The sequence below is a fragment of the Nymphaea colorata genome, chromosome 8 (assembly GCF_008831285.2).
Source record: "Nymphaea colorata isolate Beijing-Zhang1983 chromosome 8, ASM883128v2, whole genome shotgun sequence".
Taxonomy (NCBI): Eukaryota; Viridiplantae; Streptophyta; class Magnoliopsida; order Nymphaeales; family Nymphaeaceae; genus Nymphaea; species Nymphaea colorata.
The window spans coordinates 17,312,253-17,372,348 of record NC_045145.1 but is presented as its reverse complement, the minus strand read 5'-3'; the positions used below and the strand labels follow the sequence as shown (position 1 = coordinate 17,372,348).

At 39.4% G+C, this 60,096-nt stretch overlaps 6 protein-coding genes and 1 non-coding gene across 17 annotated transcripts; 4 read left to right on the top strand and 3 right to left on the bottom strand.

The window, feature by feature from the left end:
• Positions 1 to 6,362: 6,362 nt before the first annotated feature.
• LOC116258312 (elongation factor Ts, mitochondrial) lies at positions 6,363 to 16,429 on the bottom strand. Of its 2 annotated transcripts, none has more exons than XM_031635399.2 (9): positions 16,232 to 16,429; positions 15,015 to 15,333; positions 14,466 to 14,638; positions 14,284 to 14,370; positions 13,759 to 13,933; positions 12,421 to 12,605; positions 9,270 to 9,395; positions 9,058 to 9,146; positions 6,363 to 6,745 (listed from the first exon to the last, which is right to left on the bottom strand). In XM_031635399.2, the coding sequence occupies exons 2-9, from the start codon at positions 15,331 to 15,333 to the stop codon at positions 6,718 to 6,720; spliced, it is 1,182 nt and encodes a 393-aa protein (XP_031491259.1). In that variant the 5' UTR covers positions 16,232 to 16,429; the 3' UTR covers positions 6,363 to 6,717. The 2 variants fall into 2 exon arrangements, with proteins under 2 accessions (XP_031491259.1, XP_049935288.1); XM_050079331.1 differs by lacking the exon at positions 16,232 to 16,429 and adding an exon at positions 16,041 to 16,172.
• Positions 16,430 to 16,822: 393 nt separating this feature from the next.
• LOC116258938 (transmembrane 9 superfamily member 12) lies at positions 16,823 to 27,010 on the top strand. 6 transcript variants are annotated; one of them, XM_050078950.1, is made up of 3 exons: positions 16,823 to 16,982; positions 17,954 to 18,412; positions 24,851 to 27,010. In XM_050078950.1, the coding sequence occupies exons 2-3, from the start codon at positions 18,166 to 18,168 to the stop codon at positions 26,587 to 26,589; spliced, it is 1,986 nt and encodes a 661-aa protein (XP_049934907.1). In that variant the 5' UTR covers positions 16,823 to 16,982; positions 17,954 to 18,165; the 3' UTR covers positions 26,590 to 27,010. The 6 variants fall into 6 exon arrangements, with proteins under 6 accessions (XP_049934907.1, XP_049934908.1, XP_031492215.1 ...); XM_050078951.1 differs by having other exon boundaries at positions 17,954 to 18,822; positions 25,261 to 27,010; XM_031636355.2 differs by lacking the exon at positions 24,851 to 27,010 and adding an exon at positions 20,404 to 20,904 and having other exon boundaries at positions 17,954 to 20,159.
• A 2,863-nt stretch (positions 27,011 to 29,873) lies between these two features.
• LOC116259757 (small nucleolar RNA snoR8a) lies at positions 29,874 to 29,959 on the top strand. Its single transcript, XR_004173969.1, has one exon. It is a non-coding gene; the product is annotated as a small nucleolar RNA snoR8a (small nucleolar RNA).
• Positions 29,960 to 31,243: 1,284 nt separating this feature from the next.
• Positions 31,244 to 34,769, bottom strand: LOC116259426 (uncharacterized protein At3g52155, chloroplastic). The gene is made up of 6 exons (XM_031637238.2): positions 34,485 to 34,769; positions 33,206 to 33,305; positions 32,776 to 32,955; positions 32,268 to 32,385; positions 31,581 to 31,656; positions 31,244 to 31,479 (listed from the first exon to the last, which is right to left on the bottom strand). Exons 1-5 carry the CDS (start codon positions 34,732 to 34,734, stop codon positions 31,588 to 31,590), a joined length of 717 nt encoding a protein of 238 aa, XP_031493098.1. The 5' UTR covers positions 34,735 to 34,769; the 3' UTR covers positions 31,244 to 31,479; positions 31,581 to 31,587.
• Positions 34,770 to 38,987: 4,218 nt separating this feature from the next.
• On the top strand, positions 38,988 to 46,990 carry LOC116258619 (uncharacterized). 3 transcript variants are annotated; one of them, XM_031635854.2, is made up of 15 exons: positions 38,988 to 39,417; positions 39,709 to 40,224; positions 41,085 to 41,166; positions 41,261 to 41,364; positions 41,583 to 41,709; positions 41,796 to 41,890; positions 42,582 to 42,705; positions 44,754 to 44,834; positions 45,050 to 45,148; positions 45,333 to 45,518; positions 45,702 to 45,783; positions 45,883 to 45,953; positions 46,077 to 46,133; positions 46,291 to 46,437; positions 46,514 to 46,990. In XM_031635854.2, exons 2-15 carry the CDS (start codon positions 40,184 to 40,186, stop codon positions 46,715 to 46,717), a joined length of 1,500 nt encoding a protein of 499 aa, XP_031491714.1. In that variant the 5' UTR covers positions 38,988 to 39,417; positions 39,709 to 40,183; the 3' UTR covers positions 46,718 to 46,990. The 3 variants fall into 3 exon arrangements, with proteins under 3 accessions (XP_031491714.1, XP_031491715.1, XP_049935008.1); XM_031635855.2 differs by having other exon boundaries at positions 41,085 to 41,170; XM_050079051.1 differs by having other exon boundaries at positions 38,988 to 40,224.
• Positions 46,991 to 48,504: 1,514 nt separating this feature from the next.
• On the top strand, positions 48,505 to 52,926 carry LOC116258620 (probable calcium-binding protein CML21). Its single transcript, XM_031635856.2, has 5 exons — positions 48,505 to 48,864; positions 50,241 to 50,462; positions 50,897 to 51,096; positions 51,441 to 51,615; positions 52,297 to 52,926. Exons 2-5 carry the CDS (start codon positions 50,255 to 50,257, stop codon positions 52,458 to 52,460), a joined length of 747 nt encoding a protein of 248 aa, XP_031491716.1. The 5' UTR covers positions 48,505 to 48,864; positions 50,241 to 50,254; the 3' UTR covers positions 52,461 to 52,926.
• A 568-nt stretch (positions 52,927 to 53,494) lies between these two features.
• Positions 53,495 to 58,324, bottom strand: LOC116259018 (myb family transcription factor PHL7-like). Of its 3 annotated transcripts, none has more exons than XM_031636602.2 (7): positions 57,822 to 58,324; positions 56,644 to 56,883; positions 55,960 to 56,036; positions 55,817 to 55,859; positions 55,653 to 55,710; positions 54,981 to 55,050; positions 53,495 to 54,410 (listed from the first exon to the last, which is right to left on the bottom strand). In XM_031636602.2, the coding sequence occupies exons 2-7, from the start codon at positions 56,852 to 56,854 to the stop codon at positions 53,772 to 53,774; spliced, it is 1,098 nt and encodes a 365-aa protein (XP_031492462.1). In that variant the 5' UTR covers positions 56,855 to 56,883; positions 57,822 to 58,324; the 3' UTR covers positions 53,495 to 53,771. The 3 variants fall into 3 exon arrangements, with proteins under 3 accessions (XP_031492462.1, XP_031492461.1, XP_031492463.1); XM_031636601.2 differs by having other exon boundaries at positions 56,644 to 56,864; positions 57,822 to 58,322; XM_031636603.2 differs by lacking the exon at positions 57,822 to 58,324 and adding an exon at positions 56,985 to 57,731 and having other exon boundaries at positions 56,644 to 56,864.
• Positions 58,325 to 60,096: the final 1,772 nt, after the last annotated feature.

The following is a 60,096-nucleotide window of genomic DNA, read 5'->3' as shown; positions in this document are numbered from 1 at the left end:
TTCCTCTATCACCCACACACAAGAAAATGAATTCCAAAAACTTTAATTCTCTCTCTAATTTTATATTATACTTACAAGGAAAGACTTTGTGTATAGAAAGAAGAGCAACGCGTGAACAAACTGCGTGAAATGCAAGTAATAACACCCTCTTTGTTGTTGAATTAGTCCCAATCACCAGCTGCTTGAGCACGTAATATTTCAACTTCTTTTTTTTTTTTTTTTTTGATAATGCACCGAAAACTTTGCAGTTTGCAGGAATTCAACGCCGTTGCTTCAAAACTAAGCTTTTGATTAGGAAATAGACAAATAAACCAATAACAATTCATCTATTCAGCACAAAATCTTGTCATTTTTTATAAAAAAAAATCTTCCAGTACTATTTCGTGCGATCACATGGACGTATTTCCTGCGGATCCTGTTGTGAGGAACAAACTCTTGCGTCATGTTTTCACAAAGTTAACGACTTTTGATCTTTGAAGTTTCAAGATATAGATCGTGAGCTGTTTGATTTGTGAAACTCCCCAAATGCAGAACTGTAAGTAGGCGACGTAATGGAATATTCCTACTAAACAATTCACACGGATCACATCAATGTTGTAAAATTCAACACTGAAAATGAAAGAATGAATAAAATGATAAACTAAGATATTTTATCATTATCCTCTAGTCATGGGTTGAAACAAAAGAATGGTTAACATTCACCAAATAAAACAACCAACAAAGCAACAAATGTTCAATTTTTCAAAAGGAATATACTTTATTGTAGGCAACCATTTGTGAAACGTTGATATAGAGAAAGTTTACAGTATAGTTCATATGGATCACTTTGTATCGGTCATCACATCAGGTTTGGGCTTCTTGTTCTACAGATCTCAACCTACTCCTAGCAGTTTCTTTTCTCTCCTAAAAGGGCTAAGAACCATGATAACTAAGAACTTAAACGCTAATTTACAAGTCCACGATGACTGCTCATAATCTTTAATAGGCACAACTCTAAAAGTATATATATATATAAAGAGAGAGAGAGAGAGAGAGAGAGAGAGAAGCATGCTAGTCTCAAGCAATCAAAAAGTCTAAAAATGTAAATGTCCAATACCCTCTTTTTGCAGAACAAATATAATAAAATAAAACAAAAAGCGGGTTCTTCCAACTCATTGCACGTCTACCCATGAATCTCTCCTTTTGCAGATTATCCTAGACCAAGCTTTAGCCGAGCAAACAAAAGAAATGCGCCAAGTTGGTCTGCAATATTTCCTTTCTTAATAGGATAAAAGAAGTAGGAATTATTGTCACGAAGGAGGGTGCATTTTACACAGAACAGCAGGACAAAGCAGAAAACAGAGATCCCATCTGTACCATCAACTTGAAATGGACGATCAGGATCAGAAATGCAGCAAGCCCACCGAGTGGCAGTCAAATCTCCACCGTCCATTTATTCAAACCAGACAGAAAATGGACAATCAGGCAGCAGGCCTAGCAAGGGACAAAGAAAGAACCCTCCTTTAGTTGCAGATTACAGTAAAAACAATGCACCAGCACATGGGAATCACTGTGGAGGCAGCGACCATGTTTCAACTTTTGACAATGAGAATTAGAGCTGCCACTTTTAGGGTCAAGTTCCCTAACCATAGCTGGGGCTAAAGCGTCACCTCCAGAGACCAAAGTTACAAATTTCCACTCTTCCCTTTTGGGCTTTATTTACTGAGCTTGACCAAGACGATGCCCCACTTTCCTTTCTTTTCTGTTTTATACAGAAGTGAAGCATGTGCGTGCTATCTGGAAGGAAGGAGAGAAGCTTAAGATAATCTTGTGCTCTATTATTTTTCTGATAGAAAAGAGAACTGTAGTGAAGGTTGGTAGGTCAAGACTGGTCTATTTGTTACTTTCTTCATCAATTATTGCGATCTCTCAGGTATACTGTCATCATGTGGAGGTTGGGATGTGAAAAATCCTTGTCCCCATTTCTGCGTCAACCCACAAGGTACCAGCATTGTCCTTGGTCCTTACACCCTGCCTTTGCCTGTCGAACGATCCAGAAGCCAAGGGCCTTGTGGGTACTCACAGTGATCCTTTCAATGATGTGAAGAGAGAGAGAGAGAGAGAGGGAGAGGTATCTTTTGGAGCAATGAAAGAGGTTAGTTCTTCTATGGAAGATGAGTACCCTGCAACTTTTCTTGTTGATGAATCTCTTCCCTCTTGCATTTTGTCAAGAAGAGAGAGGAATGATGTGACTTCTGGTCCATTTCTATCTCTTAGGACAGGAATGCAAACGCATGAGACTGTGTTCATACCGTACCCTTTCTGGGTTTAGCCTCAAAACTGATCTTTCCAGTAAAGGCCTGCAAGAGGATAAGTCCTGCCTTTATTAAGAAAAAATTTTAATATGCAAGGACATTATGAAAGAGATCGTAGAAGAAAGACCACAAAACATGGCCTACCAAGAGCAGTTTAGAGGAGAAAAAAAAAAAGAAGCACCTCAGCTCCTGCCAAGGGAAAGAAAAGTCTTCTTGCATAGCTTCAATGTATTTACCAATGTTGCCGGGGTGGCCTTGCGTCCTCTTCTCTGAGTAGTGGGTTGCTAATCTCGTGCTCACTCGGAAAGACTGTTACTTCTCTGTTTGAGCTGGTTTGTCTTTTTTCCTTGTGAGTTGTATGTTCCTGCCTTTTATCACTAGCTGAAAGAGATTGATCCAAAGCAAACAAACCCTGGCTCTGCACTGCTCCAATAGACCAACTCCCATCACTGATTGGTAGCTGTTGTATGCCTCATCTTCAGCATCTTCTCCGTTGGCATCCCACCTAACGCCTCTTTCTCTGGTCTAGCAGATGTCGGTTCCACAGCTGCAGCAACTAACTTAGACAGTTAGACCTAGACCCGATATGAGCATATAATCAGGTTTTACCTCTATCAAATCATGGACTGATTACTTTAGCAGATAGAGGTTAGCATACGACCAATAACTTTGGAGTTTGTATCCATAATGTCATCATCTGTACTAAAGGTGAACCATTTCAAAAGCAAACTACATTGCGCCTAACATCTCACCAGGATGAATGGGCGTGTGTACATATTTTCTGATTTTAAAAAGGGATAAAAACTTGTCAGTCGAGGCTCTAGATGACAAGGCAATGGTTGGGAATTACTTCTATTTGTTTCACCATTGTTGAAGATGACATTTTTCTTGTGCATACTACCTTTGAGGAGCTTATCAATGTTGTCTTCCAACGAGGTGCATGGAGGGTTAGAGGTAAGGTTTTCATGGCAAACCATTAGAAGCCAAGGAAACAGCCGAATCTTGAGGCTTCTAATTGCAAAGATTTGAAGACTCCCCGAACTTTCCCCTGATCTATGGAATTAATGGATTTTTGTGGTGGATGTGGCAGCATTGATTGGGGCCACTTTGGCCGGCCGATTAATATGCCAAAGGATTAAAGAGATTTGTGTATGCTCACGTTCATATTGAGGTCCCACTTGGTTTCTCTCCTGTTTTTGAAATCAAGATAAAGCTGCAGGATGATCGAATTCATGCCCAACTAATCAAATTCGAGGCTCTTCCTCAACCCAACACAGAAGACATTTTCAAATTGGATGCAAACTCTCCTACAAGTGACGGCATGGACGAGCCGACTCGATGGAGATTGGAGGCAACAACGATGAGGGGGAACCCTTCGAAAGAATGACCAACTCAAAGGCAAAAAGAAGTTTTTGATGTGTATTATCATGTAAAGAACTGAATTTAATGAAAAAAAGGAAGATGATAAGATCAATGCAACCAATCCTTACATTTTAAGTGCAGAAAACCTTTAAAGGAAGTCGCAAGCAGATGAAGTACTAAGAATGCAGGCACTGGGTTAGGTGGTACCGAAAAGCAGGGGCGGAGGCAGATGTTGGCTATGTGTGGGCAATTTGCCTGCCCACCCACTTGGACAATTAAAAACTTCTTATTTTTATATTTATATTTCTGGGCAAATTTTAAAATTTTATATCTAATGTACCTTAACCAGAATTTTTTGGCTTGACCTGTGGGTAAAAGCCACCCCCTTCTTTTTCCATGCCTTACAGAGACGTATGCTTACCATTATTTGCAGTCAAGAGAAATAATACGACACTCAGCTAGGGATCAAAAGCCATCATCTTCACCTTTTTCCCGTTCTGTGAAAAGGTGACGGCATGACTGAGGAGGTACCACCTCTCCGGCATTAAGCCTCCGAAGTTGATGAGTTCAACAAGCAAAGTGGATTTGCAGTTACCAATCAACAACGTATCAAAAGAAGCGATTTTGGACAAAGATCCAAAGAAAAGTACCTAGATCTTTTAACAATAAAAGCAATCATTTTGACGAAGAAGAGTATCACAGACAGATGTGCATCTTCTAGGTCGGTAAGTCGGACAGATCCAAGAAAGGGGTAGAACTTCCCCATCATCTAGTGGGGGGAGCAGCGCTAGAATGCAAACAAACAAGAATGTACAAATGGTTGGGCGGCTGGGCTGCTCTCAGTTTGGCACCTTCCCTCCACCACAGCTCATTTTGATGGTACATGCAAAAATTATTCGATAGATTATTATGGCGTTTGGAGGGGGAACCGACGGTAGTTGAGTTTCTAAGTGCCATGATGAATCGACGACCCCCCATTTCTCTCCTTCCATGGATAAAGACAGCGCAAGAAGACAAAATCCGAATTGAAGTTTTTAGGAGGTTATTCGGTAAATAAAACACTTTGTGAGTGTTTCATGTATCTGCCTTAAAAGATTGGAGTTGATTCACGACACCTAGTTCAAGTGTTTCATGAATCTACTCTAATGTTTAGGTAGATTCATCTACCCAGGTGTTGTTTGACAATAGTAATAGTTGTTACTGTTTTATGTATTTATCCCAAAAATCGAGCCAGATTCATAATACACTTTTTAAATTGTTCTACGAACCTACCTAATTTTTGAGGCAGATACATGGAACAGTAGTGTCCTGTTACTATTCCCAAACAGCCCTTTAAAATTCATTTAGAAGAACAACATTTGAGTGTTTTAGAAATCTGCCCCAAAATTGGGCTGGATTCAAGAAACACTTGAATAATTTCATTTGTCTTAAGGTAGTAGGGTGCGGCATTCAAGTTGAAGGGTGCACCTTTCTATCACTGACACCAACGCAGCTCAGGACCTCAGAGACAAGGGAAATGGGAGGGCCTTCGGGCGGTCGGATGATCCTCTTGCTCACCCGAAAACGACCCCTTACATTCTCACAACCCTTACATTCTCACAGACGATTGTACCACTATATATTTTTCATGTGTGTTGAATGATATCAATGTCTAAGATGATCCGTCGACCGCGTAGATTGTTTAAATGGCCTCTTGGTTGATCTTATTCAAATTTAGATGTCATGAAATAACAGCACTGGCGATTCATGAACATCGACTTGCCTCGAAAATGGTCTAAAAGGTCACGTTAGACTCAAACTTTAGCATATGAAAGAATAAGTAATTGTGTTGTTTGTTGACATTAAATAAGATCCCCAAAAGTCCGCTTCTTTTTGGAATTCTTTTTTTTTAATGCGTCCCTCGAATTATAGGCTAAGGCACTCGACAAATTCATTCTTTCTGACGGTGGTTGAAAAATGCATCACTTGCTTAAGCTTTTGAGAAACCAATCTTTGTTGAGGAATCAGGGTTGTCAAGACTTGTAGACATGCGATCGATAATATTGAATTGTGAAAGCCTTAAGACACCTTGTAATACTCGAGGCATTAACAAGTTGTGATTGTCAAATTCAGATTTGAATATCTCGTTGCAACAGAAAAAAACTAATCAACAGACTACTAGGTTATGTCGGTCAAATGTAGACTTCAATATCTCGTTCCACCAGAAAATAAATCATCCCTCGGCTACTTGCGATTCGCCATCTTCTTCCAAAAGTCTGCTAGTTGGATATTGCTCCAAATGAAGACCTCGTAACTCCATGCGAAGGCCTCAGCAAGGAGCAGGTACATCATGGAAAGAGGACCGAGTCTAAGCCATGAGTTTGTCCACGCTTGAATACACACATAAAGGTGGTGCTCCCGGTGAATGGAACTGAACAAAATTAATTGTATTTGGAATGTAACGCCAAGACGATCCTATGAGCTTATTTTCTGCAATGATGTTGCCAGAAACCGCTAGAGACGAAATACAAAACATATGCAACACAAAGCACAACAGCAGGAAGGCAAGCACATGTATCATGTCTTGTTCCTTCGGAACCCCATGAAATGAAACCCGACGCACATCCAGTTGTTAATCATGCCATATCTATCTGCAATGATTTTTTTATCAATAAATCCACATGTACCTTTCCTTATACAAGTTTGATCTTTAAATTCACCAGTGTCTAACATGAAAATTGCTTTTATTATAATCAAACTTGATAAATTCTCCAGGAATATATAAAATACAATTCTCCTTTGTAGTTCAGTCTCGCTTTCACCTTCCGAAAATGTGAGAAGGAACAAAAAAATGCTCCTTTTCTTGAGAATATTACCTCATCTAGTTAGTGTCAGACAAAATTTCAATTGAAAAACCAAGCCAAGAATGCATGATGGGTCTACTTCCAAACATCAAGAAAGATTCCGATTCACAGAGCCCGGCTGAACCTTCCAGTTCTGGGACCATAACTACACTCTATCAGTCAAATCAAATGGGTCGGTCACCATCCAGGTTGTATTCTTGGACCAATGAAAGATGCCTTTAAGCAGCTTCAGAAGATGCCTCTACCCTGTTAACGTCAGCATAATAGAGTTTCATCTACCTAACTAATAACATAAACAGTTGGCATTTATAAAGGTTAACTGATTGAAGAAACATCTAAAAAGAACAGCAGACAAGCGATGCAGTCTTACTACATTATACCGACCTATTATATGTTAAAAATGCACCTCCCGTAATCGAAAGGACTGATGTTTCAGCACTTATTCTCAAAGTACTACACATCAATATTTATACCATTAACTTGAGAACCATGCAAATAGCAACCAGAATAAACGGGGAAAGATGATGATCATCATGACACAAAAATGAAAAATCTTAGGCCCTCTGTCACATACCCACACGGTATGGGTACAACACGGGTACGGGTACGGCAGGGTACTGCGTTGACCGTACCGGGTGCGGTCAACACACCGAAGGTCATTTTTGACCTTTTTCAGACTCGGTCAATGTTGACTGAGTCCAAATTTGTCCAATTTTAATGTTAAAGATTTTTACATTTTAACTTCTTAAACCATTTTAACGTTAAAATTTTCGAAACCCTCATTTTAATGTCCCACTTCCCTCTTTTTTCTTCATTTTGACTTCTATATATGTATGTGCATGTGTGTGTACGGCCGTACCCCCGCAGCCTAGTTTTTTTAAAAATGGTCCGTACCCATACCCGCACCAGCACCCTTACCTATGTGACATAGCTTAGGCCGAAATTATCGTCACTAATTAAGCTCTAGAAAAAGTACATGTTACCAACCATAATTTCAACGTTTCAGCGAGATCATGTACTTCTTGTGATGTGTCAGAGTAGATACCAATGTTTTTCCTTAATAGTGGAAAAGGACTACGTTTTTCTGTCATCAAAAGGTAGAGTATGTGGCTGCACACTGCTCAACACTCAGCGTCATGTAAAACCATCAAGTTTTGCCTTTACAACAAAGGAGCACCTTAGGTTCTAAATAGCAGCATAGCTATCTTCTTTATGTTTTAGTAAATAGGCTGAAAAGGTTCCCAAAATCTCCTCTATAGCAGGCAGTAGAACTGGCAACTTAGGCTAAATTTCAGAATAACAATAGCTGTGAGATCCAAAAGACGCTCATAGAGAAAGTTTTTCTTACTCCAAATTGCTAATTAGCATTCATTAGTTGTCTTGTTTGCTTGGTTCTCCATCACATACTAAGGTATCTCTTATCCACTGACGATGCAATGCATGTCTTTCTGTTTTTCATGTTTACCATAGATAATGGAATGGGCAACTAATTCAACAACTTCAAAGCATCCCAACATTCTAAGGTTTATGAATTTCATTAGTTGTCTTGTTTGCTTGGTTCTCCATCACATACTAAGGTATCTCTTATCCACTGACTATGCAATGCATGTCTTTCTGTTTTTCATGTTTACCATAGATAATGGAGTGGGCAACTAATTCAACAACTTCAAAGCATCCCAACATTCTAAGGTTTATGAATTGCCCTAACATTATCAAGCGACTGGTCGATTATATTAAAAAAAAATTGTACAAATCACCACAATTGTCACATCTTGAAATGTGACCTATCATAAACCAATATTTAGCCATACAGCTATGTGTGGTATTTACTATGGACTTTTAAGCAGTAACATATATATCTTTCCTCCTTAAATCATATTGCTTACAATTTATGACCTTGGTTTATGCAGTAAAACCCAAAATATTCTCACCAATGAGCTGAAAAAGAGCATGAAAACCCGCAGAAGTTTCTGAAATGCTTCTAAGAAAAATATACATCTTTGCCAGTACTATATATAAGTTTTGCATCTATCACAACCATTGAAAGTTATTTCATATTTAAGTTTCTATTTTTTGCTCTCCTTGTTCTATTTAACAGACAATACCGAATGGTGCCATTGTAGCAAGAATTTTTGCTGCTCAACCTGTTAATGTTTCCATGCATGTTGCCATATTGAGACAAACTAGCAAATGGTATAATCTTCTAAGACATGAATCTCACTTAAAGCCACCAAACATTAAACAGTAATATCTTGGAGTTTTGAAATTACAAAAAACACAAGCTGATCGATGCAACAGAAAAGATAGTTAATCAAGCAAAAGGTAAAGATCTTGACAAAAAAAAAAAGTGAGATTGTGCTTTGACAGGCATAAATTCTTGCCACCCTTCCGAATGGTCACCATAGTAATATATTCAACATCTAAATGAAGCTTCATATGGTTATGCACCATACCAAGACAAATGCTCAAATAAACATGAAAAGGTGGTACAGTGGCAGTGAATACTCAGCAACTACATGGAAGCGAACAAGAGATGCATGTAGCTTCGTGTGCATTACCTTTGAGTTGCTTCTCCGACCTCCATTCTTAAAAATTTACCAATAGTCACCTGTGCACCCACTTCCTTTGACAGATCATCCAGCAAGGACTGCAGGGAGCAGCAGAAATAAGACAGGAACTTTTTACTTCATGAATAAAAATGGATACAAACGCGTTCTATTATTTGAGAGGTAATAGAATATGGTTGATGCATGATAAAGAATATAGATACCTTTACATTAACGCTATCATTCATAACGAACTTTTGTTCCAACAACACAACATCCTGCAAGTACTTCTTCAAACGACCTTCCACCATTTTCTCTACAGCAATTTCAGATTTTCCAGTACTTTTTGCCTGATAAGAAAAAAAACACATAAAGTTAGTGAAAGCTGAAAGTGTACTAGGTCTCAGAAAAGTACTCTTTCAACAAACTGTTCCTGATTATACAATTCATAAAAAAAAAAATTATTCCCACTGCAAACAGGCATCAATAAGAAACAAATATTGCTCTTATACATATGTTTCTGTTCTACTAAAACAAAAACTGGGAAAGTGAATCATGCTACATTTTCTCTGTTTATGTATCAAAGCTACCCTGTCCCGCTCAGTGTGAGAACCAGAAGAATTTCAAGCTGTGGAATACCAAACTTTTGAAATGATGGTTGGCTTTCACCTGTTTCCATTCACACATCTTGGTTAATGTACCATAAATGCAAGAACCTTAGTAAACAAAGCCCCCAAGGAGTTGGCCAACTGGTCTGGCTAATTGGTTGTTAGCTCATCTGTGTTGTCAAACCAGCAACTAGCTGGTCAAACTAGTAACCCTAGTTATTTTGCCAGCCAACTAATTTCTGACCTTATACATACACACGAACACACACACATAGCTGAATCGTGGGAAGCTCCAACAGACGTTTCGTATGCTTACTCTCTGCTGCCATTGAAAACAGAGGCAAACATTCCAGCAGAATCCTTCCATTCAGGAATTGGTGCTGGTTCCCCAGGATCAAATATTCCCACCTACGGGGCACTTAGGACAAAGCTATCATCTCCTTACTGCACGCACAAACATAAAAAAAAAAAGGCACTGCACCCTCTGTTGTTTCTGGCAAGAAGATGATGCTGGCACACTACAAGGTAGCTTGGCTGAGGAAGGATAGCCCGGTGGAGAGGAGGGACCCTCCTTGGAAGGTGATGGAGAATTCTCCGATAGCAAAATGAGCAAAGACCCCAACGACAACAGGTTTTCTATGGGCGGGGCACTTGGGGAAAGAGGTTCTTTTAGAATCAATTTCGAACCATCTGCTAGAGATTGTAACAATCCGAACAATCCCACTACTTCTTGACCCACAGACTCAGGAACACATTCGGTAGGTTGTGTCCCTTCGACACTCTGTTCAGCAGCCTTTTCTGGATCACCAACCGACTCAGAACCAACCTCAGTAATTTGCTTGGCAATGAGTCGAGTCTGGAAGAGGTAGTCCGAGTCTGGAGGAGGTAGTCAGGGGAAAGGAATGTCAAGCCTAGTATCAGACCGCTCTCAAGCAAGCCAGGACAGACCCACCCTTAGGCCTACCCACCTTCTTTTACCCTTCACCCCCCTAGAAGTTCTCTATCTCGAAAGTCGCCCTCATCGGAAGCCCTACCCGACATCTGCATCACAGGCAACGCGTTCCCTTCCATCCAATCAAGAAGTACGCCGCCCTCCTTCTTCTGGAACCCATTGAGGGGGGCCCAGCCCGAGAAGGGGAGAGTGGTCGTGCTCGTGATGTGATGTACCGGAAACTCAGGTTGTTAAAAAATGCCCCAAGCCCGCTCAACCCATCAAACCCTGAAGCCCTAGCCCTATCTTATCCAAACGGGCTAGCGACCCCCCCTTCTAATAGCCATTACAGTTCTCGTTCCCTCTCTTTCTTTTCTCTCGGTGTTATCTCCTCCGCCGCTGGGATTGGAGCCGGCACCTCGCTAGGACTCTACGGTTCCTCCATTTGGTGAGGTTCGGTGGAAGCCACTTAGAGGAGGCGACTGGACTGGAGTGCTTTCTTTCATCAAATGATGCATGTGGGCTCCGCCATTCCCATCCCAAGTGGTTCAGTCAAAACTTGATTGGTCGTTTCGACGTCTGAAACGTCCTCCAAATACTAGTGAGTCGTATGGAGTACACTGAGTTTTTGTTCTGCAAAGAATTAACCAAAAAAAGTGCATATCATTTGACTCTCTCGAAAGGTGTCTGCTCATGGAATAGAAAGAGTTCATTGCATCAACAAAGTGTAGTAGTCAAAAACACTGACTGAAGCTCATCAATGTAACGGCTAGGGGCTAGTGATAGAGTCTCTTTTCCGTTCCAGTGCAGTTCTTTACCGTCTTGGCGATTCCACTTTCCATCTCGAAAAAGCCATCTCGACTCATGACTTCTGAAGCACATGCACATGGTGCTTTGCCCTGCGCCAAGACATAAGACGCTCAAAGTTCCCTGGGTCAGCTCAATGAAAGCAGCCCGGGCTCCGACGATCTAGACCATACGAAAACAAAACTAAAACCACGGAAGATAGACTTGTACAAGTCGCAAAGCAAATCGACAAAGCACTCGCAAAGCGTAGGGCTTTGCTCGTGAAGTGACGTGACGTTCCCTAACGCACCCTTGAAAGTTGCCAATGCTAGCAAAGCATCATGTAGTGGCCTGGCAAGGCCTGTAGCTCGAAACGAGCAAATCGAATCGACTTTCCTCGAGGCTCCATATATGTATATGTAAATATATATATATATATATATATATATATATATATATATATATATAGAGAGAGAGAGAGAGAGAGAGAATAGGTAAGACTGTAAGAGAGTGAGAAGGGAAAAAGGAAGAGAAAAGACCAGTCTCAGTACAGATATATATAAATATAATTTGTGTTGGTGCATACATTGTACAGATATATATGTGTTTGTATAAATATATAAACATATATTTGTTTATTTTGAGCCAACCAACATAGATCATCTCATCCCAAATAGTCTTTTCAGAGTCTTAACCGACTTGTGATCGAGTTGAAATTTTGACAGCTTAGGCAGGTACAACAGAATTTATCAAACTCCAGAGAATACAGCAAAAGGTGTATATACATGATTGACATTGACCTTCATAGGACATCAAATCCTGGCAATATGGCATGAAATCTTTTTTCCAAGCATTTTATGTAGAAATAACTGTGAACTTGTACAAGCCATCTCCAGAAATATTAAATTCAAATATAAGATTGCTAAATTCATGAAACAGTCAAAAACATGAGCCATCACAAAAAGCATGTAAAAGAATGAAATGCATTATGCATGTAACAGAAATGAAGCAAAAATGAACAAACAATACACCAAAAAATATTTATATTGCCTGTGACTTGAGAATGTCCTTTTCACTCTCTAGTGCTTCTGAAGAAACCATATCCTTCGATAAGAACAATGGTTTTGCCGCCACAATATGCATTGCTAATGTAGAACCAACCCTATGAAGTGCATCTGGTTGAACTGCATCATTTTCTACTTCTAGCGTCAATAATCCTGCAATTCGACCCAAACCTAGACAAGGGAGTCAAAGAAGAAAGTTGATCAGTATATTTGCTTAACATTGCAGACAGTACATGCCTGGGATAACATTAATAGCCAGAAGCTCATAAAGTTGCTGACAATAGTTCAAACAAAGGTCTATCAAACCTAAAAACTGAGGATATAATTTTGTTTCTGAGTACCCCTTTTATTCATTGATTGTCTGCATGACATAATAGTCAAAATTCTGGAATATAAAACAAGAAGTTCCTTCCAGGCTATTTACTTGCAAATTGAAATGAGCCTTTGCAGGATAAAATCACTGACATTGTTGACTTCTGTAGAAGATTCAGAAGAACAATGAGTTTTGAAGTTTTCCCTTCTCAAAACAGACAAAGAAAAACATTTTAAAAAATCAAGGAACTTAGGCTCGAAGACATTGGTGTAGCAGGACTAGATCAACTATCACATGCAGCCTCAAGGTCTGAACACAGCAGGTGAAATATCTCCATGTCAATCCAAACTTTGGTCTTATAAACTGCAAGCTCCAACCCTGTGGTAGTATATTGAAGGGGGGGGGGGGGGGGGGGGAGAAAGGATTTTCTTTTTATTTTCCTACTAGTAGAAGTTGTACATTTCTAATCCTTACACATGGATTTACATAAGGCAATCCATTTGGCAAATTGCAGTTCAACATTCTGAGCGCCCCATTTTAAGTTTTTTTAGAAAATCTTTCACATTATTATGACAATGTTTGAAAGTCATATCCTAAACCTTTTACAGGAATCTACAGCTATTCAGCATAAAATACCAAGATAAAGCAAAGAAAGATGTGTAGGTATGTGTTTGCCTTTCACTTAACAGCCCTTCACCTCTGAGGCTTGCTAGGGACTTGATCATGTTAAATGAGTTGAATATCTTAAAGTGCCTTTTGAATTTGAAAATGTTGTGGACCTAAAAAGGGGATTGGCTAATCATCCTACCATTTCCCAAGAAAGCTAACATTCAGCAATACATGTCGTAAGAGGCTTCAGATTATTCAAAAAAGCCAAAAATATCATGCAGTCAAGAAAAACTAGAACCCCTTGATATTGAATTCAGCATTTGATTATTGCATCAAATCTGTGAGGTGAAAGCAATTCCCCTCAAGGCAAATATTTCTAATGAAAGACCTGAAGGCAAGTACCTGGTTTAGGACTTGTATGTAAATATGATGAAACAACACCATGTGATGAAACTGACAAGGACAATCCTCTTCCAAACTTCACATTCTCACCAACCATAGCAGCCACTTCAGTTATTGCACTCTGTACTGTTGTTTCACCTTTTAGTTTAGGATGATCTAGAATGATATTCATATCCTGCATCATGACGTGGATGTGTTCAAACTTCAAAATTACAATTTGGAAACTAGGACCAAAAGTATAATTCTATGAAATTAAATTTCCAAGGTCAGTGAATCAATTCATATTAATCAAAGCATCGTTCCCACAATGGGTACACAAATAAACTGCAAATAGATAGCATATGCTCTATAGATTTTACTGAGCCAATGAAGTCAACAGTAAAATTGAAACATGGTGCAGGAATACCCAATAACATGATAATTAAGAAAATCCATTGATAAAAGCAGAAAGTTGTATCCAAATCATCCAGTTATTTGAAACGAAAATAGATAGGAAATTCTGAAAATTAGCAAAAGCAAATGTACCTCAAAGCTTTCCAGGTTCAGAGGAAGAGATGAAAGGGCTTGATGAGAACTTTCAATTGACAAAGCTTTCTTTGCCAAAGCTAAGGCCTGCAGGCACAACATTAATGTCAGAATGATGAGACAGACAAGAATTTAGAGAAGAGCTGAAATAAAGCAACTTTCAAAGCCAAAATATTACTTACTAAATACTGAAATATGTCATTCCTTGCAACAAAATCTGTCTCGCAGTTCAGTTCAATTACAGCAGCCGTTTTGTCATTTTGAGCTAATGCAATTAAACCTTCTGCTGCAGTTCGCAAAGATTTCTTTGAAGCTAGATATACCCCTCTCTTTCTTAACTCTTTCTGTGCAGCATCTGCAAAAATTAACATATTCCATTTCAAAAGCAACACAATAACATTTGTGAAGAGCCTACAAGACAGCTATACTTTCAGATAAATGAAGTGCTACCTCTGATACTAAGGTAAAAATACTGACAAATACCACATTTTCTGCATTTAATAGTGCAGAGAGTGATGCTTGTTCAGATTCCCAGGGAGGCAAAACAGCTCTAGTACTTTGGATGGCAATGTATGCCAGCATATCCCTCTCTGGCAGAAAAGTTCATAAAATGGTGGGAACCTCAAATGTTATTTTCACTCTGCTGGTTTTCTAGGCATACTCACAAATATTGGTTCACATCTCACATTTACCAGAATGAACTCACAACAACATGTCATTAAACACCTTACCGATGTCCCAGCTACAATCAACAAGAGCTGCTTTCACATCCTTTATGGGAGCACTTGTGCTCTCCCTCAGCTGCTTTATAAGGTTCATCTGTTCTGAAGGAGACGTTTCAACAGAGAACGTTCTGACCAGCATAAGATTGCAAGGACCTCGGTGAACACGGCCATGAAGTATAGGAGAACTGCTATGTCCCTCTGTAACTCCAGCTATTTGTTGAATATTATGTGTCCATGAAGAATAATTATTTCTGCTCTTTCTCAAAGTGCCAAATGTACCAAAAATGTACTTGATGGAGTCTTTTGTACGTTTTAAGCAAGCCATCTACAACATAATCGATCAACCCAGCGAGTGGGAAAAAAATGAAATTGATTAAAACATAAACAGTAATATTTTATCCTAATTTCAGTTCTGAATGTCATATGTGAAAAAAACATAAGATTTTTTATAGTTACAAGCAATGGCTAGCAAAAAGCTTGAACTTCCACATTGATGATATCAGGTCCACAAAACTAAAATGAAGGAAACAAATGTTCGATGAACTGACAAGACTTGTAAGGCATAATATATATACGGAAGCTAGAGAAAAAAACAACAAGATGAATTGGAACCTTTCAGAAAAAAAAAAAAAAAAAGCGAGTTAAATGAAAAGGTTTCTCGAGTAACAAAAGCTAACATGATTTAGAGAGCACGAAGCAGTTACAGAAGTGTGTAAACAAAAAAAATGACAACAAACATCAGAATGGTAGTGATCAAGGCGACCATACTTCGGAACAACTTCTACTAGGAAAAGAGAAAAACCAAGGCAAAGGTTACCTGATAAGAAAACTACGTAATCTTCAAACTATTCTAAAACGAATGTCGATAAGCAAGAAACACGACGACAATGAGGGGGTGGTGGTTGTGATGGCCTTGTTATTTCACAAAATCACATAAAATAAAATCATGCAGAAGCCATAAAAATGTTCCGTGCGCTAACTAGACACCCAGAAAAAAAAAAACGAAGAAAAAAACCACATATATGAGCATACCAGCTATAAATTACTCGGTTTAGAAATGATGATGATTATCGTCAGCATCAGAAGATGATGTGTGAAAATGAGGGCAGATCCACCAAGTGAATAGAAAAAATATACGGTTCAAGTTTCGGGAAACGAATTAAGCATCAAACAGCAGAAAAGACCCAAAAAGATTTACAAGCCCAGAAAGGGAGGAAGCTTACCTTCGGTAAAAAGAAGAGGAAGAAGAAGGAGGAAATGACTCCACCGTTCTTCTTTGTTCGCTGAGGGACTGGCCTTCGTGGTTTTGGGTTTATGCTCAACTCGGTTCGAGAGTAACTCGTTCTCTTTGGCAGTCCGAGTCGGCCACTCGTCGAGCAAATCTCAGATGTGTCAAACTCGGTTCGACCCGAGCAGAGATCTCGCCAAACTCAGTAGCAGCGTGGATCTCTCTTATGTCCATATGTCATAGTGAATATATTTGAAGACAATATAAAATTACGTATACTTAGTGACAATAAATCAAATCCAATTGTTGCCAACTTCATTTTAATAAATCTAATTCAATATTACTTAAAATTTGCTTTTCATCGAACAATCTTTGTTTAGAGAACACTGTCATTAAAAAGAAAATTCTAAAAATATATTTTATCCTGATACAGATCTGATCTAGGAGATTGTCCAGATGCAGACCTAAGATTTTTTTTTCTCAATTATTTTTTTAATTTCCAAAAATAAATGGCCGCTTACGAGCGCCAAAGCGTATCGTCGGATGGATGACGGATGACACGTTGCGGCATATATATATTGCAGTGTGAGAGAGAGAGAGCCATCCTTCGCTCGTCCGTCCGTAGGCGCTCGAGTGTCACTTTCGGAGTTTTTCCACTAACCGAACGGGAAGTTTGCCGGAGAGTCTTATTGGAAATCGATTTCTGGCGAGCGACGCCCTGTCTCCTGCTTGTTTTCGACGTCGGGGTGAGTTGATTGAACGACTAGACTCATTATCTTTTTCTTATTGGTTGTTATCAAACTAGGGTTCCGGCCTAACTCGGAGAAATCCTGGCTCTGAGTGTCGTTGACGCTGGAGTGAGGGCCAGAAACGGTCGAAAATGCATCTAATTTGGCTGTTCTGATAGGTTATTTCCCGGTCAACCATATGTTACGGTATCGAAATGGGTGGTTTTCTCTAGATCTTGCACAATTCCGCCTCTTTTGGTTCTTCTGTACTGTGGCACCTACGTTCTTTATTGTTTATTTCCCAAGTTCGTAAGAATGCGGGGATCTTCTATCCGAGCAAGTGAACGTTCCTTGTTCTGGTTAACTTCGCGTTTCATGGTCATTCCTTTGAGATCCGAACGAACTTTTTATGACTGGAATTATTTTCAAGGATATGTGACGGTGCCCGTGAAGCTTCTCCTTAGCCGCCTTTGTGGGCGAGGATCAGTATTTGTTTAGATCTGTTATCCGTCTGCGGGGTAGGCTGACTTGCTCTTTTTTGGAGTGTCTCGTGCTTCTAGGGTGTCTATCTCTTTTTCATTTTTTTTACTTCTCTTTTTCTTTACATCGTCCAAGTTCTTCTGTTATGCCGATATATTTTTACACTTGTTAGCATGTCATAGGTTTGTAGGCGTTAGATCCGATTGCAAAAGAATGTTGCTGTGTCGTTTAAGATGCATTTGCTGTTTCTTTCAAATTATCACGCCATCTGAGCTACTCGGGAGGCATATCTCTTGGCAGTTTTTTTTTGTGGCATGTGTCCATCTTTTTTTTTTTTTTTACTTTGTTAATTGAATAAGTCATCGAGTTCTTTTGAACTTACCGTTTAAGTCTTTAAGTTTTTGATATCGATTTAGAAATTTCAACTGAAGTACGAACTGAGTTTAAGTGATTCGGACATATAGAACTGCTTCAGCTATCACCTGATCCCTTTTTTTAATGTTCTGCAGTTCTGACCGTAGAGGAGATTGGAGGGGTTGTTTTGAATTTCAAATCAAGATTGTGCATGCTTTATAAGGTTGTTACAGTTTACAGTCTATATACCCTTTCTTATCAGCGGCTTCATCGATTCTGTTCATGTCTAATTGAGCAATTGACAAAGAGGAGCATCCTGTGAGAGGAGGATTTCTGGACAGATAGGGGATCTGTAATCTGCTAAAGCATGGGTCAGTTATCTTTTGGGATTAGTTCCATCGTGGCACTGACGTTCTTTGTGTTGCTTTTGACGTCACACTTGTGCAATGGATTTTATCTTCCTGGAAGTTATATGCACACGTACTCTACTGGGGAGGAGATATTTGTGAAGGTTAATTCACTGACCTCAATTGAGACTGAACTTCCTTTCAGCTACTACAGCCTGCCATATTGTCAGCCCCCAAATGGGATAAAGAAGAGTGCTGAAAATTTAGGTGAACTCTTGATGGGTGATCAGATTGATAACTCACCTTATCGTTTCCACATGAATTTGAACGAGTCTTTGTTCCTGTGCGTGACAAAACCGCTGAATGAGGATGAAGTTAAAGTTTTGAAGCAAAGAACCAGGGACTTGTATCAGGTGAATGTGATCTTGGACAATCTACCAGTCATGCGGTTTGCTGAGCAGAATGGTGTTCAGATTCAATGGACTGGTTTCCCAGTAGGTTTCAAAACTCAATCTGGAAATGAAGACTACATTATTAACCATCTGAAGTTCAAGGTTTTAGTGCATGAGTATGAAGGCGCTGGTGCACCGGTGCTTATCACTGGAGATGAAGGGATGGGTGTCATTACTGAATCTAATGAGAAGAAAGGTTCTGGGTTTGAGATTGTTGGCTTTGAGGTTGAGCCATGCAGCATCAAGCGTAACATTGATGCCATGTTGAAGCTCAAGATGTATGATAAGATCGAACCCACGGAGACCTGTCCAGCAGGTGGTGATGGTTTCCAGGTTATAAGAGAGCAGGAACGTGTGGCTTTCACATACGAGGTTAAATTTGTGAAGAGCGATATCAGGTGGCCATCTCGTTGGGATGCCTATCTGAAAATGGAGGGAGCTAGGGTACACTGGTTCTCTATATTGAACTCTCTGATGGTGATCTTCTTTCTAGCGGGCATAGTTTTTGTTATATTTTTAAGAACTGTAAGGAGGGATCTTACCAGATACGAGGAACTGGACAAAGAAGCACAAGCTCAGATGAATGAAGAGCTATCTGGTTGGAAGCTTGTCGTGGGTGATGTATTTCGGGAGCCTGAACACTCCAAACTTTTCTGCATGATGGTTGGAAATGGAGTGCAAATTGGTGGAATGGCCGTAGTGTCTATCGTGTTTGCTGCTCTTGGATTTATGTCTCCTGCATCTAGGGGAATGCTATTGACAGGAATGATAGTCCTGTATCTTTTCCTTGGAATAGCTTCTGGTTATGTTGCTGTTCGACTCTGGAGAACAATCAAGGGCGATCCTTTAGGTTGGAGGTCTGTGTCATGGTCGGCAGCTTGTTTCTTTCCAGGAGTAGCCTTCATCATTCTCACAGCATTGAATTTCCTCCTCTGGGGAAGCAAAAGTACTGGTGCTATACCAATTTCACTATACTTCATGCTATTTTTCCTTTGGTTCTGCATTTCAGTGCCCTTAACACTCTTGGGTGGATTCATGGGTACCCGTGCTGCGCAAATTGAGTTCCCTGTGAGGACAAACCAGATCCCCAGAGAAATCCCTGCGAGGAAGTACCCGTCTTGGCTTCTTGTGCTTGGAGCTGGCACTCTTCCATTTGGGACGCTCTTCATTGAGCTCTTCTTCATCATGTCCAGCATCTGGCTTGGCAGGTTCTACTATGTCTTTGGTTTCCTGCTCATTGTGCTAGTTCTGCTCGTGATTGTCTGTGCTGAGGTCTCCGTGGTGCTCACCTACATGCACCTCTGTGTGGAGGATTGGAGGTGGTGGTGGAAGGCATTCTTTGCATCTGGTTCTGTTGCGCTCTACGTGTTCCTCTACTCCATCAATTATCTAGTTTTTGATCTGAGCAGCCTTAGCGGTCCTGTATCTGCCATGCTTTACCTTGGGTATTCTCTACTTATGGCATTTGCCATCATGCTATCGACAGGAGCCATTGGCTTCCTTATATCCTTCTACTTTGTCCATTACCTCTTCTCATCAGTAAAAATTGACTAGACAAAAAGGTAATCCAGTCCATTTCCTACTCTTTCTTAGAGCATCTGTTTACTCGTCTAGCCTACTTTCCATATCTCTACATTCAGCCTTCATTTCCAATTTGCCTCTTCCCCTTTTTCCTCTTAGATTCTGTTGGCTTGCAGTTTGTTTCCTGTCCATTTCCTTCTCTTCAACTTCTTCTTTATTAGCCATCAATGGGGTGCAACCCTCTGGCATTGTGACAACTTTTGGATGATATCATGTTCGTTGTAGATTTGCAGGTCCAGTTAGGATGTCTGTGGAGTTCACACAAATTGACTTCTGAAAATCTTGTATGGAAATGTTAGCCTGTCTTGTACGGTATGTTGAAGGCCGCTCTTTAGTATGAATTTGGTGGGAAGCTGTCAGTTCAGCTCTTCAATGGGAGCTCTTTTTGTGTTGCATTTACGTTGTTCTAGTTAGTGTAGCTGGTATTGACCTGATTCTTTTTCTATATTTGAACTGTTTTTGTCTCTCTTGCTTGGTTTTTGGAGGCACCGGTAGAATTGATGTGAATGGTTGCTCTTTATTTGTTGGGATTGTCGGAAGCAGAGGGTTTTAGTAATGTGCTTGATAGTACGGACGGTAAAGTGGTGATGCCCCTACAGGAGGGAGAGAGAGGGAGCGTTGGTGATTACGGGAGGCCATTGTACGATCTGAGTCAAAGTGGGATTGTTCAGAATCTTCAGATCACTACTTTCTTCATGAATTGTAGTTCCTTTGTTATGATTTGCAGACTGCTTCATGGATAAATAGTCCCTGCACTGTGTGGGGTATAGATTAGTCTTTTCCTCTTTTACATTGTTTGGTTCGTATCGGTTCCCTGCCTTGTGTGGTCCTATAGGTTAGTCTTTATGTTCAGACGATTGGTGTTCTTGTTAAAAGGTAATTATAGTCAGGCTTTTATCATGACTACAGGAAAAATATACTGCCCCTGATTCTCAAAAAAAAATTATTTGCAACCCATGTTTGGAAATCACCATCTGGAAATCATTATCACATTTTCAGGTTATGTTTTAAAATTTTTGCAGGTTGTTTTCTAGTAAACAATATATATGAAGGTCTCCATATTCAAGAGTTCAAGAAATATTGCATAAATCACGTTTGTAATAAAATTGACAGTCGGACTGTTTCTATCCTCAGCACGTGATTTAGACGAGGAGCAAGCTGGTTCTTGCAATTTTGTATATAAAGATGACGGCTTCATTTTTGGTTTTTGCCGATAAATGATTTGGACGTGTGAGGTTCAGCTATAACTTTTCCAGGTGCAAGTCACTTTTTGGAAAATGGTTGTGCGAGGGCAAACCACAATTTCGTTCGTCCGTTGCCCTTGGTGGTTAAACTTAAAGAGTTCCTTTCCAAAGATTGTCCACATGAAGAATTATGGGATAGGGATTGCTTTTGCAATGTGCTTGTGCTCAACAAAGCACAGGCGCTTTTGTGAAAAACCCTCCCTTTGTTGACTTGTCTATGCCTCCGTTTGGTAGACTAATAGTGTGTTGGCGAATCATGCACTATGGTGATACAGGATGGAAAGTCTTCTATTTCCACATGTGATATGATTTGTTAATGATTAGATCTAGTTATTCAAATACTCCCTAGGCAGTAAGATACTCAGATCTGTAGTTGAGCGGACGATGAAAGAATTTAATATCACTGACCAGATCTGCTTCTGGACTGGATCCAGCTCATATGCCTACTACGTTCAAGTCAACTGGGGATCACTTTTTCATGTTCATTAATGTGATAGTCGCACAACTAGTAGTTAGTGGGTTTGGTTATGTCTGAGATGGCAATGCCCTGATCAAACTAGACCAAGTCCAATTAGATCAGTTAGGCAGCAATTAGGGTTGAAAGTTGTTCGTATCTTGTTTGATGATTTTGTCCTTTACTTTTTTTTGTACCTCTGACATGGTATCTAGGTCATTCCATTGTCCCAAATCTAATATGAACAGTGATTTTGCTATTGTGTTTTTCTTTTTCTTTATGGTTGAAATTATAGCTATCGGCGAAGATACATGAGTTTTGCTAAATTTGGTTTGATATAGACTAAACTATGGGGTTATAGAAGGCGTTTTACTTGAAGGCTTTTATTGCATCTTCCGCAGCAAGGCGGAGGGATTTTTTTCTTTTTTTTTTTTTTTAACTTGCTAATGTAATCCTCAGTCTTCACACAAGCTTTCTTCCGGTATTGCTAGAAGTAGACAGTCCATTTTAAGAGGTTGTATGACGATAAAACTTCTGATCCTGTTTTAACATAAACAGATATATATTATTTTAATATAAATTAGCGATTTTTTTTTAAATGACGTTCAAATTTTAGAATTACTAAACACGCATAAGTTCTGATTCCTTTCATCAACTAACTTTGATTACGAGAACAGGCAATTACATGATAAAATTTCTAACGTAAGAGTCTTTTTTATTATACCACTAAAACTCGAGCATGTTTTCTTAAAAAGTAATCGGTATACGTTTAGAGAATAGCGTTATCAATGGCCAATGGTAAGGCATAATGTCGATAAAAAATAATTTATTAAGGTTGTGTTTAAACGACAGTCCCAAAAAAAAAAAACGAGGCTCTTGTGAAAACTAGATTTTGCAAATAATTCTGAAACCTGCGTTCAATACTAAAACAAGGTTTTTATCAATCCAAAAACCTGGGAAAGTTATATTATTCATGAATTATTTTGAACACATTGTTTTGTCAAAATTGAATTTTCTACAAGCTTAATTTTAACCGTCACTGTAGCTTATCGAACTTACGGGTACATAAAATATATACCACGGGAATACTATAAACCTGAAGTAACCCTTATCCATAGTTATACCTAAAATAAAATATCTTTAATACACCGTAAAAGTTACGTTCTTTTTAAAATTGTTGTATAAGTAGGCAGTTTACAATTAGCCACAAACATGGTCAAACATAGCCTCTCAGATCTAACCATGGTTAACGTTGGGGGTTGGAGATCATGCAGATCTATACAGCAACAATATTTATATGAATAGAAGCCGGTAGGTAACAATAACACGGGCAAAAGCGTATCGTCTGATACAGAAAGAATCGATCAGCTGCTGATACGTTGCGCAACTGATACAGATATAAAGTGCCACACTCGGCTCGTCAGTTTCGGAGCATTTGCTGCATTTCCTCTGAACGAACGGGAAGCTTGCCGGAGAATCTTGTCGGAAATCTATTTCCTGGTGCGCGCCGCCCTGTCTCTTGCCTGTTTCGGGCATAAGGTGACTGACTTGAATGACTAAATTCATTACCTTCTCGGTCGATTTCTCAAACTAGGGATCTGGCCGGACTTGGAGAAATCCTGGCTCTGACCATCGCTGCCCAAGAGTGAGGGCCAGAAAGGGTCGATAATGAACATGATTTGGCTGTTCTGACAAATTATTTCCCGGTAAACCATGTGTTCTTGTATCGACGGGGGTGGTTTTCTTTAGATCTTGCACAATTCCCCGTTATTTGGTTCTTCTGTGCCGTGGCACCTATTTTATTTATTGTTTTCTTCCGAAGTTTATAAGAATTCTCGGATCTTCTATCTGAGCAAGATGTTCTTCTTCTGGTTAACTTCGCGTTCTATGGTGTTTCCTTTGAGATTCCAGAGAACTTTTTTTATAACTGTAGTTCTTTTCAAGAATACCTTTCGGTACCTGTGAAATTTCTCCTTAGTTGGCTTTATGATCAAAGATCAGTATTTGTTATATCTGCTATCTGTCTGCAGGACGGGGCTGACTTGCGCTTGTTGTGGTGTCTCGTGCTGCTTAGGGTGTCTGCCTCATTTCCATTTTTTGCTGTCAATGCAACCAAGTTAATTGATGTGAAATTCTTTTTTTCTTTACCTTTTCCAAGTTCTCTTCGAATGGAGATATTATGCGGATCTATCTTCACACTGATTAGCATGTTCTGGATACGTAGGCATTAGATCCGATTAAAAAAGAACGTTGCTGCGTCGTTTAAGGTTCTTTTGCTGTTTACCTTTCAAATTATCACGCCATTTAAGGTACTAGGAAAGCGTATCTTCGTGCAGATTTTCAGGGCAAGTGCCACCTTTTCGACTTTGTTAATTGAATGACTCACCAGTTTTTGTGGACCCATTTTTTAAGTCTTGAGTATTTCACGTTGATTTGGAAATTTTGGAGGAAGCACGAACTGAGTTTAAGGGATCCAGACATAGAATTGCTTCAGCTATGACCTGTTTTTTTTATTTTTTTGCAGGTTTGAACGTAGAGGAGATTGCAGGGGCTGGGTTGAACTTTAATTCAAGTTTCTGCATCTTTTATGTGGTTGTTTAGAGCCCATACACCCTTTCTTATCAATGGCTTCATAGGTTCAACTCATGTCTAATTGAGCGATTCACAAAGAGGAGTCTGCTGTGAGAGTAGGATTTCTGGGATCAGAGTTCTGTAATCTGCTCAAGCATGGGTTCCTTATCTTTTGGGATTAGTTACTTTGTGCCACTGACCTTCTCTGTGTTGCTTTTGATGTCACACTTGTGCAATGGATTTTATCTGCCTGGAAGTTATATGCACACGTACTCTACTGGAGAGGAGATATTTGTGAAGGTTAATTCACTGACCTCAATTGAGACTGAACTTCCTTTCAGCTACTACAGCCTGCCATATTGTCAGCCCCCAAATGGGATAAAGAAAAGTGCTGAAAATTTAGGGGAACTCTTGATGGGTGATCAGATCGACAACTCACCTTATCGTTTTCACATGAATTTGAATGAATCTTTATTCCTGTGTGTGACCAAACCGCTGAATGAGGATGAAGTTAAAGTTTTGAAGCAGAGAACCAGAGACCTGTATCAGGTGAATGTAATCTTGGATAATCTACCAGCCTTGCGGTATGCCGAGCAGAACGGCATTCGGATTCAATGGACTGGTTTCCCAGTAGGTTTCAGAACTCAAACTGGAAATGAGGACTACATTATTAACCATCTCAAGCTCAAGGTTTTAGTGCATGAGTATGAAGGCGCTGGTGCACCGGTGCTTATCACTGGAGATGAAGGGATGGGTATTGTTACTGAATCTAATGAGAAGAAAGGTTCTGGATTTGAGATTGTGGGCTTTGAGGTTGAGCCATGCAGCATCAAGCGTAACACTGATGCCATGTTGAAGCTCAAGATGTATGATAAGATCGAACCCACGGAGACCTGTCCAGCAGGTCGTGATGGTTTCCAGGTTATAAGAGAGCAAGAACGTGTGGCTTTCACATACGAGGTTGAATTTGTGAAGAGCGATATCAGGTGGCCATCTCGTTGGGATGCTTATCTGAAAATGGAGGGAGCTAAGGTGCACTGGTTCTCTATATTGAACTCTTTGATGGTGATATTCTTTCTAGCGGGCATAGTTTTTGTCATATTTCTGAGAACTGTGAGGAGGGATCTTACCAGATACGAGGAACTGGACAAGGAAGCACAAGCTCAGATGAATGAAGAACTGTCTGGTTGGAAGCTTGTCGTGGGTGATGTATTTCGGGAACCTGAGCAGCCCAAACTTCTCTGCGTGATGGTTGGAAATGGAGTGCAAATTGGTGGAATGGCTGTAGTCTCTATTGTGTTTGCTGCCCTTGGATTTATGTCTCCTGCATCTAGAGGAATGCTATTGACAGGAATGATAGTCCTGTATCTTTTCCTTGGCATTGCTGCTGGTTATGTTGCTGTTCGACTCTGGAGAACAATCGAAGGTGATTCTATAGGTTGGAGGTCTGTGTCGTGGTCGGTGGCATGCTTCTTTCCAGGAGTAGCCTTCATCATTCTCACAGCATTGAATTTCCTCCTCTGGGGAAGCAAAAGCACTGGTGCTATACCAATTTCGTTATACTTCATGCTTTTCTTCCTCTGGTTTTGCATTTCAGTGCCCTTAACACTCTTGGGTGGATTCATGGGTACCCGTGCTGAGCCGATTGAGTTCCCTGTGAGGACAAACCAAATACCCAGAGAAATCCCTGCGGGAAAGTACCCATCTTGGCTTCTTGTGCTTGGAGCTGGCACTCTTCCTTTTGGGACACTCTTCATTGAGCTCTTCTTCATCATGTCCAGCATCTGGCTTGGCAGGTTCTACTATGTCTTTGGTTTCCTGCTCATTGTGCTAGTTCTGCTTGTGATTGTCTGTGCTGAGGTCTCTGTGGTGCTCACCTACATGCACCTCTGTGTGGAGGACTGGCGCTGGTGGTGGAAGGCATTCTTTGCATCTGGTTCTGTTGCACTTTACGTGTTCCTTTACTCCATCAATTATCTAGTTTTTGATCTTAGCAGCCTTAGTGGTCCTGTCTCTGCTATGCTTTACCTTGGGTATTCTCTGCTTATGGCGTTTGCCATCATGCTATCAACAGGAGCAATCGGCTTCCTTATATCCTTCTACTTTGTCCATTACCTCTTCTCTTCAGTGAAAATTGACTAGATACATAGGTAATCCCAGTCCCTTCCCTACTCTTACTGCTTATATTTACTCGTCTTGCCTTCTTTCTGAATCTCTACATTTGGCGTTCATTTCCAATTACCTCTTTCCCTTCTCTCTTAGCTTCTTCTGACTTGCAGTCCTCCTCCTTTGTCCCATTTCTTCCTCTGCAACTTTTTTCCTCACGGTATCCTTCAAAGGGGTGCAATCCTTAGCACTAGTACAGCTTTCAGTTGCTAGCCTGTTCGGCTTGAGGGTCCCAGTTGGGATGTCTGTGGAGTTCATGCAATTTAACTTTTCAAAATCTTGTATGAAAATACTTGTATTGCTTGTATGGTATGTTGAAGGGCCACTTCTTTAAGATGGATTTGGTGGGAAGCTTAGTTCAGTTCTACAATCCAAGGGACATTTTGAGTTGCGTCTACTTTGTGTTATTTAGTATAGCTGCTATTTGGCTAATTCTTTTTCTTTATTTAAACTGTTTTCGTCTCTCTTGCTTGGTTTTTAGGGGTGTTGGTAGATTTGATGCGAATAGTTGCTCTTTATATCATTGTCGGTGATGGGGTGTTTGTAGTAATGTGCTTACTAGTCTGATGGTGACTACCAAGTAGCAAAGTTCTAGTGCCCCTACACGAGATAGAGAGAGAGAGAGAGAGAGATTCGAACAAGGGACTAGAGTCAAAATGGGAGTGTTGATGAATTTGGTAGGTTTTTTTTTTGGGTTGTGCAAAATGCTTCGTGGATAAGTAATCCCGGCGCTGTGTGGGTTGTAGATGAGATGTTCTTTGGTTCATAACTTCATATTATCATATAAGTTCCTGCCTTGTGTGGTTCTATAGAACAATAGATCATTCTTTATCTTCAGGCCATTGGTCCGTGTGCGTATCGTTTCAAAATCCAGTCAGCCTGTTTTATGCATAGAACCTGGTTCAGACGATAAACAAGATGGCTCTTTCAATTTTTTATACACAATTCGCCACTGCATTGTTGGTTTTGCCAACAACGACTTGGAAGTTGAGTTCCAGCTATAAATTTTGCTGGCACAAGTCTTGGAAAATGGATGTGCAAGGGCAAACCACAATTTCACCTGTTTCTAAACATCTGCCTTCTGTTAAACTTCACGGATTCTTTCCAGAGGTTGCGCGGAAGGACAATCTCGAATAGTGGTTGTCTTGCACTGTGCTTATGCTCCACAAAGCACCGCCGCTTTTGTCCAAACCCTCCTGTTTTTACTTTTTTGAGCTTTCTATGCAGTAGTTTGGTAAAGACTAATAACATGTTGGTGGCATTGCACTATGGTGATAAATATTCGAACGCCTTCTATTTTACAAAAGTGAGGGCTAGATTTCGCACGATTGAGATCTGATCTGGCAATGATCAGATCTCAGTTAATTCAAATACTCCCTGGACAGTCTTATCTGTACTTAAGCCATTGAGAAAGAACTTTTTGTCACTGGCCAGATCAGCTTCTGGACTTGATCAGGGGCCACATCTACGCTTTGAAGTTATTTGGAAATCTTCTTTTCATGTCCATAAATGTCAAATTAGTTGTAGGACTGGTCGTTGTGGCGGCCTCATACAATTCTTGATGAACCATGCGTCATCCTTGTTTGATCGCCCGTCCACTTTTGAGAAAAAAATCTTTGCTTCTAATTGTTGTTCTTTGGTAGGTAAAATGAAAAAAATTTCTCCTTGCGCATGCATGTCGGGTTACCTTCCATTGGTAAAAACTCTTTAAAAATCCCTCAACTATTGAGTGCTCAGAACTTTAGCCACTAGTCACTTCTCAGCTAATCAATTCAAAGTTACAATTTCCCGTCAACTCGGAGACGCCTTTAGGTGCTTACTATAGACGCATTTGATAACTAAAAAATATCAGGGTTCTCTGTACGGGTAAAATCACCAGTTGGTGGTAGTACATAGAGTTCCCCATGTCCTACTTTGTCCATCTGCCTGTTTTCTTCCGTGAAAAATGTTTTCGAAAAATGGGTAGTCGCAGTTCGTATCCTAATGCCGCTTCCTTGATTCACTCGTCTAGCCTTAAGCTTGGTAACTGAATACTCAGCCAAAGTATTCAATCCCACCTCCCTTCTATCCTTTCTTTCTTCCTCTGTGCTGCAATCCTCTCCTTTAGCCGTTATCTTACATGGCCATGAGTGCTTCTAAACCTACGGAAACCACCAGCTTCTTGACTTATTCAGATTCTGCAGTCCCAGTTGGACTAACAAAATGTGCATACGTGTGTGATTTAGCTATTGAAATTCCTAAAGGAAGCTTGGCTACATCGAGTTGTCTGCCATGGAAGTCAAAACCTTGGATGCACGACATTACGAAATTTACGCTGAAAGGCATTTTACAACGTTATACTGGTTCCAAGCTATCAGTCTTGAGATATTATTCGAGTCTCTTGGAAGTTTAAAGTAATGCTATTTTTCTTCCATGTTGCACACTGAATCCTTTTAGTACAAATTGTGTTTGACTTCTATTGCTGTATTTGTTTGAACATCTTTTTGTCAAAATTTCCGTTCTTTTATTCAACTGCCTAATTTTGGACGGTTAAATGTACACTTTCATATGTTTTTTACAAAGATTTTCTGTTAAAGGAAGATGTGGTTTCTCAGTCCTACTTCAACATTGTCTTTTCCAAGTCGGACCAAGAAAAAGTGCCGTCGTCTGCCTAACCGGGTCGAACTATGGCCGGACGAATCGGCAGCAAACTAAAGCATGACAGACTCGAAACAAGGTTGCTTTTGATAGACTTGGGTGTAAAGACTCGATGCTGCATGCAAAGGTATGTTGGAGTTCCTCAGTTTAAACACTAACATAGATTTAAAATTGTTAAAAACCATGAATTTAAAGTTGGATGAAAATAATGTATGAATATAAGATCCTAAGATCTCATACCACGTATCGCTGCAGATCTCACGTCCACGGTGAAAAAAAAGAAAGAAAACCTTTTTGTTAGGGTTTTTCTGCTTTGTTAGGGTTTTTTTTTTTTTTCCTACTAGTGGTTACGGTCGGGCTCCTACTATAAGAGGCCCCGGCCTCCATTTGTGCTGTATGCTGTTGCCCACGTCTCTCTTTCTTCTCTCCCTCTTCCGCTGTCGATGCACGTTTAGGTTGGTCCGATCTTTGCGAGTTTGATTTATACCAGTTCCTTTCTTTCATTTGTGTTTGTTTGTTGTTGAGATAAAAGAAAAAAAAAATGTATGCCATCGATGTCTCAGTCGTCGAATCATTTTTCTCTTCCCTCCTTGGCCGGGTTTTGAGAAGCTTTCTTTTAGCCTGTCGGTGCGATGATTATAAGAAATTCCTCGTCCTGAATGCCTTGGGCATGACAGACTACTTCTACACCCATAGAATATGAGCACCGACAGAATCCCTCTTTAGTGTTTGCTTGTTTGGTACCGGATTGAAGTCGCTTTGTGTATTTTGCTCTATTTTATCAACCACTTTCTCAGCGTTCGGATTCTCCAGGTGCTTCCTTCGCTATCAAGTTCATTCCTTGTTGGTACCTAGACCATACAAATTTCTCCAACATCGAAAGATGTGCTTTGCAGAAAAGAAAACCTACATTTTTAGTGCTATATTTTCTAAGTGATTTCAGATTTTTCCCAATATATGGAAGGAACTGTGTGTTCTTGGTGCTCCTTATTTTAGTTGATGCCTGGGCAAGGCTAGCCAAAGTGTTCTTACGGTTAACTTTGTTGTTGAATCTTTATCACGAAATTTAAACAACTGAACAATTAGCATATGCTTCGTTACACGTGGTACGGTGTTTCTTTGGTTGTTCATAGGTTAAAAAGCATGCGAACCTCCAACCAGGAACTATCACGTGGTCGTGGAACAGATGCTTGTGCAGAACAGGCCTTCTCTACACTGGTTGGAACTTTTCTCTTCTGCTCCTAAAATGGGAAGAGGGTTTATAGAGCCTGAATCTGAATCGACAAAGCCAGTGTTCAGGTTACGAAGGCCCCCAACATAGTCGATTATCTTCGTTAGATCTCCAATCATCCTTGGCAGAAATTATTTGTTAGAAGCTGGTTGCCTGATACCTCACTGTACACTTGATTAGCTACTCTTTCGCAATTATTTGGCTACGTTGGGGGTTCTTTCCTGTATAGGTATAGACTATAGTCCCTTTGCCGGATAAAGCGGTTATAATTTGTTCTGGTGACTCTTTTTACTTTGTTGATCTTCAAGGGTTATTTAGTTTCAAAAATAGATGACACTTCGGGACAGTGCTACAATGGTCCGAAAATAGATCACTTCCGTTTCCAAGCATGAGAGTTGTAAAGCCACTTTGACAAAGTAATAGCTACGATTCAACTGCTGTAAGAGGTGGCAAACAGTCTTTAGGCTAAGTTCTGTCCAAGTGGCTTGCGAGATACAACTAATGCTACTACCATAAGGGAAGCAATTAATAACTGCACCATTAGCTTATATTTAGTCCGACGTCGCTGATCACATAGATGCTTTAGGTAAAGACGGTTTACATAGACAATCAATTTCACTTGCATAACGGTTGAATGTTTCTTGAAATCTGTTGACCTAAAATCCGATGCAACAAGAATAGAGGCGGTGAGTGCATCTACTTATTTATTCATGTAATGACACATAGAACTTGTGTTTTGAAAAGTTAGATTTGCAGAAAAAATGATGATAAAAAGGACCCAATTTCACACAGCTGGCAAAAAGCAGTTTTTCTGTACATGTGCAGCCACAGCAGAACGCTATGTTGATGGCCTAGTTGATCAAACGGCTCAAATATGGCATTTCCCTCAGTTATTCACAAAGAGAAAGCAAGTTACAAATTGTCTGACTAAACTTGCTTGTGGCCGTGCAGAAGGTGTTTAGTGCTGTTACAGTGCCACCATTATATGAATGCTTCTCCTGCAAGATTGTAAATTTCAATTAACGACTTTAAGTCGATAATATACATACAGGCCAAAATGGAAGAACTGAAAGAATAAAATCTGCGACGCAAATCTTACCATGGCCTTACAGATCATCATCTGGTTTGACTATGCCCGTGAGATTCCAGCCACCAAGGCCAGCTGAAGAAAATGCCTGAACAAGCAAATGAGACCAATAATGTAGCTCGTAGATTCTGAGTGCACGCATGAGAGAGCGAGAGAGAGAGAAGACACGCATCTTGCAGAGAGTGTAAATCTTCCAACCTTCATATAATCGAACCACTTAACTAGTGTGTTAGCAACTAATGGCTGACGACATAAGCACTTTATGGATCTTCCTAACCTGATGTTACAGAACTGGGATATTTTTTCACATTCATGTTCTCAGAACTTCAATCTCTCAGGTTCATCTCAGCATCTTAATATGGCAGATGCTTGGTCATGATTTTTTTTTTTTTCCTCAGTGGTCCTAAAAGCACATGATTTGTTTGGGAAAAGCAGTCCAGGAGCACCAATCATTAGAAAGAAGAACAACAACACGTGAACATCTTTTTCCCCAGAATCGAGAATCAAGACAATCTATCTTGCACAGTAGGGAATAAAAATTATGGAGATGAATTGGACAGACTAACGTTAATGAAGATACAATACATACGCTTCAAGCATAGTTTAGTTCACAAAAGATGGTACTCCTGTAGAAATTATTGCTTGTGATTGTCATCGTCATGTTTAACTGGTTGGACATAAGAGTAACAGAAATATTACCTCCTCCCAGGATCTCCCAGAAGCTTCCAGTAACGCAGCATTGGATGTTTTCAGTTCTACCAAGGCACCAGAGAACATCGATGCTGCCTCTTCCCAACCCCTATTATGCCCCATGCACCTGTAAAGTTCTGTTAGACTTTAAGTATTTTGGAAATGTTCACCAAGACTCCCTCCCTGAGAGCTGTTCATCTCTTTTCAGTTCTATTCAGCTAAAATCAGCAGTCAATAATAGTTTCCAGTGCCCAATAGACTTGACAAAGCAATGACCACAACTTCAAGCTTCAGTGGGATCGGATGTTGCTAAGTCTCCTACCAAAAAGAAAACAGAGAGAGAGAGAAAGAAAAGACAGACGGATGAATGTATGATCTAGAAGGTCCACCAGATTCAGAACTTCATTGATTTCCACCTCATAAGGAATGAGAATCAATATTAGATTCTAAGAGTTAACAGTGTTTTGCCAGAAAAGAAAGTCAACATAATCAACTATCTCAAGTTCAAACGGCTTACATGACCGTTAGTATATCATTTCGCGAAAATTTGCAGATGGCCTTCTGAAGGTGCTCAGCAGTTTGTCCATCCATGGCAGCTACAGAATAGAAGCTTGACATAAAATAGACCTGTGCTTCTGAAAATTCCCTCACATGCTCTTGCATAATTTTGAGTGTTTCCCTTGTCCGAGCTGCATCACTGAAATAATATATGAAGAGGCGTAATGAGCAAACCAGGCATGATGTGGACTCTCCTAAATATGCAGCACCTCCTGCACGATTTTTGGACACAACTTTTAACTTGAAAAAGAAAAATTTAAGCTGCAAGAAAATTAGCAATAAGCACAAACTGAACGGGTTCCATGTCAGAAGGTAAACCTAGTTTGTTATCAAACACAAATATACCAAATATGCACAGCGACAGTACAAAATTGCTGCACAATCCAAACCTAGATAAAACAAGTTCAGGTACCCAATTTATCTGTTGAAGCTTTTGAGAAACACTAATAGCAGCAGCACGTCCAGCTTTACTCAATGGACGATCATGATCTGCACTTCGCAAAAAAAGTGTTGTCAGAACGCTTCAAATAAATCTGTCTTGCCCAATGACAATGACAGGCTTTCTCCCATGAAATGATAAACTGAAACTTACATGTAGTAGCAAAGCAACGACATAGCTAACTACTACCCGATAAGTCAGTCTGCTCTTAAATGATCAACTAGTCATTTGTATGGAACCACCAGGTTTTCATAACTTTCACCTCCGGTTCATGACCCAGCAAATATGTTTGGAAGCCATCCGCCACCGATTTATGACCATCAAGATCCATACTTATATGAGCAAGCTTTCAGGAGTAGCATCAGTTTTGGTCCATGGCAGTTACACAAATTTCCTTCCCATTAAATGTAAAGAATAATAATGTTGTAAAGTAGCGTCGAAAGGAAAATAGAAAATACTCATTCGTGGATGTCAGCAAACTTAGTGGCCAAGTCCTTGAAGCAACATCTTACAAGAGAAAAATAACTTAGTATTTAGATGAATAGAGATTTTGTCAACCAGTTTGGGCAGTAGATCAGCATTCTTGTTAACAAGGAGGTCAAACAAGCTGTAGGTTAAGCATCAGATTCACTTCTTCAGTACTTCCTTAACTTAATGAACTTAAAAGAGAGACAAATTTATTGAGTAAGAATGGTTCGTCACTAGTAAAATATACAAATATGTCATGCTCCCCATTTCTCCAGAAACTATTCAGTCGTGCATTAGTTAACTGTTAAATCACAAAACCCCTGCTTCTTTAAATTCCTCATTAAAGTCCTTAACATTAATTGCTCGTTCAGAAAAAAACAGGGAGTTCCTACTGATGGCAGTGAACAAACCAACTATTGGTTGACAAACTTGTACAATCTCCATTTAATATAGAGACTAAGGCTCGTCATTAACTAAAATACTTACTGTCGTAACCACTTCTCTCGGCAGGACTGAAGTCGGTAAACAATTTCCAGTTAAATATGCAAAATAAGACAGCAAAACTTTATTTCATCAAAGACCGGTTCATATTGATACCGACATTTACCAGCCTGAACCAGTGGATCAATTTAAGCTCGAAAATTACAAAACAAAGTACATAAAGCTATCGAGATTCAAGCAAAAGAGAAACTCCTCCAGGCATAAAGAGAACCACTATCAGGGAAAAACGAGAGATGGGTGTTCATTTTCAGAGCTCAAACCTCTCAGAGACCGATCCTCCCATGAGCTCTCGGCGTGCCGAAGCAAGATCAGGCGACGGGTGACGGATCTCCTCTCCTCGGCCGCCTCGCCTTCGACCGGTTCGATGACGAGCGACCGAGTGGTCGCGGAGCCGGAAGGTTTCCTGGGGTACCCACAACGTACCAGAGTGGTTCTCGGCGAGGGGGGCGATGGGTGATGCAGAAAATTCGAGAAGGGGATGGTCGGTGGCTGCTTACAGACGCAGGCCATATCCTTCGTCCCTCTGCAATCTGCGTCCTCATCCCTCAGCACCCGATACTTATATATCATGTTCGTCGTTGTTCCTGCAGCAGAACAGCATCCAACCGTCCATCCTGAGATCGAGGGTCAGGCTGCCTCTGATGCCGTACAGCATGCACTAAGATTACGGGGAGCCGTCGATCACGAAAAACAAAAAAGGATGGGATGTTTGCAGAACATTGATTAAGAGCAGATCAAATATGGTTTTGCATTGAAAGGGAACTAACATCTGAGATCCGAACCTTCCGATTTGATAATATAGACCGCCACAATTATAAGCATCGATTATGTGAACGATTTTAAAGGGCCGTTTGGTGATGGGAATAATGAATCTATCTCAATGATTATGATGGATTCCTACAACGTTATGTTGCAATGTATTATTGATATGTTTTAATCTTTTGACTCAAATTTATGAAACAATAACAAAATGTTGATATTGCCAAACGACTCTTAAAAAAAAATCTTTGTTAAGAATCTAAGATTTGTCTGAAAATGAAAATGGGAATTGGTAAATCGGTGGTTTTTGGACCACCGGTAGGTTTGTCATCATCTTCGTTTATTTAATAAAGGTGCTTCAGATTGAACCAGTGTAATTACCAAATAATAGTTTAGAGTGGGTGGTTGAGTTTTTTATCCTTCTCACAATAAGTTGGCCAATTAAAATCGTTAAATTTGACGCATGGCATGTGCTGAATAAACTATGGATGATGTGTACGTAAGTTCAAAATTAGGTGAACATGCAAGATAATGTTGTCTTGTCTATGTGGTAATCTAAAAAATAGGCGGTATTTACGATCTGATTGCTAATTGATTGGTTTAACGTTAAACCTATAATTGCATGATCATTTAAAATTATAACAACCCGACCCACTCCTGAATTCGAGCTCCTGGTTCGACGGATCCCAACCTGCCCCTAGCAGTTGCGGCTCTAACCCCTCGAAAAGGTTAAAAACCAAGATAATCATCTCATTAATGGTCTCCATTTATAAGCTCTTGAAGATCCTTCACAATATTAGAGGCGGGATTAAATTTTTGGGGTGTTACAATCCACTCATCTTAAAGCATACTTGTTCGTGCGTGTGGGACCCAAGGTCCGAGTGTTGAAACTGTTCTGATACCGCTTCTGCTCTAACCCTCGAAAAGGCTAAAAATCGGGATAATCATCTAATTAATTACCTCATTTTATAAGCCCTTGAAGATCCCTCACAACCTTCGAGGCGAAACTAAATTTTTGAAACGTTACAAAAATGTCCTGATCTTTTTATGTTTTCCCTTTTCAAGTGAACAAGCAAGATGCTGCTGCTTGGTTGAAGGTCGAAGCTCCTACTCAACCCTTTGTCTTTTTATGATATAGTTCTTATTTTATGTTCCTCAAAATGCTATACCTAGTGCACTTCAATTTGTGTATCGATGACCCCTTTTGTTTCTCTCTAAACAAACTATATTTTTTTAAGGGCCTATTGATCATTCTAATTATTAGTTATCAGGATTTTTTAGCTTGGGTGGAGTTTAATTTAAGTAGTGATTTTAACAAATCGATGATTTTACCACAATAGTCTTAAGATTCCCAAAATTTTGAATCTCTAGTCAAAATTAGAGCGGAGATCTGATGGGCTGCTTTGAGTCGCATTCATTCCCAGCTTAATATTGACATAACACAATAGATATTTGAATTCTTTTCCCATATTTAACAATCTCAACGGATAGAAAGCATATGTATTGGTGGATATATGTTTATTGAGATTGTTAGAAACACAAGGCAAAGTTGTTTACAGTTATCCAGCATGGTTCATCAGTTCTTCATGTGACATTAACTGTCAAATGATAAAATGCATCATTTTACCCCAAAAGAAATACTTTTTGAACACATGTAAGTCAAAGAATAACTTTCTAGACCTAAGGATGAAACAAATAATTCAGGTAGTTAAGTTATATATTAACAATCAATTAATTAATTTAAGTAAGCTTAATCATGTGCTAATATTATTGAGTGCATTTGAAAACCTTAATGCAAAAGCCGTCAAGCAAAAATATGTTTTGTCTAGAGGTATTTTAATTTTTGGAAAATGGTAAGAACTTAGGAGTTTAGAACAATATGAAGAAGTTAAGCTTGTTTTTTTTTTCTTAGATTCAAATTAATTAACATTGAATCAATAAAAAGCGCGTCGAATGGCGAGACAAGGCTGGAAAATTACTCGGCATTCACTAGTAATCAATGGAGACATAATTGGAGTGCAGGAAACACTGAGAAGACCGATATAAATTAAAGGAGACAGCCCTTCCATCCTACTCTTCTTCGCCGGCGTAGCTAAATTTACATAGTTGAAGAAACACTACCTGAAAAATCTTAGATCCAATTTCAAAGAGTGTTCGATAGAAAAAACATTGTTTTACTGGAAATTTTTTTTTTTTAAGTACGTATGTTTAAGTCCAACATTTAATTATTGAATATTTGATTCTGCTTGTCTCAATCTGATGAAATTATTCATAATCATATCATATTTTTCTAAAATAAAAACTTCATTATTCTTGAATTTAGGTGAGATATGATATACTGGTCAATTAGAGTGTCGCGATCTTATCATTATATCATTATGATCTATAAAATAATTTCCATATAAATTGAACCGATAATATGTATTCAATGCGACCATATGTCCTACCTCTTGAGACAAAAATACGATGTTTCTTGAACAGGTACTTTGTCATATGCATTTGGAGCATTGCCCGTGGAGGTCCGTATCCATATATTAAAAAATTGGATCCCATGTCAGATTTGGGCATTTTGGATCTGGATCTCGCAATGGCCCAGCACGTCACGCTCCGTTTCCACCGCTGCTGACGCCGTGGATTTTGGCATCCATGTGGCTGTCATCACGTGGTCCCCACCATGCGGCGACTGGCGGTCCCAGCGCTCCTTCCCATGCAACTTTTACCAACCTTCCGGATCATATCCAGATCCAAAAAAGGAAACCAGCTTTGGACTTGGATACCATATTCATTTTAACAAGAAAATTTGATCCAATACTTGGATTTGGTATATGTTTTCCACACAAAATCCGGTTACAATGGTCAGTCGAATCCAATTATAAGTAATTATTTCGTTTTCAAACATCCAGCTCTTGTTTGCTTAAATCGAACCTCATGTCCTCTAGCGGATGCTTGTTTAAGTACACATATATTACATGTCTGGATGCAAATGCATTAATAAAACCGAAGCTTTGAACTCATCGAATCAGATAATTCCATTCCATAGAGAAATCTGAAGTTTTATTAATCGAATTCGTATTCGCATGTAAACATCACAAATGAATCTGACTCTGAGCTTCATGTTTGACTGAAATCCGATAAAAAATCCAACCCAGATAGATACAAATAATTGACAGATCTTATACTAGTCCACTCCAAACTCAATTGTTAGAAAGTGGATGGGACTCAATCTCATCAAGTTACTCCAATATTTGGATTATAATATGTACGATGGATCCATAAAACAGGATTTGGATCCCATTGCTCAATCTGGATCCGACACGGACAAGCCACAGTAAATTTATTAAACTCCACGGGCATTTAATTGTATGATGAAAACAAAGACGTGGCAGACGACTGTTGGCGAAGCCTTTTGCCTCAAAGGAGGTGGGAGCAAATGAGCAGAGCCTCATTCAATGTTACAAAAGTTTGATCAGTTTTTGCTTATATTTGCGTATTACACTCAGTGGAAACTTATCTTTCTAAATACGGGATTGAATAAGAACATCTTCTTCTTTTTTTTTTTTTTTTTTTTTTTGTCCTGTTCATCTATCAAAATCTTTTGTCAAGAAAAAATATATGCTATAGAAATAAAATCCCTTTATTATTTTAGTTTTTCTTTTTTTATATTGAATTGCAGTTCCTTGGCATGAGGTGGTCGTAATTACAGAAAAACGGACCCCCTTCAGCGAATATCTGAAAAGTTGGTATCGGGCTTGGTGGCCACCTAAAGTGGACGCGGTTTACCAGAAAGGGAAAACAAAAGAAAGACAAAAAGAAAAAGAAGAAGAAAGAGAAATCACCCGCTGCACTGCGCCTTTTGGTTCAGTGGTTTTTTGTGATTTTCGGAATTCAGTTGTGGAATCCGGAATTTTACGCATCGTTGTCTGCTTCTCTTTCTATATTTTTGTTTGCCGAAAACTTTTCGTTCTTTTTAATTCTGACTCCTCTCTGTCTCCCTCCTGATTTTATCCGTACCCTCCGTCTGATATAAAATTCATTTTCCCTCCTTTTCTGTGGTTTCTTAATTCCCGTTCTCTTCCTCGTCTTTTCTTTCTTTGCCTCGACCCACTACGCAGATTTTCTAGGTTTTCCTTTTTCCCCTTTTCTTTTCCTGTTCCCTTCTTCTTCTCTTCTTCTTCTTCTTCTTATTGCTTTTACGGTTCCCACTTCGTATTCTCTCAAGATGCGCAAATCGCGAAGGTTTTCGTGATCCTTTGGCCCGTGGTGGCAGGTGGGGACTTATCCCGTCCTTGCCTTGTCATTGCTGCGCTTTCTGCGGTGTTTGATTTCTGAAGTTGTGGATCTGAAGAAGTGGAGTGATTGAGGGTTCTACAGCTCGGAGTTGCCGTTTCGGTGATGTTTTTGTTGCCTTTTTCGGAAGCTGTGCTAGTGGAGTAGGTAAGCCTCAGGAAATGGGAAACGGGAAATGGTTTTGGTTTTGGGGTTCTGGAAGTTCTTTACTCTGAGGATTCGAGGTCCTCGTTAGTTCAATTGTGCATGTAATCGGTTGGGGGATGTGAAGGCGGGGAAATGGATGTTTTTCTGAGATCGAGTAGGCCTTAGTTTGGTGTATTTGTGCTTGCAAATGGGGAAAAATTTATTTTTTTGGCGGCCGAGCTTCATGTCTCGGTGCTTGGCAGGTCGACTGCTCGAACTTGAATGCTGATAATTTTGCTTTCTGTTTGCAAGAATTTATGGAGCATTTGAGGGTCCCATTCATGGAAATGGTGTAAAGGACCAAGATCGAGCTGCTTCGGTAGAATTCGTGGCTTTACAACAAATAGAGCTGGGGGTTGGGGAGCGTGGTGATTTGTGGTGGTTTGTTTTTTTCAGTTGGCGAGGATTCGGTGTCCCTGAGTAAGTTGAACTTGTGTGCGACCGAAGTGGAGTTTTTTGCTTATTCTGGAGTTTTTCAGTGGCAGTCTAGCCTGCTAGGGGAAGGCCGTTCGAAGTCCAGTGGATGTACTAGGCAGCTGTTGAATTTGAAATGTATGGATGCTAATGTTTTGAAGTTGTAGTCTCTTCTGTGGCTCGGCCTTGTTTATGCGGGTCTTATATATTAGGTGCGGTAATGGTGGAGGTTTGACTTCTGCGGATATTGCAAAAGTAAAAAGTTTCCATCTCCACCCAGGCAAGGGCATATCTTGGGTTTAAGAAAAGAAGGATGATCGATCAGTTCATCAAATTCATAATTCGCCCTCCAAGGTATGGATATGGCAGCCTTTCTTTCCTAACTGGCTCTTCTAACGTTTATTGGCTTCTACCGCTATGTAGAAAGTGCCTCATTTAGTATTCTTTAATGATGATCAACCGAAGCGAGATTGGGTTACTTATTCTACAGATTGCAGTCGCATACGTGGACTTTCAAATATTAAGTTTACCTTGGCATCTATTAGTCAAGTTTTCAATATGTAGTACCCCGTTACACGTCTTTTCTTGTAAGATAGCAAAAAAGGAAGTAGGTTCGGTTAGGAATTTACTTCTGCTATAGACTTTAGCCGCTTAACGGGAAACGTTGGTTCTACTACTAGATTTCTATTTAGACATCAGAAAAAGAAGATGTTTAGCGGTTTGGGACCAAACTGGAAAAATTACGATAGCCAAGTCCTAACAGAGCCAGTCTGTTTTGCTACTGAGCGAGAAGGAAAAGATGGATAAAAATCTTTCATTAGTGAAACTACTATATATTTATAGTTTCGTAAACAATATTGAATAGACTGAAGAAAAGTAAACCTTGAAGTTAAGAAATCTAGGTTTTGTAGCTTTAAAATCCACTCCAAACTCCTTTCAGACATTTTATGCATTTGAAGCAAGGAGTTTAGGGTGCAGGGTTTCAATTTTATTCTAGTTTTTATGGCTTTAGAGTTTAGAGCACCATGCTCTGAAAACTTGTCCGGCATATTATTTTGACTCTGTCATCAAGTGGATACTGCAGCAATAAACCGATGTAAGAGCACTAAATACTGCTCTCTCATGGTTCATGTGGGATGCTGTAGACTTGATGCGGTTGAAACGTGTCTGTTCTTGCTTTGAACTTTGAACTCTTTGAAATGGCTGATGTACAGGGCTGAATATAACCCAGATCAATATTTGTGGGAGACAGAATTCACTCTTGGAGGAAGAAAGTTCAGAAGGGAAGATGTTGAGGCAAGTATGGAAATCAAACAAATAAATGTTGCTATTATACATTTGCCTTTATAATCATATATTTCCTTAGCTAATGCATGTTGCAATTTAACAGCTCAGAAATGGAAGAGGTCATACATTAAAGTGCAGCCATTATGTTCCCTCACCAATTCCAGAAAATGTCGCTCTTCCTTGTGTGATTTACTGTCATGGAAACAGGTTTCTTTCTATTCTTGTAAATTTCACTTCTTACATTTTAGATGTTGATATGCAATAATGAAAAGGACAGGAAATTGCAAGCAATCAAATCAGTGGTTCTTTCTTTTTTTTGGTATCGAGTATTTTTTCTTGGTTCTGGAAAATTTTCGTGGGACAGTGTTTAAAATTTTAAAAGATAATATATTACTGATTTGATGAGTGTATTTGTTTTGCTGCAGTGGTTGTAGAGCAGATGCAAATGAAGCAGCTGTAGTTTTACTTCCTTCAAATATCACGCTTTTTACTCTTGATTTTTCTGGTTCCGGGCTGTCTGATGGTCAATATGTTAGCCTTGGTTGGCATGAGGTATAAGATCTTTCCCTGTTGGCCGGTCACCTCACTATTTCATTTATCGTCTAATTGCTAATTGCTTAACATGTGATGTCTTCCAGAAAGATGATCTCAAAGTTGTAGTATCTTATCTACGAAACAAGAAAGATGTTTCGTGCATAGGCTTGTGGGGTCGATCAATGGGTGCTGTTACGAGGTAATAAATTACTCAAACTTTAGTTTCTTCTATGTGTTTAATTTGATCCTTACAGTTCCTGTTGTTACTATTATTGCTTTGTGGACAATATCTTGCCAATACCATCAAAATGGTAGGACTTGATCAGACTGTCTTTGCATAGTCCAGCTCCATCAAAATGTTTTTTTATCAACCTAGTTAATTTCAAAAAGTACCAAAAAATGCAGGTTCATGTCACAAGTTCATGTCCAGGTTCATCTCAGACACTATGAGGATGTTTGATTTACCATTCCTGGGACACCAGGAACAAGAGGAGGATCTGTCAAGAATAGGAAAAACAAATGTGGCCTCTCTCGGGGCCACATTTACATCAACGATGAAACAGATACTCCACTCAACCTGGAGGATCCATTCTATGGATGATGGAATCCATGCACACATGTTCTGCCTATCCAATGTTTGTGTTGTGGAGCTGTCTGCAAGATGTGTTTGTTTGTGGATGTTCAATCAAACACTGTTTACATGATCGCATCATGCTCATGGGAGCAAATAAAGAACTAAAACTAGGGAAAAAACTGATGCAGATAGAAGCAAAATCCTTACGCATCTGATCATCCAATTTGTCAAAACTCTGATAACTTTTTTGGAGCGTAAACATATTTTATGTGGCTTATTCTTCAATATTAGTCATTGACACTTGAGTTTATTGCAGCCTTCTTTATGGAGCAGATGATCCATCTATTGCCGGGATGGTGCTGGATAGTGCTTTTTCCAACTTATTTGATCTGATGATGGAACTAGTGGATGTTTACAAAATAAGGCTTCCAAAATTCACGGTAGGTAATCTTTTTCCCCCTTCATGACATTCTATATCTTTTGTCATTTTCTTCTTTGCAGGCTGACCAATTTGTCCCAATAAATAGATGCTGTATGATCTTTCAAGGCAAAGTGGCATTCCATAAATCTTAAATACTGAAGTAGGCTTCTCTGAGAAGTGTAAAAATACCAAAATCTCATGTTTCTTTAGCTCTTTTCAGGCTCAGAAGTCCATGCTTTGGGGTTTGATTTTATCTTGGTGTATGACACCATGTTGATGTAACACGGACTCTCCATAAAAGTTGCCTTTGGTGCTGGTGTGGCTGGGGATGGCTTGGGTGCAGCAGTGGACAATTTGCTTTCTTGTTCATTGTGTCATTAATAAACCTATCTCCATTTTTTACTTGAAAAATGGTGCGCCCACTCCCCGCCATCTCTAAAGACTTATGTGGCATAGCATCATGGTTGGTCTCCATTTTGATTAAATTTAAAAATTTTCCTGAAACTTCACAAACCTCACATATTGAATAGGTTGTCAAGGCTCATTTTAGGAGTACATGGACACATGTAACATGTTTGGTTTAGGTCTAAGAAGACAATTTCATTGAACATGAACTTTCTAAAGAAGGCATTTCTTAGATGCCACTGTTGGTGGGAAACAGTCAGGTTTCCAAGGGGTTTAACAGGTAGTAGTAGGATGATAAAATCATAAACAAAATGCATAGTCTTTTCTAAGTTGGTCAAACTTTTTTCATTTCAATAATGGAGAATCCATAAATCCAGTGGCCTCTTGGGTTTTAAGTGATATTGCAGGTTTCCTCATGATTCTCTTTGTGGCTTGGTTGACAAGTTGGCTTAAGCTAATTTGAATATTCATTGTTCTTTAGCGGTCTAGTTTATGTTTAGATATCAGGAAAAATGTTGGTTATGTTCCCTTTCTTGAGAATGACATATTTTGGGGTGCAAATTTGTTCTTTCGGTATTTTTATTGGGAAACATGGATAACAAGTGAATAAGTGATGCTACCATTACCAAATAAATTGTTGTGATGATATGAATTATGAAACCATGAGCAAAATGAACATCCTGTACCTTTGTGACTAGTTACGGTGGTGTGTTTATATAGTTATACATCTTGGTTATGTGTCTTCTTATTTTATGTTACAGCATATCTTTATTTGTGTATTAGATGCATCCCACCTATTTTTTCTGGTCTACAGGCCTCTTAGGCTGACTTTCTCATTTTCTTATTTTGGTTCCAAGCGATGGATGCACATATATTATAACCTAGATAACCATGCTTTGTTACTTTTCACTCTGAAGTTCTTTGCTCTTGCTTTTATAACATCTTTATATATATTATTGAGGTGTTGAATCTGTTGATAATTGTGATAAAATCTCCTCCATGCAAGAGTTGGATGGACATTAACTTGGTAAATTTACTCAAAGGCCCAGAGACCTAATATATATTTAACCAGAACAGTGGCATGATAGTGGCTAATGTTGCTATTTCTAGTTTTCTGGTCATTTCTCTAGAATTTTGAAAATTTCAATTTGACAAAATGAACTCAAGCAGAAAGACTGAACGATAAGATGGGCTAAATTAAAGTGAAGGCCTAGGGCATTGGGAGAGGTAAGCTGGGGCTCTTACTTGTCTGGTCCTTGATTTGATCCTAACTAGTGCCTTTTGAAGCCTCTCCTTCAATTGGCTTTCTTTTCTGGCTAAAACACATAAACAACCTGAAAATGGATTTTAGACATTTCATGTAGAATTTGAGAAAAGGTTATGGGTAGCAAAAATACCTAATATTTTTGAAAATATGCATATGCCAAAAAAGCAGAGTTTTTCGCGTTCACATTTCAATAGACATATAAGAGACTTAAACAGTTCAACTAGTTTATAAAGGTTGCTCTTCCATCAAATAAGATGGTACAAACCATGTAGTTTTAGTACTCTAGCGTTTCCATTTACCTTATCTTCTTGTTGGATAAATAATTGCAGTGAGATTTTTTTGTTTCTCATCTGTACTTTGATGTGATTTTAAATTTTATTTGTTGTTACATTCAGGTTAAGATGGGTGTTCAATACATGAGGCATGTCATTCAAAGAAAGGCCAAGTTTGACATCATGAATCTCAATTGTGCTAAGGTTTGTTGAAGCCATTCAGGCTGCATATTTTATATTTCGGTAGTGGATTGAATACCATTCCTGATTTACAATTTCAATTAATGCCTTTAAACTTTTTGTGTCCTTTCGCTACTATATTTAAGAAGTAGCAATTTTTCTCATTAACTGTCTTATATTTTTGTTCCTTCAAAAGATTGAAATTAAATTTCATTGAGGTTTCTATGCTTTTGATACAGGTTGCGCCTAAGACTTTTATACCTGCTTTGTTTGGACATGCTAGAGAGGATGCACTTATTCAACCACATCATTCTGACATAATTTTTAATTCCTATGCAGTAAGTTTACTAAAGGCTTCCATATGATCAATCCTGTTTAGTCATTCCTGTTGCTTACAGGATCATTTACTGATTTACATTGTTTGCTTTTCAATCTGAAGCAGAAGTTTTTTTCCTGCAAATATACTCCACTTAGTGGTGGACCTTCCAGTGTGTGTGATATGTTTACATGAATGTTCTGCAGGGAGATAAAAATATCATCAAGTTTGAGGGTGACCACAACTCTGCTCGACCACAGTTTTATTATGATTCAGTCTCCATATTCTTTTACCATGTTCTTCATCCCCCCCAAATTCCCTTACCTGAACAAAATAAGCTTGAGAAATATCATAATTTTGGGGGTTTGAAAATTGATGCTGGAATGAAAGAGGTATGCTTGTGCTTTTAACCATGAGATGGAAGCGTCTTAGCTGTCCACCTGTCCTGAATATAGGAATGTTATGTGTCGGTCGGACTCGGTCCAAAGTCAAGGATGGACTAGTATGTGCTTCTGCTTGCGGTGCCTTTTTCCCCATGGTTGTACCTAACAGGGAATATGTTGTGACATCTTCAGAGCTTCTTGTATGAAATCATTGCTGGACTGCGGATGGTTGAGGCTGATGCAGGCAGCTCATCTTCTGCTCCTTTACTGGACGGTAAGATGGACACATAATAAACGTAGCTTCAAGCTTGCCTCTACAAACAAATCGTGACTGGTTATGCAACTGAACATCCTGATTAATGAAAACTTGCAGTTATTCGCTCAAAATCAATCAGTGAGCTCTTCTCTGATACTGGGGCTTTCGCACTTAGAGCAAATGACGGGGTAGGGATACTACAGAGTTTTTCTTTCTTTTTTTCCCTTCCCACCCTTCTGCAGTGGTGTCACTATTGTTTGTAAGAGCTTAGGTTCTATTCTATCTGTTAGATGACATCTTTGGTTGAACAGGGCAATATGGCCATGGAAATGGATGGAAATGACGGAAATGAGGATCTGCAGTTACAGGTGATTTCGTTTAACTAGTATTATATGCGCATGTATCCATGTACTTTGAATGCTGGAACTTGGACTTCTGGCTACTAATTTGAGTCGTTCTTTCTTGTATTGATGTGCTTCAATTCAAATGGCCTTTCTGAGGTTCTGAAATCTCTTAAACCTTCAGGACAAGGAAAATGAGCAGAGCGAAGAATGCTGCTCTTACTCTAGTTCAAATCACGAGAGCTGGGGGCGATGTTCCTCTCTAGGCGGAGTGAGTGACGAGGGGCCATCCTCTGCAGATTGTCCGAGGAGTACCTCCAGTAGACACCAGGTTCTGTTTTTGTCTTGTGTTTCGGGATATTTTTGCTTCTACATTTTATAATGCTAAGACGAGGCAAGGCGTGCAGGCTGTTTTGAAGGTACTTGCAACTCCTCTCCGCAAATTCCATGGCAAATCTGAGTTGCAGCCGGTTAAACAAAAGGACTTTTCCACTTCTAAGAAGCCCAAGCGCGATAAGTTTGAGAAATGGGAGGCTTTTAGTCAGCGGTTGATATCATGCATATTTAAGCGTGTGAACATTAGAAGGCAACAAAGTCGACGGGATTCGTGAGAAAGCAAGCATTTTGCCAGGCCAAAGGCGGCGCTCGATGTATACTGGCTAGTTGTTTTAACAATGTTTCTTTATGTAGCAGCAATTTGTTTGTGATGTTTCTTACTCCATTTCGTCTTGTATAACAATTCCTCAAGTGTACAAAAGTTGGTTTTTTGCTAACTCGAGTACTGATTGTCATGGTCCTAATTTGTCATCTGCCAATTGTCAATTTGCTATGTACAAAAGGATGTTTCGTCGAGTGGTATAAAAAGGATGTTCCTCATTGTGGCAGATCAATAGCTACCAAATGACAGTATTGATAGGAAACTTCACATTCTAATATGATTTCTTTTACTCCAAGTTGTGAAGCTTAAAATGTTCGTTACTGCTGCGGTATCATCCGAACATGTTGCGTCTCTAGTCCAAGCTGGCACTTCTTCTTCAAGTTACTATTATTAATTACTATTTTACTATGTACTATCTAAATACTAGCAGCAACATTACATCAGGATGTGCACTAATGTGTTACCCATCAAATTTCCGTAGTGGACAGTTGTGTTTTTGATGTGCTTCAAAAGTTGTTTTCTTAAATAAATTCACATATGGAACTTTGTAGCTCCACCTCAAAGTTTCAACTTTCAAGCGGAGACCTTGGCCAAGTGTAGGGGAACTTGAGTTGGCAGCTGATTGAATAACATTTATTGTACATGAAAAGTGTTTCTTGGAGGTGGAGCAACACCTTTTGACGTTCAAAAGTACTAGAGTAAGAAGGAAGTTATAGTTGTAGCCATTTACGAACTTCTTTACCCAGGCCGACTAAGGCGGCTCGAACCCAGATAGTAGTCAAATATATTAATACATTCCTACCAATATGGCCGTACAAACATTTTTAATTATATTTTAATCAATTTCTGATAAAAAGATGGGAACAATGCGCGTGTCGACCAATGCGTATCGGCCGATTCACCGTTACACAGCCAGCTGTGCATCCCCTTCTCAGGATGACCAATTCCTGATGTCCACATTTAAAAAGTAGACATAAAAAAATCAACGAAAATAAGATGGATTTCAAGATTCGCCACATGAATTTGGATTAAGGAGGTGTGGGGTGGGAAAGCAGAAGAAAGGGCACGCAATCGGGCCACAGTTAAATAGTAAAAGTGGGAGGGAGGGAACATTTGTCTAATGCCATATACACACACGACAATAATTAGAATTCTAACAATCTTGAAAACTATTTCTCTTTTTCCTTATTAGATGCTTAATTAACAAATCCAACAATCGATTTTATGGCTTTTTTATTTGACCAGTTGTTAACATCGAGACAGTTAGGTTATTATTGAGTAGTTAATGAAACGAAAAACAAAGATAACGACACATATATGAAAGATCCTAACCTTTAAAAAAACAAGAGAATTTACTCTATGTTCATCTTTTTGTTTAGTTAGTATATAGTTTCTATGTAATTATACAACGAGAGGGAGGTAGTAAGAACCAGAGCGGTTATGAACCAGAATCCCAAGTGGACTGTTCTTTGGATTTGCGATCTCATCATTTATCTGTAACTAAACGAATGACGCAGTTAAAGGTGCTCACATTATGTAAGCGTAAAGCGCAACTGGGACCATCATCAAGAGATAAATCTCCAAAGATGGTTTTGCTATTCTTTGATGCATGAAGTCTGAACAGAACAGGTAAATGGGCCCCTGTGCAGTTTGTGGGACGCATAAAAACCAGCCCGATTATCCTGAACGAAAAACCAGAAAAAGGTCCTTATTCTGAGTGGGACAGGGCTTCCATTTTTTTTCCAGTTTATGCGTCTCAGATTCTCGTACGTGGTGAGTGCAGCTTCAATTGTGGAGAGCCTAGCACCTAAAAATAATTCACACGCCAGAACCAGAGGCCTCAACAAACCTTTTTCCTCCCCACCATCTATTCCAACTCTTTTCATCCTTCACCTTGGTGTCATCTTTCCAAATACCATATCTTTTTTTCCTTTTTCCCATTTTGGAAAGAACACCATGAAGGGTCAGCATAGTTATTGATCTTTATGCATAGTTTGGTCATCACCATCTTGGCGTTTGGTTTCTTTCTTTCATCTGGTGTAGGTTCCATGCACTTTGTAAACCGTTTGTCCCTAGAGGAGGTTGCTTGAGGAAGACGAGGTGAGTTATCCGATGCTATTGGTTCTTGCATTTGTAGAAGATTTTGATGACAGGTTTTCTGTTTATGGTCTTTCTCCTAAACCAGCCTCCTGCTTCCTTGTTTTATTTATTGGCCATTCTTCATTTTGGTTGATTTTGCACGGTGGTGACCCGTTGTTTCCCGGAGAGTTTGAGTTCTGGAGTGGGCTTTTCCGCTTCATCTAATACATACCAACTTTGAACCATCATCTGAATGGACAGGTTGGGATCCAACTTACAACAAACGAATGTTGTTTGGATAAGTTGCGGATTCTATAGCTTAGTATGTTTGGGAGACCTGTTTTCCTGCATATTTAAAGAGGCGATTCGTCTGCTACCAGTTTAAAACTTTGACCCGTTTAGAGGTTTTTATCTTCTGCTTTCTTCTTCTCAGTTTTGTTCTCCGCTAAATCCTTGCTTTATATCGATTTTTTACACCACATGCTGCATGTTTAAGAATGTTAAACCTCGATAGCCTACTCAAATAGATTTGCAGGTTGAGTTGGGAAATTTTGTTCTAGGTGGGGGAGGTACTTCTGATTTTTGTGCGCTATTCTTTTGGGGGATTTGTGACAACTCGCTTCATCCACGCGTACATCAATATGTCATCGGACAGGGTCTCGAAACACAAATCATTTTTTTTTGTTATAAAGGTGTCAAAATATTTTGTTCAACCAATTCCTTGGTCGTATTTGGGAGCAAGAACTGGGATGGAGATGAGAATGGCAATGATGTCCCAACCACGTCACTTTCAGGAATTAACTGAAAATAGTCTGTCTCCACTCTCATCTGTATTCCTTCTCTCTATCAGAGCTTCCAAACAGCCAACTAGGTAAATGCAGTAGCGAATCATGAATGATAGACCATCTTTAGGTCCTCGTCTCTGGTTCTCAATGAAGCCTTCGGCTTTCTGCACTGAACTTATTTTTATGCTTACAAATATAAGCGATACTTTCTCTTCAGGCAACTACTCTCTGGAGCTATATTTTATAGCGTTAAGCAATAAGCATCGACGACCCAAAAGGGATCAATATGTCGTGACCTTTATGGTGGTCATTCAGGAGAACAAACGGAAACTTTACATATATACTTGGCAGCCATAGTTGTATGTCTGCCAACTTCCTACTTGGCAGACTTATTGTGATTTTTTTGCTTGGTTACTTCCTTTTGGCTATTTCACCGTTTTAGGATATAAAGGCTAAACCTTAGACACCACCTGCTTGTCTCTTCTTGCAGATAAGGAGCGCAATAGTCAATTTTGGTTGAGTTTTACCTGTTAAACTGTAGTACTCTATCATGCCTAATCTATTTTGTGTATCAACAACAACCGATTCTAATTTCTGCTTTTCCTCTCTCAGGCCTAGCAACTTGTATGCCATTCGTGGGTATAATGGGTGGTGTAATTGGAAAGAGTGAATATTCTGAATTAGCAGAAACAAAACTGGACCAGATGATTGTGCAGGCAATGATCCGGAGGGCAAGTGAAGGAAGCAACATGAGATCATTTGATAGTATAGTCCTGAAGTTCCCTAAAATTGATGAAAGCTTGAGGAAGGTTAAGAGCATATTCGAGCAATTTGGTAAGCTTTTCTATAATAGTTAGGCTTTTTCTATCGTGCATGACCAGTACTTTTTGGAACCCTTCTGTTTACTATCTCTTGATGAGAATTCGTTACTTAGTGCATATTAGTATTCCAACAAGTAGAACCTTTCGAGTCTGTAGGTGATGGCTGAAAATTCACTACCATGTGCTAATTTAATATTTTCACTTGAAGAAAAGCTTGCCTTCATCTAAAACTTCATCTTTTTTTGAGTCCGACTATTTAAGGTGATGGACTAGTATACTTGGTCCAGGACAGAATCCTAAATTTGTATCAATTAGTGTCAGCTAATATGGAAAAAGTAACTCTCTGCTTGTAGTCTGTTAAGACAATTGTCCGTTATGCTTGATTGAGGACAAAACTCTGCTTTTTTTACTGATCCATGTAAGCTAATAGGGACCTATCCCTTGCAGATGAAGATGATAGTGGTGCTATAGACCCTGAAGAGCTAAATCATTGCTTCCAAAAGCTCCAAATTTCCTCGACCGAGGAGGAGATAAGTGACCTTTTTGAGGCATGTGATATGGATGAGAGCAGAGGTATAAAATTCAATGAGTTCATTGTTCTCCTTTGCCTCGTATTTCTTCTAAAGGAGCCTCCTACCAGTCGTTCAGTATCCTTCACGAAGTCTTTAGACATTTTATTTTTCCTGTTTTTATTGATGTTCATTGTGCACATATGTGCATGTTTTGTATGCATGTACAGGAGGTTGGTAGATTTTAGTATCATATCAAAATTATATATGAATCACTATACCAAGTAACTATCAAATTTTAGTGTATAAAGATGCAAATTTTTTTGGGGTTTATGTTCATAGTTGTCTTCTTGTGGCCTTCTTTTGCTCTTCTTAACTTAGATCTGATCTGTTGAATGTTTGTGTTACATGTCTTTTGCCACTTATCTCTCTTATGCATAAAATGGAGTACTGAAAATGTTGTCCTTGACAAAAGATATCAGGAATCTCGGATGGGATTAGCACACCTGGAGGCGACATTTGAGACATTAGTTGATGCATTTGTATTCCTGGATAAGAATAAGGATGGTTATGTCAGCAAGAATGAGATGATTCAAGCTATCACTGAAACTTCTGTTGGCGACCGTTCATCTGGGCGTATTGCCATGAAAAGATTTGGTTCTCTCTCTTTCTCTCTCCCTCATACACACAAAGGCATAGACACACATGCACACATTCATGTATATGCGCATACACGTGAATCTCAACCAGCAGCATTTTACCTTTTTAGTGTTTTGAGGCCTGTCGTTTTGATTATTGCTTGGAAATGGTATCAGTTGGCTGTCATCGACTTTTCAAACCATCTAAAACCACTAACCAGCTGTGCCAATCTACAATTTATGCTAAAGTATTTACCTGCTTAAAATTTTGAATCCTGTGCTAGCCATGTTTAGTTTCACATCAAGAAGATCCTGTATAATTTGGTGAACACATGGCTGCTGTCTCCCAATGCCTATGGAAGTTCATGTTGTCTTTTCTATTCTATTCTTGAACACCTTTTTTGGCATGTATTACTTACCTGGTATATGAGGTCTGGAATTTTCCACCTTTTTTTCCTTTTGCCCCAAAGTTGTGTAGTTTGGGACAACTTGTGAAGGTCTAGACTTCAGCTTAAGATTTGAGCAACTCAATCTGTACCAGGTCAGTCTTCTAAGGACACTTGTGTCTTCTACGAACTTGAGCATCCAGTACCGGCCCCAATTTGTATATGTTATCCCCATGTCCCTTATCATTTGCTCACAAATTTTGAGTTTTTAATTGTTGGAGTGGTTCCTTATGGTGTTTTTTTTACTATTGCAGAAGAGATGGACTGGGACCGCAACGGGATGGTGTCATTCAAAGAATTTCTCTTTGCATTCACTCGATGGATTGGTATAGATGCTGAGGATGAAGACGAAAGCACATTCTCACCTCATGGTTATCAAGGATTTGGCAAGATTGCAGGTTCATCAGCATTACAATAGTGGCAGGTCCACAACTAAGTTCAACTAACAGTGCTGATCGCCCACCAGAATGTGGAAACTGATGACCAAATGCCAACAAGGTGCACGCGAAGATGGTGGTCATGAGCACGCGAACATGGTGGCCATGAAATCCAGTCTGGGGAATGCAGCTACTTTTTGACATGCCGATAGTTCAGCTCTTCCAGAGTCAATCTATACTTAGTGGCTTTTCCACAATATTGTGGTGCGCATCTAGCTACCTCTTTATGATAAATAGAGGGACCGCTGAACCCTTCAACGGGAACATGTGGCTTCGTATCACCTCTCCGATTGACATGCACTGAGTGTAAAGTGTGTCACAGTTGTTTTTGTTTAGATGATAAAGTTCACCTATGTATTCCCTGTTAAGAGGCTAGTTGGTTGGCTTTATGAATCCATAACTACTTGGCATCTCCTTAAAGGCAAGTTGAAGGAGCCACAGAAACCATGAGGTGCATGTGAAACCAATTGAAGACAAACATGATTGGAATTCTTAAATTAGCACATGCGGATGGTTGTATGTTCCAAAACAAGGCTGAGTGCAGATGCAGACCATCCTTGTCCAGTCACCATAAATAAAAGTACAAGCTTTCTTCTATGCCGGTATGCATTAGATCGCTAAGAAAGAGGATTTCCTATATTAGCAAATGTCTGAAGGACCATGATTTTAGTACAATTTCATTTGAACTGCCTCCTATGATCCTTCCAGGGGTAGCTATTTCGTTTCAACTCATGAAAAAGTTGGTGGCTACTAGAAATTCTAACAACTACCATAAAAGTTAGATAGCAGGTTCCTTTCAGTTTGCTGTAAACCAGAAGAATACCTCCCATGCAGTTATGTGCACCCGATCAGTGCGTGAGTGTGGTGAACCTGGTTTTATTACTCTTGTAAAAGGGTAAATGAATCTAACAAGTTGCGAGTGCAAAGAAACCTCAGGAAAACATGTCTTTCTAGACTTGTAGTTTGGCTTGTGCTGGCTGCCAAATAGGAATCTTGGTAACCATTGGAAGAAAGGTGAAATATAGTAGTTCTTTCTTAATTTCAAGGAACAAGGTAACCTGAAAAATCACGTTTACCAGAAGGCTTCCATTTGACAAAGCAACTGCTTCCACATACCAAATCCTAGCGATTAGGGAACAGGGAAAGTTCTACATGATAATTACTAAAGGAACAAGAGAAAAAAGAACAGGAGAGAGAAAAAGCAACCAGCTAATGCTTACAGGTAAACACTTTTGACTAGGGCTAGAGACATCTATAAAACGGGAAAAAAGGAGCACCGCGTGAGCCAACTCCTACATACTATCACCACCAGGCATGTTTTCAAATCCATACTCCTCGCAGAGTGACGTCAACGAATCAAAATTTCCAGAGATACTGCCGACCTGATAAACCTGACTGTTCTGCTGCTGGAAGGTCAGCCCAGTGCTTGATTCCAGTATAGGATGGGAAAGCATCAAATCTGATTTAGAATGTGAGGCACCTACGTTTGCCATGTTGGCTGGCTGCGCATGCTTCTGTCCTGCACTTCCATTCGTAGACTGTGGCATCGCCACTCTCTGCTTTTTTACAGGCCTCTCTCCTGCTGGACTCTCTGCTGAAGGGCTGACATGGCAGCCAGAATCTGGCGTGAGGGGCTCATGGCGAGAGGAGAATGATTCGTCTCTAGAAAGACTCTTGGTAGTGCAGTTTGTCAGTTCTTTGGTGGACTCGTTGGTGCCTTTGTCTTGTAGTGGTGGTGCCTCTGATGTTGCTGCTGGAGTCGAGGGGTCTGTCTTGTCATCAGTTTCAGGTGAGTGATCACCAGTTGCTGATACAATACCTGCAGCAGAAAAATCACCCCCAAGTACACCACTCAAGCGTTGCTGTTCCTCTATGATTTTCTGCAGATACTTTCCCTGAGCTTCAATACGCAGTTGCAACTGCCTTTGCACCTACACATGCATGCATTGGGAAATAAAATATTAAGTTATTAACAAGCAAAATAAAAAGTTTTTACCAACAAATTTAAAAACGACAAGATCTTCAATTACAACAAGGGGGAGATGATATCAATAGCACATCATTAGTTGAAGATAAAAGAAAACCAAGATCTACACTTTGACGCGCCTTCCTTATTTGTCTCGTCCAGGATCTTATATCTTGACTTGGGCAAGTTTTTAAACTCTAATTCGGAGCCAAATGGAGGACCGGAAAAGAGAAACGATAGACGCAGTGAAGCACATGCCTATAAAAGGCCGAGACAGAGAGATGGAAGGCCGAGAGAACTGTACGAGAGACTATTTTCTCTATGAAAGAACAAAAAAGTAACTTTGAGATAAAAAAAAAACAAATATTTTTAAAATTGAAAGTTTTACAGAAAAATGCATCTATTGCACAGCCAAGTGAAGCAATGGCAAAGGTGAAAAACAGCATTTTTAATAAAAAATGGAGCATAAAATCATAAAACGAACGGCAAACTGGGCAAACAACGATAAGCTGAAGATTAGACAGAGACGGCTCACCTCCAGCTGCTCATGCAGTCTCTTTTGCACCTCCATTTGTAACCTCAAAGCCTCCGTTATTTGCATGCCACTACACAAACGAATGAAACCTATGAGAAAGAATGAAACCAATGGAGACTGTCATAAAGGTTAAGTTACGCTGTTCAAGTAATAAAGAAGTGTTAAAGTACAAGACAAATGGCTTCCGACAAATGAAACTTTACTCTTGCTTTTATAGCAAGAAACCTTCAGACACAACAACAAAAGAGTCTTCGCAATAAAACGAATTGGTCATGGTTATCTTTCCACGAGAAAACTCAGCAGAAGATAAAATACAAATTCAACTCGTATTAAACATCCGTCAATTAGACAAGGGAAGTGACTACAAGCACTTCACATATGCCTGGTCAGTATGGGATGCACTGACATCATTTAGAACTTCAGAAACAAACTGGAGAAGGCAAGAAACAGAAAACCTCATTGCTGTACCCCTCTATTTCTTCATTTTAGTGCTTGTATTGATTTTTGAAATCATGACGACTATGAGAGATTGAAACTACGCAAAACATTACAAAATGATGTTTATAAGAGAACCACACATCCAATGAACGAACCATGATGATTTGATTGCTCAAATAGAAAATTCAACATCAGATCCTGTTTCAGAAAGTATTTAACATGTGTGACACTTACGATGCAGCATCTAAGCTAGGAAACATGTCACCTGAGTCCCTCTTGTCAATTTTCATCCCTGGTAAACATTTACATCAACAGAAGGTATAATGGCAACTCATTTATGGAAAACAAATTAGTAATATTTGGCATTCAGATCCTATTATGAAATCAAATCTGTTTACCTTCAGATGACGGCTCAGGAAGGAATTTTGCTAACCGATATTTCTGGATTTACCAAGAAAAATTCATATGAAGTCATGACCAGATGAAAAAGACAAGGGAGTAGATCGAAGGAGTCTTCTGCAGTTGGTGAAAAAAGGTATACCTGTAGATGACTCTTGACATGATAAATGGTCAATCCTGGAACCCCCATGACTCTCAATACCCCTTTGGGAGTAGCTCCTGAAAGAGAAAAACCAAGTTATAAATAAAATTAAGTAAATGAAACATTATCTTTCCTCAAATTTAAGAATCACAATCACCATATTGTGCATTAAGCTCCCCTAAACTTCTTTGCTCAGAAACCACGTAGTTTTGAAAATTGGAATAGACAATGGAACTCACAATCGGAGGAACACGACAACCCCAAGAAAAAAGAGAAGAAAAGGTAAAGATATGCAGATCACTAGCCAAATAAAAAAATTGATAAGAAGACACGAAGTGCAACGTCATTAGTAGAAGAGTGGCAACAAAATTGTAGCGTAATTCAGCAAAGCACACACTGGGAAGAACAGAGATCGAGAAGGTCTAATGCCAGAAATTCTTCGATCATTCACAGCCCGAAAGAGAAGCAAAAGACGAAAGGTGGTAAGGGAAGAAAGATGAATACGCCACGAAGCATTTAAAAAAGTTCGGAATGCATAAATTGGTCTCCCGAAATTGCTAGGATTTTTTTTTTTCTGTTTTCTTTGTACCCTATTCTGATGTCGAACTACCTCAGGAAGAAGAAGAACATATTTTCCCATGTTATAAGTCCTCAGTTTTAAAGAGACGAAGGATCGGCACTTACTATCTGGACCACCAAGCTGTTGAACGGCGTCCACAAAACGTTCATGAAGTTCATGAGTCCACCTCAATCTCTGTCTAGATGCTAGATTCGAGTTGTTCAGATTATTGCTCCCACCACTTGGTCCCATGGAGCCGCTATCTATCTGCCGTTCGCCAGTCATTGAGGCACTGTGAACAAATTTTGTGCTAGAAATGTTTTTTTGATGATACATTCCTCATTATCTGCAAACACATACCAGATCTACTAGAGGTAAGAATGAAAAGCAGTCAGTCATGTAAAAATGCAAGTGGCGAACTAATCTTTTAAGCAACAGCTAAAGCAGAATGGTGTATATTCTATACCAGCTAAATTCAGCATCACCTCTCAATATCAAGACGAGGCAACGTGACCTAGTACTGAGGATGTCGATTGATTTAGTTCAGATTATAACAACGGCAGAAGTGGCAGAGGATCAGAAAAGAAGGTTTGCTTCTAAACCATTGCAAGTTCAGCAGACAGTAGATTCTTTGTGCAGAGAAACAGACATCGACGGAAGCAAAATGACAGCTAAAGATTGGGGGCTGAATCTTCAGACCCATTAACCATCTCAAGATAAGATAATGCATAAGAATCTTGAATATGGAAATAGAAGGATCCCCTTTCTCTCCAACACAAAATAAGAACACACTCGAAAAACAAAGTGAAATCAACACATTTCAGAAAACAAGACACGATTTGTGTCCAAAAACTAAGCGCAAATTTACCGCTCAACTGAGGCCGAAGAAAATCACGCGTGTACAGAACCAGAAGCACAAACAAAAGAACAACATAGACTTTTAATACGGACTAGGTCACCAGAGAGCGTCCTGCCCATCTAGGGGGCACAAAGACCGTAATCTTCCAGACCCAAGGGTACAAAATTACACAACAAGATAAAGGAGCTAACGAATCCCAACAATCCCTTCCTTAAACAGCAAAACCCATTTCAATGAGAACAGAATCCATGAACATCACCATTCACGGATTCCAACTTTTCTCCGTACGTAGGGAGAAGAAACAACAAATACCAAGAACTCGAAGAAACCCAAAAAGGCAAAACCAGAATTAGCCCGACAACTACTAATTGCTTATTCCAATAAGAACTTCAAAATAAATCATACTCTGTAGATGATGCATACAGAGAATCAGCTTCTACATACCCTTCAACAAATTGGGGAGGCGGAAGTTGGCCTGTTGAGATGAGAAACTAAAAGAAAATCGATTTAAACGGCAGAATTAGGCGTAGGCGTGGGAGAGACAAAGAGTTGGGGGTTTCTCAGGAAGTATGCACAAGCGAAGGAGCAGGAGACGTGAAAAAGTCAAAAGGCCCTAAAATCCAGAGCTGGGGAAGCCCGCAATGTTTTCTGATTGCCGAGAGAGGGAGAGAAACGGACAAGTTCTTAATGACGATGGCGATGAACGACAAATCATTTCTGAACGGTGACTCGAAGTAAGATAAACAACACAATCAGATGGTGAGAAATTTTCAGAGGGAGGCCAATCTGGAAATCGCTTTTGGAGCAGTCTCCTTTTCAAGCCATTGAATTTGAAGAAGAAGGCCACCAGGAGCACCCTCACCACCGGTAGAGGCCGGCCCGGACGAGATTGGCGCTGTTCTCCCTCAATAATTACAGCCGCGCCATCCCTTCCCCTTAAAATGTCTGACCCTGCCTGCTTGTTGCTGCTTCTTTCTCTCGGTGACCCGAAATGACTTCTTTTAGTAAATTAATAAAGTTATCGTACGACCTATAGTCCAGGTAACAGACTGGTCCTGGCAAGTAGAGGCAGATAATATCAACGAATATTTTAAATCAACAACACTAATAGCAGAAACATCCTAAATGTTTTATTTTTTTCACCTTTAGCAGATTCAATTGGAGAACAGGTTGAGAACGAACCTTTCCAAAATGGGCCTGTTTTTGTTATTTCACCAAAATCGAATGGACTCTTTTGATATATATATAAGCTGAAATATTCCCACCATCAAGTCAGCATCAGCTACTATGTCATAAGAGGTTTAAGTTAAAAAAAAAAATTATATGTATATATTGAATAGTGACTATACTCACTCAACCACCTACCTACACTGTTTGATCTATTATGATGAACGGTTAAGACAAAATAAAAGACAAAAAAAGATGGCAACCTTTTTATTTCTTTGTTTTCTATTTTTACCTGTTTTTCAACGATGATAAACAGTCCTATGCATTGGCTAGAGTCTTACTATATTTATACTGTTTTCTTTTCTTTTATTCTTTTTTCAACCATGATAGACAATTCTATTTAAATGACTTGGTGATTCTACATAGCTAAAATTTACATGACTTGGTGAAGCTCTCTAACTAGAGTTATCATTCACTCTCTATATATATATATTATGATTTTAAGTTTCTAAATCTTTTTAGTCGTGGCTTTTCGAAGCGTTCAAATATACATATACATATATTATATGATTTTAAGTTTCTAAATCTTTTTAGTCGTGGCTTTTCGAAGCGTTCAAAGGGCTCAAAACTAAGAGGTCGCTTTGAGTGTTATAGCCACAAGAGGTTAGGTGTGAAAGCCTTCACATGCCCATACTGACCTGCAAGGCTGCAACGGGGATGAGCTTCTGAGAGTTGGTCTGTCCTGTATGGGAGGTGGTGAGCTTTCATGCTCTCTCCTGCACTGGTTAACATATAACCTGCCTGTTTCGTAGAAACTAAAACTCAATATGGAAAAAGACAACAAAATCTCCCCCGTAAATCCTATGTCATTCTACAACAAATTGGAAACTTCTCATCTTACAAGCAGCACCACTTGTAAACTTCCAGACCAGTCAGATTCAGATGGCCTGAAAATAAATTGTAATGTTCATAAGGTGGCAAGTTCCTGCCCTTTTTTGCAGAATGGCATTCTTTATTTGAAGCTGCACATGGATTCTTTGCCGGTCAGTGAGTTTGCCAGGTAGCTGCGAACTGAAAAAGAAAGGGAAACCATGCCAGGGCTTCATCAATGATGGACGCACGAAGAGTTCACAATGATGGACGCACGAAGAGTTCATGTGCATTTATGACCCACCACTGTTCGAGTGAGTCTTCTAAATGATGATTTGAATTTGGATTGGTTAAATACAAGAGAAGTCCGACTTTCATCAGATCCACCACAGCCAAGAGGACCGAAAAACCCCAGGATCACATAATTCTCATCCAAGCATTTACATTGGCATCCCCAAGCAAATTCACATCCATAAGTTTAGGGAAAAGAAACCTTTTGCATTAACATGGGGATCTCAGTAATACTTCGACGACATCAAACAACTTCAAGGAATGAAATTTTACGAGTTACTACTACTACAAGTAGATTGGTTCCTTCAAATGCTGCGAAACAAAACTGATTTCACAATGAATTTTGATGCTTTTGTTTTTCATGATTCATGGCAGTTAGGCTCTGCTACAG

What these genes read in the sequence shown, in the direction of transcription:
- LOC116258312 (XM_031635399.2), bottom strand. Translation starts at nt 15,333, where the DNA reads ATGGCTTGCTTAAAACGTACAAAAGACTCCATCAAGTACATTTTTGGT. An exon ending in TGATTGTAGCTGGGACATCG is followed by an intron (nt 14,639 to 15,014) that starts GTAAGGTGTTTA and finishes TAATTTTTGCAG; the next exon opens with ATGCTGCACAGAAAGAGTTA. An exon ending in ACATACAAGTCCTAAACCAG is followed by an intron (nt 12,606 to 13,758) that starts GTACTTGCCTTC and finishes TCCCTTGTCTAG; the next exon opens with GTTTGGGTCGAATTGCAGGA.
- LOC116259018 (XM_031636602.2), bottom strand. Translation starts at nt 56,854, where the DNA reads ATGTATCATCAAAAAAACATTTCTAGCACAAAATTTGTTCACAGTGCC. An exon ending in TCCTGAGCCGTCATCTGAAG is followed by an intron (nt 55,711 to 55,816) that starts GTAAACAGATTT and finishes AATGTTTACCAG; the next exon opens with GGATGAAAATTGACAAGAGG. An exon ending in GACTGCATGAGCAGCTGGAG is followed by an intron (nt 54,411 to 54,980) that starts GTGAGCCGTCTC and finishes ATGCATGTGTAG; the next exon opens with GTGCAAAGGCAGTTGCAACT.
- LOC116259426 (XM_031637238.2), bottom strand. Translation starts at nt 34,734, where the DNA reads ATGGCCTGCGTCTGTAAGCAGCCACCGACCATCCCCTTCTCGAATTTT. An exon ending in CCTGAACTTGTTTTATCTAG is followed by an intron (nt 32,956 to 33,205) that starts GTTTGGATTGTG and finishes ATATTATTTCAG; the next exon opens with TGATGCAGCTCGGACAAGGG. An exon ending in AATGATATACTAACGGTCAT is followed by an intron (nt 32,386 to 32,775) that starts GTAAGCCGTTTG and finishes AGAACTTTACAG; the next exon opens with GTGCATGGGGCATAATAGGG.
- LOC116258938 (XM_050078950.1), top strand. Translation starts at nt 18,166, where the DNA reads ATGGGTCAGTTATCTTTTGGGATTAGTTCCATCGTGGCACTGACGTTC. An exon ending in GAAGAGTGCTGAAAATTTAG is followed by an intron (nt 18,413 to 24,850) that starts GTGAACTCTTGA and finishes CTGAAAATTTAG; the next exon opens with GGGAACTCTTGATGGGTGAT.
- LOC116258620 (XM_031635856.2), top strand. Translation starts at nt 50,255, where the DNA reads ATGCCATTCGTGGGTATAATGGGTGGTGTAATTGGAAAGAGTGAATAT. An exon ending in GAGCATATTCGAGCAATTTG is followed by an intron (nt 50,463 to 50,896) that starts GTAAGCTTTTCT and finishes TATCCCTTGCAG; the next exon opens with ATGAAGATGATAGTGGTGCT. An exon ending in TATTGCCATGAAAAGATTTG is followed by an intron (nt 51,616 to 52,296) that starts GTTCTCTCTCTT and finishes TTACTATTGCAG; the next exon opens with AAGAGATGGACTGGGACCGC.
- LOC116258619 (XM_031635854.2), top strand. Translation starts at nt 40,184, where the DNA reads ATGATCGATCAGTTCATCAAATTCATAATTCGCCCTCCAAG. An exon ending in TCAGAAGGGAAGATGTTGAG is followed by an intron (nt 41,167 to 41,260) that starts GCAAGTATGGAA and finishes GCAATTTAACAG; the next exon opens with CTCAGAAATGGAAGAGGTCA. An exon ending in TTAGCCTTGGTTGGCATGAG is followed by an intron (nt 41,710 to 41,795) that starts GTATAAGATCTT and finishes GATGTCTTCCAG; the next exon opens with AAAGATGATCTCAAAGTTGT.